We start from the raw sequence: 72,089 nt of genomic DNA, 5'->3' as shown, positions 1-72,089 counted from the left end.
TCTATATTTTTTAATACAAAAACTGAATATATAGAGTCAGAAACTATATTAATGGGGTAAGGGTGTAGGTAAATAACTTGAATAAGGGCATATAATTCATTTTGTTGAGCAGAATGAAATTTAGTATAAAAGACTTTATATTTTTTAAGAGAGCAAAATGCAGCTTTGGCATTTTTAGTCCCATCTATATAAAATAAATGAGAGAAATAATAATTTTCTTAGAAAAGCTATTTGGAAACCAGTAGAAGTTTGTAATGTGTTCTCAAATTGAGACTTATTTGTATTAAAGTATAAAGGAGGTAGAGAAAACTTCTGACATGGGCATCAGAAGGGAGCAGAAAGAGTGCCCCCCTGCTAGTCTTTAGCCAGATGTCATAAAACTACTAGCAGTCTGCTAATTAGAGAAAGGAAATGTCTCAAAACTCAGAGAATAGCACCAGACCCCTCACCCACAACATGCATTTTGAGACAACCTTGGCACCAGGTGAGTTGTCCTGGGCCATAAAATGATTGACATGAATCTTGAAGAAAGGAAGATTACCATACAAATAGTTTTGTTTCCATAGATTAGGGGAACAATATCTGAGTATAACATACTGGTTTTTCAAGTAGGTTCTGAGCCATTAGGCGGAATTGACTTAAAGACAGAGTCTGGGGTAAATGTATAGCACATTAACATAGCTTAAGACAAACATTTCCATAAGAAAAATGCATTGGTTAACTCAGGGTTTGAGAATAGTTAACTTCAAGTGAAACCAGGTGTCATTATGGCAACACAGTATTTTAAGAGAAACCTCCTTTTAAATTTGTATAGAGAAGGAAAAAAATATCAAATTTAGATTTACAATCTTTGGCCCAATACATTCCTCTATGGCAGCGAGGGCAGATTTTTGGAGGTTTTTTTTTTTTTTATTAGCTTACTTAGGGAAGCCCCTTTTAAAATGATTTTTATCTCCACATACAAAGCACCCTTCATTTTCCTTTTTAAAGCAAGCAGCCATTGTCTCAACTAGTATTTGCATTTTTTTGAGTTTCTGATCCTAGATTGTGACAAGCCTTCAAATAATCAAAAATCGTCCCTGTCTCACGAATTAGAGCTATAGCCTTTTAACATACTTGATTTGCATTTTCATAAGCAAGTAAATTTTTTAGTTGTCTTTTAGCTTTTTTCTTTCTTTCTCTCTCTCTCTCTCTTTTTTCAAATACAGTATGGGAAAGAGCAATTTCTAATCCAGCTAAAAAATTAGCATACTTTTTCATTAGGTATTTGCAATATTTTAGTGTAGCTACCTATAGGTTTTTCTTGAGGAGTAATTTTATCTCAAGCTTTAAGGGCCACTGTTTTTAATTGTCCATGTAACAAAGGAGGGAATTGTATTTGAGCTTCTATAGAATCATACTGTCTGGTGCCAGTTAACATTTCAAAAGTAATTTGGTTTTGGGGAGCACCAGCTTGAGCGTTTTTGTTAGCGTGATTTCTGGCTATATCTTGAAACCACATTGTTCATTGAAGATACTCTCCTGGTTTAAGGAGAGCTTTTATTAAAATTTGCCAATCATAGAGAATAAAGGTTATAATAAAAGATGGCATAGCATTTAGAATCTCTCTAGTAAAAGGTGAATGTGGGCCATACATAGTTACAGCCTTTTTCATTTGTTGCATGTGAAAAAGGTTAATACCTTCATATTGAGGCATTATTTGTCTTTGAGTGTCAATATTTCTTAAAACTGGAAAGGTGGAGAAACAATCGTCTTCAGAGACTTGCGATTGCAAAGCCAGCAATTCAGAAAGCCTCTGTTTTGAAGGGGGTAGATTATTGTTACTCAGAAAGGTGTTGTCAGTTTTAATGTTAAAAGGTGTCTTAAGGGAGTCGTTGCCAGAATCATTAGGTTCTATCAGTCTCTCTCAGGGGAGAGACTTTGGGATTTGTGCCCGCTGGCAGGGGAGGAGTGCTTGGAGCAACCGGGGAAGGGTTAGTAGGAAAATTCTGAAATATCTTATGTTGTTCGAATTGGGCCTTTTGTAAGTCTTCATCATCTAATTAATATTCATGTAATAAGTGTTCTGCCTGTTGCTGAATTTCAGGAGAGCTAGAATTACCTTGAAATGGCAGAATCACAGCCTCAGTGAGAGCCCATAGGGGCCAGAAATCTATAGGAATATTTTTTCCCTGTCTGATGGCTTGTTAAACATTCTCTATGGCCCGATGCCAAATTTCTAAATCAAAACTACCTTCATCAGGGAACCAAGGGTTACATTCAACCACTGTCTGAAGGCAAGCCTCTATTCGCTGATGTGAAACAGAAAATCCCTCAACTTTAAATAAGTGATAAAGTAAAGTAGAAAAGTGAGGGGGCTTTCTAGTTGATTGACCTATGTCTTAGTATTTACCGGCCCCAATAGGCCCTCTGGGGTCACTCCGTCCGAAGCTGCCACGTGTACCAGTCCCTGTTCTGGGCGCCACTTGTTGGTCTTTTGTGGACCGGAACCTGGTAGTCTGGAGTCAATGATGAGAGAGCAAAAGAAGGAAAGAGGCTAATATTCCCTGGCTTACACAGTCGGCTTTCGCACTCCAGGGAATCAGCCAGAAATAGAGAGAAAGAGAGAAAGAAACACAGACAGACACGGGGACCCAAGCTCTGATGGAGCAAAGGTGTTTTAATCAACATGGTGTGGTCATATGTCTTACAAGGTAGTTATTCTCAGCAAAGATAAAGATTAAAATTCCAGACTTACAAAACATAAGGCGATTCATATTAAAGAGAGAGAGTTGTAAACAGTCACTTTTACCGTATGGTTCATAAGAAGGAAGAAGGTACTTATCACCATATTGAAAAACTAACGAAGAAGATGCCTGGATTCCTCAGCCCTGGGAAAGGCTTGTCCCTCCTCTTAATTCCTGAATACTCAGGAATTAATATGGAACAGAGGATTCCTGACAGATCCAAAACAGCACACAGGAAGACTCCTGTTAAATGCTTCCTGACACATAAACTTTTTGTATATGTTAGAGATTAATCCCTTGTCAGTTGCTTCCTTTCTAAATATTTTCTCCCATTTTAAAGTTTGTATTTTTTATGGTTTGTCTTGTTTATGGTTTCTTCTGCTGTGCAAAAACTTTTAAGTTTAATCAGGTCTCATTTGTTTATTTTTATTTTCATTAATTTAGGAGGTAGATAAAAAAAGATCTTGCTGGGTTCTGCTTAAGAGTTACAAGGTATCCACCCTTAAATTTAGGCCTATAATATATTTTGAGCTTAATTTTGTGTATGATGTCAGAGAGTGTTATAATTTCGTTCTTCTACATGTAGCTCTCCTGTTTTCCCAGCTCCCACTTATTGAAGACACTGTTTTCTGCATTGTATATTCTTGTCTTGTTTGTCATAGATTAGGTGCATAGGAGATCTCTGGACTTTCCATCTTGTTTCATTGATCTATATTTCTGTTTTTTATGCCAGTACAATACTGTTTTGATGACTGTAGCTTTGTGGCATATTCTAAAGACAGGGCGCCTGATTCTCCTAGCTGTTTTTCTTTCTCAAGATTGTTTTGGATATTTGTGGTCTTTTGCTTCCATAAAATTTTTGAGTTTTTTTTTTTTTTTTTTCTAGTTCTGCAAAAAATATTATTGGTAATTTGATAGGGATTGCATTGAATCTGTCCATTGCCTTGGGTTGTATAGTCATTTTGACAATATTCATTATTTCAATTCAAGAACATGTTTTATATTTCTGTTAGTGTTGTCTTGGATTTTCTTTATCAGTATCTTATAGTTTTTGTGGTACAGATCTTTCATCTCCTTAGGTAGATTTATTCCTAGGTTTTTTATTCTTTTTGAAGCAATGGTAAATGAGATTGTTTCCTTAATTTCTCTTTCTGCTCTTTCATTGTTAGTGTATAGAAATACAACCAATTTCTGTGTTAATTTTGTATCCTGCAACTTTACTGAATTTATTAGTGAACCCCAGTAGTCTTCTGGTTGCATATTTACAATTTTCCATGTAGAGTTTCATATCATCTGCAAACAGTGATGGTCTTACTTCTTTTCTAATTTGGATTCCTTTCATTTCTTTTCTCTGATTGCTGTGCATAGGACTTCCAAAACTATGTTGAATAAACGATAACAGAGTAGTGAGAGTGGACATCCTTTTCTTGTTCCTGAGGTTAGAGGCAATGTTTTCAACTTTCACTTTCCAGTATGAAGTTAGCTGTGTGCTTGTGTGGTTAGTCGCTTAGTTGCGTCTGACTCTTTGCAACCCCATGGACTGTAGCCTGAAAGGCTCATCTGTCTGAAATTCTCCAGGCAAGAATACTGGAATGGGGTATCATTCCCTCCTCCAGAGTATCTTCCCAATCCAGTTCTCCTGCATTGAATTTGCAAAGAATCTCCCAGATTCTTTACTATCTGAGCCACCAGGGAAGCCCAGACTTATTATACATGGCCTTTATTATATTATTGGTTTCCCTCTTGCCCACTATCTAGAGAAACTTTTTTAATCATAAAAAGTGGGTGTTAAATCTTTTCCTCCACCTATTGAGACAATCATAGTGTTTTTAATCTTCTATTTGTTGAGATGGTGTATCACACTGACTTATTTGTGGATATCAAAAAATCCTTGCATCCTTCAGATAAACCCCATTTAATCATAGTGTATGATTCTTTTAATGCATTGCTGGATTCAAATTGACAGTATTTTGTTGAGGACTTTTGCATCTATGTTCATTAGCGTTATTGGCCTGTATTTTTCTTTTTTTGTGTGTGATATTTTCAGTTTTGGTATCAAGATGAGGGTAGGCTTATAGAAAGAGCTGTAAAGTGTTTCTTCCTTCCCATCTTATTTGGGGTAGTTTGAGAAAGAATTGTATTAATTCTTCTCTAAATGTTTGATAGAATTTGCCTGTGAAGCCATATGGGATGGGAGTTTTGTTTGTTGGAGATTTAATCACAGTTTAAATTTCAGTGCTAGTAATTTCATATTTTCTATTTCTTTCTTTTTCAGTCATGGGTGATTGTACCTTTAAAGTATTTGTCCATTTCTTCCAGGTTATCTATGTCACTTACATATTGTTGCTTGTAGTAGTCTCTTTTGCTCCTCTGTATTTCTGTGATGCCCATTGCAAATTCTCTGCTTTCATTTCTAATTTTATTAAACTGAGGCTTTTCCTTTTTTTTCCCAGGTGAGTCTGGCTAAAGCTTTACTGTATTTGTTCTTCTTCTCAAAGAACCAACTTTTGGTTTCATTGATCTTTGCTACTATTTCCTTTGTCTTTATTTCACTTATTTCTGCTCTGATCTTTATGATTTGTTTCCTTCTACTAACTTAAGGTTTTGTTTGTTCCTCTTTCTCTGGTTGCTTTTATGTTGTTTATTTGATATTTTTCATGTTTTCTGAGAAAAGATAGTATTACTAAAACTCCCCTCTTAGAATTCCTTTTGCTACATCTGAAAGGTTTTGGACCATTGTATTTTCATTATCACAAGTCTCCAGGTAATTTTTTATTTTCATTCTAATTTCTTTGTTACTCATTTGTTGTTTAGTACATATTTTTTAGCCTTCATATGTTTGTATTTTTTGCAGGTTTTTTTTTTTTTTCTTTTTTTCCTATAGTTGATTTCTAATCTCATAGCATTGTGACTGGAAAAGATAAGATTTGTGCTTGATGAGATTTCAATTTTATTAAATTTACTGAGGCTTGCTTTGTGGTCCAACATTTGGTCAGTCCTGGAGAATGTTCCATGTGCACTTGAAAAGGCTTATTCTGCTGCTTTGGGATGGAATGTTTTATAAATATCAATTAATTCTCCCTGGTCTAATTTGTCATTTAAGCCCTGTATTTCCTTACTGACCTTCTGTCTGGATGATCTGTCCATTGATCCATTGGTGAAAGTGTGGTATTAAAGTCCCCCACTATTATTGTGTTATTGATGCTTTCTCCTTTTATTTAGTATTTGCCTTATACATTGAGCCTATTTTGTGTGCATATGCATATTTACAATTGTTATACCTTCTTGGGGATTGATCCCTTGGTAACTGCATAGTGTTCTTCTTTTCTCTCGTAATAGTCTTTCTTTTCAAGTCTATCTTGTTGGATATGAATAATGCTATTTCAGCTTTCCTTTGATTTCAATTTGCATGGAATACCTTTTTTCCATCTGCTCACGTTGTGTCCCTCTATCTGACATTGGCCTCTTGTACATAACATATGTACAGTTTTTGTTTTTGTATTCATCCAGTCAGTCTGTGTCTTTTGGTTGGAGCATTTAACCTATTGTCATTTGTATTAATTACTGATATGTATATTTCTATTGCCATTTTCTTGTTTGGGGTTTATTTTTTCCTTCCCTTCTTCTTTGTTCTCTTCTCTTGTGATTTGATGACTAACTTTAGTGTTGTGCTTGGATTCCTTTTTCTTTTGTGTGTGTGTCTCTATTGTAGATTTTTGGTTAGTGGTTACCATGAGTTTTTGACATAGTAGTCTATATGTAAACAAGATTGTTTTATATTGGTGGTCTTTAAATTTTGACTGCATTTGCATTTCCAATATCCTGCATTTGTATTTTCTTCTCACGATTGTTATTTTTGATATCATAATTTTGTATAGATTATATCCCAACTTTGCATCATGTTTTCCTTACTGGTGAGTTTTTCCAGTCTTAATTTTCTTGTTTCTAGTAGTGGCCTCTTTTCTACTTTAGAAGTTCTTTTAGCATTTGTTGCAAAACTGGCCTGGGAGTGCTAAATTCTCTTGACTTTTGCTTGTCTGTAAAGCTCTTGACTTCTTCCTTGAATCTGAATGACAGCCTTGCTGGGTAGAGCATTCTTGGTGGTAGGTTCTTCCCTTTAATCACTTTTAAGTATCTCATGTGCCTCCCATCTGGCATACAGAATTTCTGCTGAAAAATCAGCTAATAAGCTTATGAATGTTTGGCCACCTCATGCAAAGAGTTAACTCATTGGAAAAGACCCTGATGCTGGGAGGGATTGGGGGAAGGAGGAGAAGGGGACGACAGAGGATGAGATGGCTGGATGGCATCACCGACTCGATGGACATGAGTTTGAGTCAACTCCGGGAGTTGGTGATGGACAGGGAGGCCTGGCGTGCTGCGATTCATGGGGTCGTAAAGAGTCAGACACGACTGAGCGACTGAACTGAACTGAAGTTTATGGGAGTTCTCTTGTATGTTATTTATTAATTTTCCCTTGTTGCTTTTGATATTTTTTCAATGTCTTTAATTTTTGTCAGTTTGATTAATATATATCTCAGCATGCTCCTCCTTGAGTTTATCCTGCCTGGGACTCTCTACATTTCCTGGACTTGGGTAACTTTTCCCTTTCGCATTGAGGGACGTTTTCAGCTATTATCTCTTCAAATATTTTCTCAAGTTTTCTCTCTCTCTCTCTCTTTTTTTTTCTCCTTCTGTGATCCCTATAGTGCAACACTGGTGCATTTAATTTTGTCAATTTATACTGCCTTTATTTCTTTTCATTCTTTATTCTGTTCTGCAGCAGTAATTTCCACCATTCTGTATTCTAGCTCACTTATTCATTCTTCTGCCTTGGTTGCTCTGCTATTGACTACTTCTAGTGCATTTAGTCACTCAGTCATGTCCGACTCCTTCCAATCCCATGGACTGTAGCTCCCATGGCTCCTCTGTCCATGGTATTCTCCAGGCAAAAACAATGGAGTAGGGTGCCATTTCCTTCTCTAAGGCATCTTCCTGACCCAGGGATCGAATCCAGGTCTCCCACATAGTAGGCAGTTTCTTTACTGTCTGAGGCACCAAAGAAGCCCAAAATTAGTCACTCAGTCTTGTTCAACTCTTTGCGACCCCATGGAGTGCATTTAGGTTGGTGAAAAAGTAATTGTGTCTTTGACTGTGAATTTTGCATCATTATAATAACTAGGCTCAAATATGTCTTTTTTTAAAAAATCAAAATAGAAACCATTACAATCAATACATTTTGTCAACAAGAAAAAAGTTTGTTTACTCCTGTAGCATAAAAATCTGTTTCAGGATTTGATGAGCTCTTGGAAAGCATTTTTTGCCTCCTGCTGGCTGTGGAAGCGTTGTCCCTGAAAAAGGTTGTTGAGGTGCTTTAAGAAGTGGTTATTGGTTGACAAGAGGTCAGGTGAACATGATGGTTGAGGCAAAACTTTGTAGCCCAGTTTTTTCAATTTTTAAAGTATTGATTGTGTGATATGTGGTGGGGCATTATTGTGGAGAAGAATTGGGCCCATTCAATTAACCAGTGTTGGCTGTAGGCATTGCAGTTTTTGGTGTGTCTTATCAATTTGTTGAGCATACATCTCAGATGTAATATTTTTGGTGGGATTCAGAAATCTTAGTGGATCAGACTGGCAGCAGACCACCAAACAGTGACCATGACCTTTTTAGGGTGCAAATTTGGGTTTGGGAAGTGCTTTGAAGCTTCCTCTTGGTCCAATCAGTGAGTTGGTTGTCACTGATTGTCATGTAAAATTCACTTTATGTTACATATCACAATCCAATTGAAAAATGGTTGTTTATTGCATAAGAATAAGAGAAGAAGAAGACTTAGATGAATAAGAGAAGATGACACTTCAAAAGATGATTTTTTTAAAGAACTTTTGGTCAGTTCATAAGGTACTCACTTATTGAGACTTTTCCCCTTTCCAATTTGCTTCAAATGCCGAGACTATAGTATGGCCAATGCTAAGTTCTTTGGCAACTTCTTGTGTAGTTGTAAGAGGATCAACTTTGATGATCCTCTCAGTTGGTCATTGCCAACTTCCAATGGCTTGCCACTGCACTTCTTATCTTCAAGTCTCTCATCTCCTTTGCAAAACTTTTTAAACCATCATCACACTGTATGTTCATTAACAGTTCCTGGGCCACATGCTTTGTCGATGTTGTGAGTTTTCTCTTCTGCTTTACAACCCATTTTGAACTGAAACAATAAAATCACTTGAATTTGCTGGAATTTGTCTAACATCATTCCCTTAGTCTAAAAAAAATATAAAATAAACAACAAGTAGCAAATCATTAGCAAAAGCATAAAGTGAGAAATATGCATTAAAATGATGTATAACATAACCACATTTATTTAAGAATGTATTCCAATATCAAATAGCAAAGTTCAACAATGCCAAACTGCAATTACTTTTAAACCAACATTAATAGTTTAATTTCATTTATTGTTTGTATTGTTCATCTCTGATTGCTTGTTCTTTAGTTCTTCTAGGTCTTTGTTAAATATTTTTTTTTTATCTTCTCAATCTCTGCCTCCATTCTTTTTCTGAGATTTTTGGATTATCTTTAGTATCATTATTCTAAATTATTTTTTTTTTTTTTTGGATAGATTGCCTATCTTTATTTCATTTAGCTGTTCTGGGGTTTTATCTTGTTCCTTTTTCTGGAACATATTCCTCTGCCATTTCATCTTGTCTAACTATTTGTAATTGCACTTTCCATTCCACATGCTGCAGGATTGTAGTTCTTTTTACTTTTTCTGCCTGCCCTCTGTTGGATTAGGTTGTCCTCTTAAGGCTTGTGCAGGCTTTTTGGTGGGAGGGTCTAGTTCCTGCCCACTGGTGGTTGAACTGGGTCTTGTCTTTCTGGTGGGCAGAGCCATGCTTAGGAAGACATTAGGCAGCCTTTCTGCTCATGGGTGGAGCTGTGTCCCCACCATATTGGCTGTTTGGTCTGAAGCATCCCAGGATTGGGGCCTACAAGTTGTTGGGTGACACTATATCTCAGGGAGAAAATAGCAGCCTCTAGGAAGCCTCTCAAAGATCAGACACAAATGAATGACTGAACAACAACAAAGGAAGGTTCAAACTGATGAGTATTCACCTAACCTGCCACGGCCATTGTTTTTGTCTCTACAACGAGCTACAGCCAAAGGAGGCCCTCCAATACTAGCAGGTAAGCCTGAGCCAGTCTCTTATGAGGTCACTACTTTTTCCCTGATTTTGGTATGCATGGGAACTTGTGTGTGCCCTTTTAGAATGGGGGTTTCTGTTTCCCCTAGTCCTGTGGAAGTCCTGCAATCAACACTGCTGGCTTTCAAAGCCAGATTCTCTGGGGGCTCTGACTCCCATTGCCAGGCCCCCAGGCTGGGAAGACTGAAGTAGGACTTTCACTGCTATGGAAAACTTCTGTGGTACACCCTTTGTGGGTATTGAATTTGATGATATTGTATTTGTGTCCCTCCTACCATCTCATTGTGGGTTCTTCTTTGTCTTTGGATATAAGGTATGTTTTTCGGTAGGTTCCAGAAATTTTGCTGTTGTTGTTGATGGTTGTTCTGAAGCTAGTTGTGATTTTGGTGTTTTTGTAAGAAGAGATGATATCATATCTTTCTACTCTGCCATCCTGCTGGTCAGTTGTAAACATTGCCACCACCTTTAAGGGTAAATATTTCACCACTTTTACTTGACAAATGCTGGAGAACCTTTCAGAGGATTCACAAGGTCAAAAGTATCTTCATAATAATACTGAGCTGCTATTTTCCCTTTTGATTTTCTTTCTCTCATAATTACATTGTGGAATTTTCCAGGAGCTCCATGATCTGTGATATTGTAACAGCATGAATATAGAAGGAGAATACAGTTCTCTTCTATTATGTCAGAAATTAAAAGAGCTTTGCAAGAATGTTATACAATACCATTCTTCTCACTAAAGTTTTTGTTTTGGAAAATTGAATGTTTTTCTAGCAAAAATATGCTACTTGTGTTACATGGAACAAGTTTTTTATTATTATTTTTAAAGAATTAAATATTTTAAAAGGTATTTTTGAAATAAATGAGGAACACTTATGGAAAAAAATCCACATCTATAAAAGTTCTTTGGACTCCTCAATAATTTTTGAAAGTTAAAAATAGTCTTGGATTGAAGAGTTAGAACTACTGCTCCGCTGATATGTCTGTGAATGCAGAGACATTCACACAGTTTCCCAATAGGACAGGGAGCAAAATGCTATCTAGGTCAGAGGTTACAGTTTTGTTTTGCTAAATTCATATTTAACAAATGGTTATGATTATGTGTGAGACACACAGATGATTTGATTTATCCCTTACATCAGTCCATGTGCTAAAATTGCCACATAGTCATCTACTTCCTGGTCTTTCCCCGTGTTTGGTGCTATGGTTGACCTTAGAACCTACCTATTTCTGTTAATATTTGTTACTCTGTTACTTCATTTAAAAAGCAATGATTAGGGATTTTGCCCGCTTCCCTTGTAGCTTAGTCAGTAAAGAATCTGCCTGCAGTGCAGGAGACCCAGGTTTGATCCCTGGGTTGGGAAGATCCCCTGGAGAAGGAAATGAAAATCCACTCCAGGATCCTTGCCTGGAGAATCTCATGGACAGAGGAGCCTGGTGGGCTGCAGTCCATGGGGTCGCAAAGAGTCGGGCACGACTGAGCAACTAACACTTACTTACTTACTTGGGCTAAAAGAGGTGGGAAAAAAAGAGGCATGATTTTTTACTGGATGGAACTTGCAGAATAAAAGACAGATATTAAAAAGTGCAAAAAATACTTAACTTAAAATAATTATAAATTCTAAGATTAAGGCATTTATAAAAACCAGACCAACATAATAAAAAGTATTCTTCACTGTGCTTTCACCTTTAAGTTACTCACTCTAGATCTAAAGTTCTGGGCAGCCTCCAGACAGTTGGAGTATAGAAAATGACCTTGGCTGGGTGTATCAGTTAAAAACTGGTATAAAACAGATCATGTGAAACTTAGAGGTTCCAAACAATAGCAGTTTTATTTGCTCACATAACCCCATTTTCTGGTGACCTGTGCTTTTCAATTATGAAAAATTATTCTTATCACCATTTCTTTCTTTTTCTTTCTGAAACTGCTATTTGTTGTGTGTTGAGTATCCTGATTAGATCCCCCAATTTTATGATTTTCCCCTTTATATCCATTTCTGTTTTCAAAAATATTTTTTCACCTCCTCTTCCCATCAGAATCAGAATTGATTTTTGGTCTTGACTCTCTTATTTTATTTTTTCTAAGAGCTACTCTTTCCTTTTGTTCACAACATTGGTGGTGGTTTAGTAACTAAGTTGTGTCTGACCCTTGTGTCCCCATGGACTGTAGCCTGTCAGGCTACCCTGTCCATGGGGTTTCCCAGGCCAGAATAATGGAGTGGTTTGCCATTTCTTTCTCCATTGTCTCAGGGGATTTCCTGACCCAGAGATCAAACCTGCATCTCCTTCATTGCAGGTGGTCTCTTACATTGCAGGCAGATTGTTTACCATTGAACCACCAGGGTAGCCCTTCTTTCACAATATCTTGCTTTTATTTTGGAGATATAATATCTACTCTCTCTGTATCTTCCTAAGAATATCAATTTATTATGTTTGACTATATTTTTCATGCTTGTTTTCCTTTTATTTATTTTTATTTATAATAGTTGGTTTGTTTGCCTTATCTTTTATGTTGAAGGCTTTCCTAAAATCTCTTGTCATTAGTGTCTATGCCTATTTAAGAGTAAAAACTGAAAAGATAACTAGAGATTGTGAGTATTTGAGTAAGTCTTGTATGAAAGGTTGGCTTTGCTCTGGAATGGCAGGAAGTCCAGCTTTTTCACTGGGGACTTCCTTATCAAGACCAGCAAGTATTCTCTCCAAGGAGGACAGCTTCTCTAGAAAAACACCCTCCAGTCATATGTTACAGTTATCTCCTTGTGGGTATTTGGATAGGAATAAATTTGATGGTATGATTTTTGTTCTGTAACTGGGCAGCTAAAAGGAGCTGGGATGTTCTATCATTCATATTTTCATGATCATATGCCTTTGCTTCAACCTTCTTCTTTTGTATATGTGGGGTCCCAGAGTTAGTAATTTTTTTCACTTTCATCAGGATAAACACTTCTCTCTTCCTTTTGAGGGAGAATGTCCAAACCTGTGGGCAGCTTGAAATTTTTATACACTTTTTATAGTGACTTTAAACATATAAATATTTCTCCTACACCCCCTGACTTCTAGTGCCTTCTCAAGTCCTCAACATCTCTTGTGTTTCTCAAGGTAAAGCAGCCTGTCAATACACTCCTCTACTGGCAGTTTGATTTGACCTTTCTCTGCTGTGCAATTTACCTGCCATTCCTGTATGCGTTCAGTCTTCATATACCATAGTTTGACTCTACATATGTTTCTAGTTTCATTGGAAATTTTTTCTAGTTTCAAAAAGTAGTAGTTTTGTTTCTTGTGCTTATTATTTGAAGATGATTTTTGAGAATAGAAGGGGTAAAATATTTTTACCTTAAAAAACAGGCCTATTAGTTTTTTTTTTTTTTTCATTTTCTAATTGCCTGTTAGATAAACCCATGAGAATAGCACGTGAAGCCTTTGTGATCTGACATTCTCCCACTTACCCAGCCATCAGAGGCTATAGTTATATGTTTTTTATAGGCAACTTAATTGCATCTAGTTTCAATTCCAGATTTACTGTTAACGTTTGTCTGAACAATTCATGCACATTCTTGACAGGTTTTCTTATTCTTCTGCACCTTTACTAGTACATCTGTCTAGAATGCCCATGAGACCAACTCTCTATGTTATCTTTTTTAAGAACAGTAATAGACAGTCTGTCTTTCTATGTGCTTGCAGAAGACATCTAGCTTTACAATGGCTGTTTCTGAAATTGTTTCCTTGTATTCCTCTTCAACTACTGATAGATTGTGAAATCCTTGAGGGTAGGGATGTAGCTAACCAAGTTTATATTCCCAATGCCTGACATACCGTTTTATTGTTTGTCAAATAAATTGATAAAATAATTAAAACTTTGAAAGTTTATCCCGATCATTCTTACTTCAAAATGAAGTTCTGCTGTACTGTGGACTTTGATGATCATCCATCAAGCTAACAATGATTATCAGGAATTTCTATAAAGTTGTAGAGTTTGAGAATTGGATCAACAGTTTAAAACAGCGCCTGCAGCTACGCTACTACATGTGCCAGGCAGAGGACTATGTGCCAGGCAGCAGTCTACATGCATTGTTTCTTACAGTATTTAAGTTAAACATCATTTTGGCCAGCTTCCCACTGGTCTTATAACGTTTAATTTATGGGAAAAAATTGCAATAAAGCTACTTAGTTCTATTATGGAATTATAACATAAATTTTAAAATGAAGTGCAACTATCAAATTTTGTTGTTACAGGGTTTTATTCTGTAATTTTTCATAGGCTTAATTATTTTTTGTCTTAATTGGCTGAAAGCTCACGAAGGCATATATTACAGTGTTAAATCTCTTGTACTTATTTCCGTACATATTATTTTATCTCTGGCACTTGTTACTATACTTACCACATCCTAATTTGTCAATGAATATCTGTTGAATGAATGAATGAATGAAACATTCACTTAGGGAACAGACCCAAAATGATGTATAATTTCAGTATTTGAAGTGGTTGGGAGAAGTCCATGGAGGAGCTAGGACTTGAGATGATGTTTGAAGATTGCAGAGATTGAAGAGGGGAAGAGAGGACTCCAGAAGCTAATCTAATATGAACATTGTAAGATCCTCCCCTACCCCCAAATAGCTCATCTGCTGATATGACAGAAGGCTTAATTTCCCACCTAGAACAATTCTTTCACTTAAGGAATTGTGACTTTAAATTACAAATAAATTCTTTGAGAGGCATAAGAAATCTGCGTGTTAAGTCATTGCTTCATTAGCACAGATGGTGTGTTCTCACCTGAGCAGGCAGCTCACACCAGCCTGTGTTAATCTGGCTTCTGGTGGGAAGTGGAAGATCTATGAGGGGCTGAGCTGGGAGGCCTGGACGGGGGGCTTTGTGAAGCTCCTCTACTGTTCTGGAAACAGTGAGGCCTCTGAGAAGAAAAAGGAAAGTAAAGAAGTAGAGAGTTGGGGCAGCAAATACTAACACTTTTCTACAGAAGACGATATCCTCTATAGCCATATCTTCCTTTTACCAAGATACTAGTGATATTCTTTTAATAAAAGTGCAAATTATTGAGGTTTGGGGATTATTTTGGAAATGAGAATGTTTGAGGCATCATTCATTTCTGAAGGTGGATGGAAATTTCTTATATTTATAGAAATAGATTTCTTTTGGAAAGGTATTTATTTCTAGTAATAAAACAGCAATCTTAAGATAGTATGGAAAACATTCAATTTAATTCATTCTTTAAATGTAACCACTCAGGCGTAAAGTCGATTCCATGGTTATTTCATTGTTTTCCCAAGTGTTCAGTCCAGTGGATGGCATATTATAAACCTTCAAAAATATTTACAAATGAACGAAAAGAATCATACACAGAGTGAGAGGCTCTAGCACAATGAATATCTCATTTTGTAAACTTGATATTTATTGTGTTTGTGAGTGACGTGGCATTCTAAAGCATTTCTTGAATCTTTTTTCTATGTGGAAACTCAGCAAAGGCCACAGACCCATTTGAAGAAATGGAAGCCAATGGGAATATTGTAGAAAAAGACAAAGAAATCCAAAACAGGAGCTTCATTGATCAGAAAAATGTGAAAACTCCAATAAGGAAACTGAAATAATAGAAAATATATGATCTATAATGCTGTTGTTGTTTAGTCACCAAGTTGTGTCAGGCTCTCTGCAATCAGGCTGTCCCTCACCATCTCCTGAAGTTTGCCCAAGTTCATGTCCATTACATCAGTGGTGCCATCTAGCCATCTCATCCTCTGAAGCCCTCTTCTCCTGCCCTCAACCTTTCCCGGTATTAGGGACTTTTCCAATGAGTCAGTTGTTCGCATCAGATGACTGAAATACTGGAGTTTAAAATTCAGCGTCAGTCCTTCCAACAAGTATTCAGGGTTTATTTCCCTTAAGATTGACTGGTTTGATCTCCAAGCTATCCAAGGGACTCTCAGGAGCCTTCTCCAGCACCACAGTTTGAAAGCGTCAATTCTTCAGTGCTCTGCCTTCTTTATAGTCTAGCTCTCATAATTATATGTGACCACTGGGAAGACCATAGCCTTGATTGTACAGACATTTGTCAGCAGAGTAATGACTCTACTTTTCAGCACACTGTCTAGGTTTGTCATAACTTTCCTGGCAAGAAGAAATTGCTTTCTGTTTTCATGGCAGTTACGGTCCACGTGATTTTAGAGCCCAAGAAGAGGAAATTTGTCACTACTTCCACCTTTTCTCCCTCTATTTGCCATGAAGTAATGGGTCTGGATGCCATGATCTTAGTTTTTTTTAATTTTTAATTTTAGGCTGGCTGTTTAACTTCCTCCTCCACTCTCATCAAGAGGCTCTTTAGTTTCTCTTTGCTTTCTGCTATTTGCTTCTTTCCTCATATCTGAGGTTACTGATGTTTGTCCCACCTATAAGACAGTCCTGCCATATTCCTTTCTCAATCTTGAACCCACCAGCTGTTCCATCGAGGGTTCTAACTGTTGCTTCTTGACCCACATACAGATTTCCCAGAATACATGTAACATGGTCTGGTATTCCCATTTCTTTAAGAGCTTTCCACAGTTTATTATAATTGACACCATCAAAGGCTTTGGTGTAATAAAGAAACAGAGGTAGATTTTTTTTTTTTTTTTTTTTTTTAATTCCCTAGCTTTCTCTATGATGCAGTGAATGTTGGCAATTTGATCTCTGGTTCCTCTTCCTGTCCTAATTCCAGCTCGAACATCTGGAATTTCTTGGTTTGCATAATGCTGAAGACAAGTATGCAAGATTTTAAACATGACCTTACTAGCATGGGTTCAGTTCAGTCAGTCAATCATGTCCAACTCTTTGCGACCCCATGGACTGCAGCACGCTAAGCTTCTCTGTCCATCACCAACTCCCAGAGCTTACTCAAACTCATGTCCATTGAGTCAGTGATGCCATCCAACCACCTCATCCTCTGTCATCCCCTTCTCCTCCTTCCTTCAATCTTTCCCAGCATCAGGGCCTCTTCTAATGAGTCAGTTCTTCGCATCAGGTGGCCAAAGTATTGGAGCTTCAGCTTCAGCATCACTCCTTCCAATGAATATTCAGGACTGATTTCCTGTAGGATTGACTGATTGTATCTCCTTGCAGTCTAAGGGACTCTCAAGAGTCTTCTTCAACACCACACTTCAAGAGCATCATTTCTTCAGTACTCAGCTTTCTTTAGCATATAATAAGGGTACGATAGCATGGGATGTCCAATGCAAAGAAACTTGTACATTTTTTAGTACTACTCTTCTTGGGAATTGCGATAAGTATTGACTTTTTCCAGTCCTGTGGCCACTGTTGAGTCTTTCAGATTTGCTAACTTATTGAGTGCAACACTTTGATGGCATCATCCTTTAGGGTTTTGAATAGTTCTAATGAAATTCTGTCACATCCACTAGCTTTATTAACAGCAGTGCTTCCTAAGGCCCACTTGACTTTAGTCTCCAGAATGTCAGGCTCTGGGTGGCTGACCACACCATTATCTATTATATTGGCCTATAGATATGCCAAAATATCTGTATTCATCTCTACTTCTGGTTTCTGACACAGAACTCCTAACACTTGCAATTTCCAAAGTGATAAGAGCACTAGGAGCATCTTTTGTTCTTTATTTGGCTTTTGACTCGTTTTGCTAGTTCTTAAATCCCTTGAAATTCCCGACGTGATAGAAATGTCTTTTGTTCTAATGAGGGGACTATTGCTGGGTTCCTAGGTAGTTTCAGGATAATCAGGGTACTGATTACCAGAAAGACCAAAGAATGATAGGAACCTGAGGAATTTTAGATCCTTCACCCCATCCTCTGGGAAGGGGAGAGAAGCAGAAGATTAAGTTAATGATTTATCATGTTTATATGATGGTTTCATCATATAAAAATCACAAAAGTATGGGGTTTGGAAAGATCCCTGTTTGGTGAAGGTATGTATGTGATGGGAGAGTGATCCACTCCAATTTCAAAGGAACATAAGTTCCTGCACATGAGACCTTTCCAGATCATGTCCTGTGCCTCCTCTGGCAGTTCACCTATATTATTTATCATACCCTGATTATATGATAAACCAGTAAATGTAAGCTTCTCTCAGTTCTGTGAACTGTTCTTAAAAATGACCAAATCTAAGGAGGGAGACATAGGAACTTCTGATCTGTAGCCAAGTCAGCAGAAGTTGTGTGTAATTTTGTTGCCTGCAATTTGCATCTAAGTGGAGGGCTGTTTTATGATTCCTTAACCTGTGAGGACTATGCCAATTCCAGTTAGCATCAGAATTGAATTATATTATAAAATACCCAACTAGCATTTCAGAGAATTGCTTGGTACGGGGGAAAAGTCCACACCTCTGGTGTCAAAAGTATTGTGTATAAGTAAAGTAGAAATAGTGTTTTTCCTATACATGAAAAAACAAATACAAAAACCCACATATTATGACTAAATGATGGTATATTTTCTAAATCTAGCCTAGTCAACAATGGTCTGAGGTTTTTTCTTAATTGTTTTGCTTCCTATGTTATCAATAACTTTTAACAAAGTAAACGATGACAACCCCTCATTGTATGAGTAAGTTCACGGAGCATGAAAATATAGGCTGCCACTTTTAGTTCCTCAGTTCAGTTCAGTCGCTCAGTCATGTCTGACTCTTTGCATCCCCATGAACCACAGCATGCCAGCCCTCCCTGTCCATTACCAACTCCCGGAGTCCACCCAAACCCATGTCCATTGAGTCGGTGATGCCATCCAGCCATCTTATCCTCTGTCGTCCCCTGCTCCTCCTGCCCTCAATCTTTCCCAGCATCCGGGTCTTTTCCGATGAGTCAGCTCTTCACATCAGGTGGCCAAAGTATTGGAGTTTCAGCTTCAGCATCAGTCCTTCCAATGAACACCCAGGACTGATCTCTTTTAGGATGGACTGGTTGGATCTCCTTGCAGTCCAAGGGACTCTCAAGAGTCTTCTCCAACACCACAGTTCAAAAGGATCAATTCTTCAGTGCTCAGCTTTCCTCACAGTCCAACTCTCACATCCATATATGACCACTGGAAAAACCATAGCCTTGACTAGATGGACCTTTGTTGGCAAGGTAATGTCTCTGCTTTTTAATATGCTGTCTAGGTTGGTCATAACTTTCCTTCCAAGGAGTAAGCGTCTTTTAATTTCATGGCTGCAGTCACCATCTGCAGTGATTTTGGAGCCCATAAAAATGAAGTCAGCCACTGTTTCCCCAACTATTTGCCATCAAGTGATGGGACCGGGTGCCATGATCTTCATTTTCTGAATATTGAGCTTTAAGCCAACTTTTTCACTCTCCTCTTTCACTTTCATCAAGAGGCTCTTTAGTTCTTCTTCACTTTCTGCCATAAGGGTGGTGTCACCTGCATATCTGAGCTTATTGATATTTCTCCCGGCAATCTTGATTCCAGCTTGTGTTTCCTCCAGTCCAGTGTTTCGCATGATGTACTCTGCATATAAGTTAAATAAGGGTGACTATACAGTCTTGACATACTCCTTTTTCTATTTGGAACCAGTCTGTTGTTCCATGTTCAGTTCTGTTACTTCCTATCCTGCCAATTCCAAAGAAAGGCAATGCCAAAGAATGCTCAAACTACTGCACAATTGCACTCGTCTCACATGCTAGTAAAGTGATGCTTAAAATTCTCCAAGCCAGGCTTCAGCATTCTGTGAAACGTGAACTTCCAGATGTTCAAGCTGGTTTTAGAAAAGGCAGAGGAACCAGAGATCAAATTAACAACATCTGCTGGATCATCAAAAAAGCAAGAGAGTTCCAGAAAAACATTTATTTCTGCTTTATTGACTATGCCAAATCCTTTGACTGTGTGGATCACAATAAACTGTGGAAAATTCTGAGAGATGGGAATACCAGACCGCCTGACCTGCCTCTTAGTTCTTAATAGTGTGTAAAACTGTGGGAACAAATGCAGCTCTAGAATGAATTGCTATGTGCTGCTCCTGTGAAATGAGCCTATGTCTGACTACAGGTCTGGAAAGCAAAGCCTTGCACTTGATCCCTTTCTGGGTGTCTGAAGGCAGAGCTGATGGGTGAAGTGAAAGTCACTCAGTCCTGTCTGACTCTTTGCCACCCCATGTACTACACAGTCCATGGAATTCTCCAGGCCAGAATACAGGAGAGGGTAGCCTTTCCCTTCTCCAGGGGATCTTCCCAACCCAGGGATCAAACCCAGGTTTCCCACATTGCAGGCGGATTCTTTATGAATAGAGCTATCAGGAAAGTGCTGACAAACAGGCAGCATTTCCTAAATTATTTTATTTGATTTGTGATTGGATGTTATTTAATCTCTGGAAATGGGTATGATGGATTTGGAGAGACAGAAAGTGCATATGCTCTTGCAGACCTGAAAATAAATGGATTTGAGGAAATAAAACAGAAAAAGGGATCATTAGGAAAGCACCAAGCTGTTGAGAAAACTGTGAGCCAGACACTGGCATAAAGACTTGAAATGCTTCAGCAGAGGCATTTTTTCTTTCTATAAAAAAATATTATAATGTTCTTCTCCCTGAAAGGTCATGGCAATAAGGGACATAAAGAATTATTCTTTATGATCTCTAGTAATTTAAAATACTATAAACAAATAAATCCTGGGGATAAAGAAATGTTTATTAGCCTTAGGAGACTTAGCAAGAGTTTAGTTAATATACTGACACAGCAGATGGTTGAAATTAGAAGACAAAGATCAGCCCTTTGGAAGCACTAATATCATCATAGAACACTAAACACACATCCTTATTATGGTAACACTCATCTTAAGAATAAGAGGTATGGTATTATAAACCTAGATGCCTGACCAACATAGGAAATAATCAGACCATGAGTGAACATGCAGTTCCTGGACACAGACACAAGTATTTCAGTTGACAAATCTGGATCAAGGAACTGGCATAGGGCAATTCTTATCAGACCTCTCTGTTTCGTGAACACTTTTGACTTGAGCTACAATCTCTGATTCCAAAAGAAATATTTTCTTTCAATGAATGGAAGACAATATTCTCTTGTTCTTGAGTAAAATTTTTATGTATACACAAATTCTGCTTCCTCTGAGATCTATATATTGGAAATGTACTTCTGAGTATATGTGGGGATCTTTGTGGAACACTGGAGAAGTTTTTGGTATGTTGATGCTCAAAGAGGAAAAAAAACTCCCTCACTAAAAAAAGGATCAAGTAATTTTAGATTGGATAAGCACTAAGAAAGAGTGATAGGGCTGTGACTGTACTGGCCCTGGAAACACAGATCGGGTGAGGGTTTGCACCAGACAGCCCAAAATCCAGGAGTCCCAAACTGTCCCAACATATTGAAGACACATATGCCAAAGTTCAAAGTTTTGTACCTCCATTCGTATGTGGGTCTTCTAGATGGGTTGTGTCAAGTGGAAGTAAATACAAATTTAAGGATAGTTGCAAGAAAGGGGAAATCTGGTCTTTATTCTGATTCAATAGGGAAGTTAAAATAGGCTTATTTTGAAGAACTGTATGAGAATATTGGATTCCTTATCAGAATTCTGGATTCTTAGTGAAGCAGCTGTCTAGTCTTAACTGAGAATAAAATGCTCAGAGGTGTTACTTCCATTTTAGGAAATAGGCTTTAATTGCACTGCTAACCAGAAAATCAACAATGACTTATTCCTATTGTGACTTTCTGGGCTTGACTCCTACCTATAGAAATCCCGGATGGGGAAATCAGGGATAGGAGAGTTTGTTGACCTTTGTACAAGAAATCATGATCTCTCAGTCTGTTAAATTTGGTCAGTTACAGACCCTGAGGCCTCAAGTTTCCTCACCTGGGAACTGAGAGTAACGGTAAGTCAGTGGTTCTGGAATATTGCTATACATCAGATTTACCTGTAGAGCTTGTTAAGATGCAGGTAGGGGAATCTCACTCACTAGTTTCTAATTAGGGTTTGGTGAGGCCCAAGAATTTTTATTTGTCACAGTTTTTCAGGCCATGCTAGTGCTGCAGATATAGAGACCATACTTTGAGAACCTTTGGGGTAGACGGTGTGTATGGTTTCCTTCACATTTAGGTGCTATAAGCATAAGGAAGCCAAATATATTCTATATTTTTTCTGCTGGAAAAGAAATTCTGCAAATGCCATTTATCTGCTTGAAGGATATTTCTGTGCAGGGAATTTCTGAGTGATGTTTGAGGGTTGTCATCTAATGGCAGCTATTGTGTCTGTTTATATATGTCAGAGATGCATAAATTTGTGTTGAACTTTATAAAAGGTTTGTCTATGTGCAAGTCACTTAGGAGAAATATTTACCTGAATGGAATTGTTCAAAAGTAATCCCTGATATCAACTCTCTTTAAAGTAGCAAACATTTCTATTGTGAGACAAAATAGAATTATTGCTAATAATAATTACAGTTTACATTTACCTTAATCTAAATATTTAACTGGAATATCTAAAAAGTGTCATGAAAGTGAACTAAGTGTTTTATCCAACAATTTTAAGAGGTTGGCAAATAATGTGATTCATGATTTTTTCTGGCAATACTTAAGGAAAGATAGGTTTGTTTCAGGTATCACTCTAATCAAGGTTTAAAGTGAGCTCCTATTTTGCTTCCTGCTGCCTCCTTTGGGTCATTTCAATTTATCAAAGAAATATATGACTTGGATTGCTTAAGTTTAGAAAAAGTTTATTTTGTTACATTTATAATACAATATTCATGCAACCACTTTGATCATAAATGAACTACAGATGATGTCTTTTTTCCTTTTAAAATTTTATTGGATTATAGTTGGTTTACAGTGTTGTGTTAGTTTCAGGTGCACAACAAATTGATTCAGTTATACATATACATATATTCATTCTTTTTCAGATTCTTTTCTATATGGGTTATCACAGAATATTGAGTAGAGCTCCTTATGCTATACAAGAGGTCCTTTTTGATCATCTACTTTATTTTTAAATTTTATTTATTTATTTATTTTGGCTGCTCTGGATCTTTCTTGCTCTGTGCAGGATTCTTCTAGCTTCTCTTTGCAGTGGCTTGTCTTTTTGCAGTGCAGTGGCTCCAGAGACTAGGCTCAGTAGTTGTGGCATATGGACTTAGTTGCCTGGTGGCATGTAGAATCTTCCCAGACCAGGGATCAAACCCAGGTCCCCTGCATTGGCAGGCAGATTCTCTACCACTGGACCACCAAGGAAGTCTGGTTATCTATTTTATATGTAATAGTGTGTGTATGTTAATACCAAGCTCCTGATTTAACTCTTCACCCCATATTTCCCCTTTTTTAAACCATAAGTTTTTAAAATTTAAATTTATTTTTAATTGGAGGATAATTGCTTTATAATATTTGCTTTATAATATTGTGTTTGTTTCTGCCATACAACAACATGAGTCAGCCATAAGTATACATATAGCCCCCGCCTCTTGAACCTCGCTCCCACCCACCCCTATTCACCCCCATCCCAATTCTCTAGGTCATCACAGAGTGCTGGGCGGAGCTCCCTGTGTTACATAGCAGCTTCCCGCTGCTGCTGCTAAATCGCTCCAGTCATGTCCGACTCTGTGCGACCCCATAGCCGGCAGCCCATCAGGCTCCGCCATCCCTGGGATTCTCCAGGCAAGAACACTGGAGTGGGTTGCCATTTCCTTCTCCAATGCAGGAAAGTGAGAAGTGAAAGTGAAGTCGCTCAGTCGTGTCCGACTCTTCGCGACCCCATGGACTGCAGCCTACCAGGCTCCTCTGTCCGTGGGATTTTCAGACAAGAGTACTGGAGTGGGGCAACTTCCTACTAGCTATCTATTTTACACATGGTAGTGTATATACGTCAATGCTACTCTCTCGATTTGTCTCACCCTACCCTCTCGCTGCTGTGTCCACAAGTCTGTTCTCTACTTTTGTATCTTTATTCCTGCCCTTCAGATTGGTTCTTCAGTACCATTTGCATCATTTTTTAAAAATTAGATTCTACATATGAGTGATATATTATGTCTTTCTCTTCTGATTTGCTTAAGATGATCACCTCCAAGTCCAGCCATGCTGCTGCAAGTGAGATTATTTCATTCCTTTTATGGCTGAGTAATTCCATTGTATATGTGTACCACAGCCTCTTTATCAATTCTTCTGTTGATGGACATCTAGGTTGTTTCCATGTCTTGGCTATTGTAAAGAGTGCTGCAACAAACACTGGGTGCATGTATCTTTTCTAACTATGGTTTTCTCCGGATATATGCCAAGAAGTGAGATTACTAGATCACATGGTAGTTCTATTTTTAATTTTTAAAGGAATCTCCATACTGTTCTCCATAATGGTTGTACCAATTTACATTCTCATCAACAGTGTAGGAAGGTTCCCTTTTCTCCATATCCTCTTCAGAATTTATTGTTTGTAGATATTTTGATAATGGTCATTCTGATAGTGTGAGGTGATACCTCATGGCAGTTTTGATTTTTATTTCTCTGATAATTAGTGATGTTGAGCATCTTTTCATGTGCTTTTTGGTCATCCGTATGTCTTCCTTGGAAAAATGATTATTTAGATCTCCTGTCCTTTTCTCCCCCCATTGGGTTGTTTATTTTTTGATGTAAAGCTGCATGAGCTGTTAGTAAATTCTGGAGATTAACCCCTTGTTGGTTGCCTCATTAGCAAATATCTTCTCCCATTCTGAGGGTTGTCTTTTTGTATTGTTTCTTTTGCTGTGCAAAGGTTTTCAAGTTTACTTAGGTCTAAGTTGCCTATTTTTGTTTTTATTTTCTTTATTCTAGAAGGTGTGTTGAAAAAGATCTTTCTCAGCTTTATGTTTCACTTATCTGGTGCCTTCCAGTGTAGCAGTGAGAGCCTGGGCTCAAGACAGGTAGACTGAGGGTGTAGTTCAAGATCTTCCCTAATTATTAGCTGTGACCCTCTTGCCATACATCAATTTTATTACCTAAGAAATAGGACTGTGATAATCTACCCTGAAAATTTTCTTTGACAATTAAATGGAATAATGCTGATCACACCTGGTACATAAAATGAGTTCACTGAATGTTAGCTATAATAATATCTATCCTGTTTGAGAAACTTTACGTAAGTTTTTATATCTTCTATATGCTATGTCCTGGAGACACAGACTTCAAGGCACTTTCTGGTAGTGATAGTTAAATAGAGAAACAAATAATTAAAACTCAGGTAATTAGACACTATCATTGAACAAACTTTGGTGAATCTAAAATAGGGAATAACAGATTCTGTCTGATGCACAAGAAATACTTTTTCCAGGTGACCAAAGTGATGCCAGGGAAAGAACAATTTTTCAAATAATAAATGCTTTAAAAGCTATTGAAGATGTAAAATTTGCTATTAAACACACACACACACACACACACACACACACACACACACACACAAAACTGTAAGTCAGGATAGGAAAGGGGGTTGGAGGAGAAAGAGGATAGTTGTGAAAGGTGATGCTAGATATTCAGGGGCCAGTGTATACATACTAAGTTGCTTCAGTCCTGTCCAACTCTTCTCAACCCTTTGTTCTGTAGCCTGCAAGACTCCTCTATCTGTGGAATTCTCCAAGCAGAATACTGGAGTTGATAGCCTTTCCCTTCTTCAGGGGACCTTCCTAACCCAGAGATTGATCAATGTGTGAAGGTGCTTATATGCCTAACATGAAGAAGAATTCAGACTTTGTCTTGAGAGGAGAGACAGTGAAGAAAGAAAGGTAATGATATAATCTGTTTAACAAAGATGTGTAGAAAAATTCAATCAAATCCATGTGTTCAAAACAGCAATCAGCTAAGTGTGGGACCCTTCAATATTTCCAAAGAGACAGAATTTTTTTTCTTTTTTTCCTGAAAGTTAAAGAAGTTTCTGTTTTCAGTTGTGAGAAAGAATGATAATTTTGTCAGAATATCAAGAGTTAAGGCTCTTCCTTTTAAAATGATAAAGTGATGATATTTTTCATTTAACTAGACATTACATATTACCTTTTGGAAATTTAAAATATGTTGGCTATCTGTTTAAAAAAAAGATGCAAAATGTTGACTATTTTCTCAAATGTTGTGAAATTCTTTTGTAAACAAAGACTTTTTTTTTTTATAAAAGTTTATTTGTTGCATGTACTTAATGATCACTTGAAATCATAATGGTACTTAATGATAGTAGATTTTGTTTCCTGGAAAGATTATGATGTTGTAAATGAAATATTATAATTTTGAGTAAAGAAGAATGAGCCACAGATGAAGTCTTAAAAGTTCAGATTATATTTTTACACAAATATCTTTAGTTGTTAAATACTAAGTATCTGTCCACTAATAGTACTATATAAGTAGCTACATCTTAATTCAACTAATTTTTAGGTTTTAACTAGACGTTTGAAACCCTTAATAAATGCTGGTCTTTCATTTGGAAAAAGTTAAAAATAATAACTTAAAGATTTGAAATACCAATTTTTGTTTATGAAAATGACTTTTATAGATTTATCATCTTAAAAATTAAAAACCAGATTAACATCTCAATCTCAAAATTACTGTTAACAAATATATGCAAACTATATTTAAAAAAGGCCTCTGTTGGGTGGGTGTGAAATGTGAACCAAACATAAGAAAGTTTTGCTTATTTGTCTCCTGAAATGACTGAGTCCAAAAACTTAATGGAGGTATTTAGAAGGTTTTGTTTGAGAAAATACTTTTTCTGTGTGTTCTGAGGTATGTACTTTGGGTGTTCTTCAATCCCTTCCTATACAAAACCACAGGGTTTCAGGTCTATTTTAACTTGAAAATGAAATGCTACATTTTAATGTACGTGATAGAGATAATCTGCCATGTACTCTTTCTTTACAGGAACTTATATTCAGGGCCTTCTGCAAGTTGAGGAAAATGCAGTCAGTTCAGTTGCTCAGTTGTGTTCGACTCTTTGTGACCCCATGGACTGCAGCACACCAGGCCTCCTTGTCCATCGTCAAATCCTGGAGTTTACTCAAACTCATGTCCATTGGGTCAGTGATGCCATCCAACCATCTCATCCTATGTCGTCCCCTTCTCCTCCTGCCTTCAATCTTTCCCAGCATCAGGGTCTTTTCTAGTGAGTCAGTTCTTTGCATCAGGTGGCCAAAGTTTTAGAGTTTCAGCTTCAGCATCAGTCCTTCCAATGGACACTCAGAACTGATTTCCTTTAGGATGGACTTGTTGGATCTCCTTGCAGTCCAAGGGACTGTCAAAAGTCGTCTCCAACAGCACAGTTCAAAAGCATCAATTCTTTAGCAGATTGGAGCCCTGAATATTTCAGAATGACTGCAGCACCAAGAAATGAATGGAAATGCAATGGTATTTTTATCAAATCTTTAGACAGCTCCAATTTTATAGTCAGAGACAAAAACATAATGATTCTGAATGTGAAATTGCTTTCTTTCTTTTACTGCAAGGCTATTGCTAGTGAAATAAAATACTCATCTAATAATGATCTGACCTGTTAATAAAGCCTGATAATTTTGCTATGCTATAGAACCATTTAATTTTCATCTGTTTTCACTTAGTTAAACCAAAACATTATCAGAGATGCTTTAATTGTAATTTATAAGATATCAAGTAACATCTGGCATTTTAGAATTTATCTTCTAAGTCTACAACCACAGACTGCCCGCATCTATATCAAATCAGAAAAACTCCAGAGACACAGTGAGGGTGGATTATGTAATCAGAAGATGAAATTTCAAGGCCAGTTTTAGCACTTATTAGAGGATGAGTTTGGGCTTGTCTCTAAATTTTTAATATGCATTTTATTTATCTTTAAAATTATGATCAAATTCATAGAGTTATTTTTCAGAACAAAATTAGGTCTTTTATGTGAAATTGCTCTGTATACTATAAAAAACAATATAAATGTAAAATATTATTATAATTATCAAGTTGCTATTACTGTCACAATCCCTTTTCTTTAAACAGTTACCAAGAATGCAAATTTTTGTATAAAATCTGATTGTCCAGCCCTTCTGGTTCCAATATTATGGACTTAGTCTTACAGAACTATTGGTCTTACCTGATAAACAATCCAGGCTTAGGAATCAGATACTTAAGAACATCATTGTCTGAGGGGCTGAGGTAAGTATATATTAGTTTTGTAATGCCACATGGAAAAATCTTTACTAGCTATTTCTGCATTACAAATTAGCTCCAAATTCAACAACTTAAAATAACAAACATTGATTATTTTAAAGTTTTTGTGGATTAGGAACATTATGAGGGAAACTTAGCTTGGTGACTGGCTCAACAGCTCTCATTAAGGTGCAGTCAAGTTGTTGACTGGGGCAGTAGCCTCAGCTTTAGGTTCATATTGGAGGAGAATAATCTGTTTTCAGTACTGTTGTTGTTCAGTTGCTAAGTCATGTCTGACTATTTGCAACCCTGTGGACTGCAGCATACCAAGCTTCTCTGTGCTTCACTATCTCCTGGAGTTTGATCAAATTCATGTCCATTGAGTCAGTGATGTTTTCTAACCATCTCATCCTCTGCTGCCCACTTCTCCTTATGTCTTCAATCTTTCCCAGTATCAGGGTCTTTTCCAATGAGTCAGCTCTTTATATCAGGTGACCAAAGTATTAGAGCTTCAGTTTCAGCATCAGTCCTTCCAATGAATAATCAGGACTGATTTCCTTTAGGATTGACTGGTTGGATCTCCTTGCAGTCCAAGGGACTCTCAAGAGTCTTCTTCAATACCACAGTTTGAAAGCATCAATACTTCAGCACTCAGAATTCAGCTCTCATACCTTCTGTATGGTCCAACTCTCAAACCGTACATGACTGCTGAAAAAAACACAGCTCCATAGCTTTCACTATCCAGAACTTTGTTGGCAAAGTGACATCTCTGTTTTTGAACACATTGTCTAGGTTGGTCATAGCTTTCCTTCCAAGGAGCAAGTGTCTTCTAGTTTCATAGCTGAAGTCACTGTCCACAGTGATTTTGGAGCCCAAGAAAATAAAACCTGTCACTGCTTCCACTTCAGAGAAGGCAATGGCAACCCGCTCCAGTACTCTTGCCTGGAAAATCCCACGGACGGAGGAGCCTGGTAGGCTTCAGTCCATGGCATCACTAAGAGTCGGACACGACTGAGTGACTTCACTTTCACTTTTCACTTTCATGCATTGGAGAAGGAAATGGTAACCCACTCCAGTGTTCTTGCCTGGAGAATCCCTGGGATGGTGGAGCCTGGTGGGCTGACGTCTATGGGATCACACAGAATCAGACACGACTGAAGCAACTTAGCAGCAGCAGCTTCCACTTTCTCCCTTTCTATTTGCCATGAAGTGATGGGACCATGGCAACCCATTCCAGTATTCTTGCCTGAATCCCATGGACAGAGAAGCCTGGTGGGCTACAGTCCCAAAGAGTTGGACATGGCTGAAGTGACTTCCCACACAGCATGATGGGACCAGATGCCATGATCTTAGTGTTTTTGTTTTTAATGTTGAATTTCAAGCCAGCTTTTTCACTGTCCTCTTTCACTCTCATCAAAAGGCTTTTCAGTTCCTCTTCACTTTCTGTTATTGGAATGGTATCAGCTACATAAGTGCTGTTTAGTAGCTAAGTAGTGTAAGATCCTTTGAGACCCTATGGACTGTAGCCTGTCAGCCTCCTCTGTACATGGGATTTCTCAGGCAAGAATACTGGGGTGGGTTGCCTTTTCTTCTCCAGGGGATCTTCCTGACCCAGGAGTTGAACCTGTGTCTCCTGCATTGCAAGCAGATTCTTTTTTTTTTTTTTTTTATTGTCACCCTGCTTTTTTTTTTTTTTTTTCATTTATTTTTATTAGTTGGAGGCTAATTACTTTACAATATTGAAGTGGGTTTTGTCATACATTGACAAGAATCAGCCATGGAGTTACATGTATTCCCCATCCCAATCCCCCCTCCCACCTCCCTCTCCACCCGATTCCTCCACTGGGTCTTCCCAGTGCACCAGGCCCGAGCACTTGTCTCATGCATCCAACCTGGGCTGGTGATCTGTTTCACTATAGATAACATACAAGTTTCGATGCTGTTCTCTCGAAGCATCCCACCCTCGCCTTCTCCCACAGAGTCCAAAAGTCTGTTCTGTACATCTCTGTCTCTTTTTCTGTTTTACATATAGAGTTATCATTACCATCTTTCTAAATTCCATATATATGTATTAGTATGCTGTAATGTTCTTTATCTTTCTGGCTTACTTCACTCTGTATAATAGGCTCCAGTTTCATCCATCTCAGTAGAACTGATTCAAATGAATTCTTTTTGATGGCTGAGTAATATTCCATGGTGTATATGTACCACAGCTTCCTTATCCATTCGTCTGCTGATGGGCATCTAGGTTGCTTCCATGTCCTGGCTATTATAAACAGTGCTGCGATGAACATTGGGGTGTATGTGTCTCTTTCAGATCTGGTTTCCTCGGTGTGTATGCCCAGAAGTGGGATTGCTGGGTCATATGGCAGTTCTATTTCCAGTTTTTTAAGAAATCTCCACACTGTTCTCCATAGTGGCTGTACTAGTTTGCATTCCCACCAACAATATAAGAGGGTTCCCTTTTCTCCACACCCTCTCCAGCATTTATTGCTTGTAGACTTTTGGATAGCAGCCATCCTGACTGGCGTGTAATGGTACCTTATTGTGGTTTTGAAGAACCCCAAGATTAGTAGAAGGAAAGAAATCTTAAAAATTAGGGCAGAAATAAATGCAGAAGAAACTAAAAAGACCATAGCAAAAATCAACAAAGCTAAAAGCTGGTTTTTTGAAAAAATAAACAAAATTGACAAACCATTAGCAAGACTCATTAAGAAACAAAGAGAGAAGAACCAAATTAACAAAATTAGAAATGAAAATGGAGAGATCACAACAGACAACACTGAAATGCAAAGGATCATAACAGAGTACTACCATCAGATCTATGCAAGCAGATTCTTTACTACTGAATCACTGGGGAAGCCCCTACACATCTGAGGTTGTTATTTCTCCCGGCAATCTTGATTCTAGTTTTGACTATATAGACCTTTGTCTGCAAATTGATGTCTCTGCTTTTAAATTCACTAGCTAGATTTGTCATAGTTTTTCTTCCAAGGAGTGAGTGTCTTTTAATTTCGTGGCTGCAGTCACTGTCCATAGTGATTTTGGAGCCCAAGAAAATTAAATCTGACACTGTTTCCACATTTTCCCCATCTATTTGCCATGAAGTGATGGGACCAGAATCCGTGATCTTAGTTTTTTTAATGTTGAGTTTTAAGCCAGCTTTTTCATTCTCTCCTCTTTCACCTTAACCAAGAGGCTCTTTAGTTCCTCTTCACTGTCTGCCATTAAAGTAGTATTGTCTGCATATCTGAGGTTGTTGAAACTTCCCCTGGCAATCTTGATTCCAGCTTGTGAGTCATCCAGCCTGGCATGTCACATGTTGTACTCTGCATATAAGTTAAATAAGCAGGGTGACAATATACAACCTTGGTGTACTCCTTTCCCAATTTGGAACCAGCCTGTTGTTCCATGTCCAGTTCTAACTGTTACTTCTTGACCTGAATACAGGTTTCTCAGGAGGCAGGTAAGATGGTCTGGTATTGCCATTTGTTTAAGAATTTTCCACAGTTTCAAATGGTCAAACCAGGCTACATAATTTAGAGATTCCTACAGAAATACTATAACCATACAAAAAGCAAATGAGCAATTAACAAAAATGTTAGAATTGTAGCTATTCCAGGGAAACGTAAGAGGGATGTGTAAAGAAGCACGAGGGACTTCAAAGTTGTTATTGAGTCTTCATGTGTTATGCTGGATGATAGATACACTTATGTTTGCTTTAGAGTTTTTACTAAACACCAATTTAATTGTTTTTAATTTTACAAAATATATAAATATATATATATTTTAGTATATACACACACACACAGACACTCTCATGATATACTATTTTGTCTACATGACTCATACAAAAGAGCAAAGAAGAGAAAAACATGGTCAGTAAAATTCAGTAGAGGTTTCTGAAACCCGAAGAAGGCACAGGACAATTGCATTTTAAAACTACAGTAGATAGAAGGTCTAGGGTGAAGTTGTAATACCATTAAAAGCTTGAATTGTATACAGGTGTTAGGTGATTGAAGTGAGTTAAATTAATACGCTTTGACTTTTTGTATGTTTTATTAGCTATTTAGTAATCTTTTTCTAGAGAGAAAAACATTCCAGGAGAGCAACACTAAATGCAATACTGCCATTCATCACATCCAAAATAGCATTTTTCTCATTCTACTCACTTTTGTGTTCTATTTTTGCTTTGTGGAACCAAAGGAAAAATAGAGCTTGTGAAAAGAAATCTAACTTCTTTTATTGCAGAACTGTGAGAAAATGACTTTCTCAAAGGCAACTATTTGAATCAATGATGAAGTTCTACAGACTTGAGAGGGAGAGAGGTTTGCTAATTTCTATGTTCAGATGGAGAACTTGGTCAGATGGTGATATTAAAAAGACTAGAAGTGATATCCATATAGTCAAAGTTTTCTTCCTAAAACAGAGTTCTGAATTTTCACTCTTTTGGTTAATTTCCTCAATTGGTTAGGGTCTCCTTGTCTGCTCAGGGTAGGAGGGTCACATCCTTCATGACATGACACATGCTTTCCCTGCCAATCCTACATCTTGACTTCCCACCTTCTTACAGCACAGAAGGCTCTACAAGCCCTCATCTCACTGCTTATCTCACTGATTTTCAGGACTATCCTAAGCTCTCCCTCTGCTCAGGCTCAGAACATGTTTTTCTCTCTGCCTCAAAGCCCTTTCCCCGGCTAACTTCTGGTCACTCTTCAGGTATGAGGGAGCTTAAACACAGAGAATGTTCTTGACATTCACCCAGATTGGGAGTAGTTAAGTATTGTATCTGATGGAATTGTATTCATCTTGCCTTCTAAGTTATTTGTTTCTCAACCTTATCTTTAAGTTTCCAGGAAATTAATTTTTATGACCTCATAGGGCCTTGTACTTGGTAAGCACCTAATCAAGGTTTGTTGGTTAAACAGATGGATGCATTTGATGGATGACTGAAATAGCTTGGAGAATCCTTTCATGATAAAGGAACAGAAAAAATAGGCTATAGTCTAAAAGTAGTCTAGTCTAGAGTTTGTGGAGTTTTTAGACTGTAGATTCTGGAAACTGGCTTCCCAGGATGAAACATTATCTCTACCACTTATTAACTGTGGGTTATTAGGTAATTCTGTAAACTTTCTTGCCACTGTTCTCTCATTTTAAAGGCAATATAGAAATGATACTAGCTTTATTGGGTTGTTGGAGTGATTAAATACAGTGACACGTGTTGTGTGATTCTGACAGTCCTGAGACCTGGTAAGCAACTCAGTACACTTAGTATGTTCCAGATGGCAGGTGATCAAGTTCAGTTAACACTCACTAGGGCCAATAGAAGGTGGGTCTGGGAAAGAGAAGGGTAGGGAGCCCCTATCTGTGCACTCAACTGTCTCATTTCCCTCATGTGGTTTTGAAGATACCACATGAACATTTTGTGTACTAGTGTATGCCTTCTAAATGTCTGGGAGAGAAGGTCTAACCCTCTCTTGGGGACAGCTGAATTTCCAGTGCCAGCACATGGATATTCCTCAATAACTATTTTCAAATGATTGGCAAGCACAATTTGGTGGAATCATTTGATAGACTTTTATGGCCTGAGTTCTAACAACCTTGATTGTGAGTATCTGAGGGTCTTAAAAAATTACAAACTAAGCCAACAACTCAGATATTACATTTACCTTAACAACAGTTAACTGTACCTTAAAATTCTCTTACCCTGAAGTCAAGTTTAAATGCCCTTTTTGCCTATGTGTGTGATAGGTCTGGGATCAGAAGAGGTGATGATGATGGAGAGTAGGGGGGAGAACTGAACCCAAAAGCAGATCCCACTTTCCAAGAGAGGAGCCCAAGTGTATCAGTGGATGGGCCCACAAGTGCCAGGTATTGTGTGATACACAGAACCCCTATAGCCTCATATTTCATTATAAGATTAAAAAGAAAGTAACATATGAGGGAAAAGATGAGTGAGTTTAGGAAGGTAAGGCAGTGAATTAACAGCTCACTGTTTGGAAAGCATCATATATAACAGCTCAGGACACAAATTCATTTGATAAATGGTTTTCTTCAGGGGATTTTTCAGAAAAATAAAAGTTTTCCAATTAGTTTCCTTCAGATAATGTCATTTTCTCTCATAAACATACTGTGGTTTATTTCACATTTCATGTGTAATTTTGCTACAGGTTTAGACAAAGGTGAGTGAACCCAGCTTTACTCTCAGGATACATATTTCAAAGTGGCTTACTGGTTCTTGGACAGGTAACTTCCACCAGCCAGCCCTCAAGGTGAATAAGAAATATCTTGTTGACTCTTTGGAACACTAATTCTTTCAGGACATTACATTTCATCTCCAGTACACTAATTAGCAATTTGGGAGCCTGAAGCAGTTATGTGTCTGCTAGAAGAGTTGTTCCCTGACAACTAGGGAATAGTTTACTAGGAGAGTCAGAATAGCAGAGTTTGAAGGAATTTCGAGCAGTCATCACTGTAGGCTTTGGCCAGAGGAGTACAGGAGGGGCAAGAATATTACATGTAGCTGCAATCCCAGAGGCAACTCTGTAGTCTTGGGGTCATCCTAAATTCACTCGTTTCTTCTCCTTGACCAGGAAAGAAATTCCAGGCCAGTTCTGGATAGGACGTGTCAAGTCATGATAGGAAATTTTCTTGTTGGATGAGTGGGCTTTATGATGTCTTCTTTAATGTCAACAGACAGGTGAGGAGGTCGCTTGTCCTGACCTTGTGATCCTGATCAATTTTGGGGAGAGCTTTCAGAAGAATTTTGTTCAGCCTATCCCTAAAATGCACAAATTTAATATAAAATTCCATTTCAGAATGGCCACATATTTGCAATATGTATTCTCAGATATTCTTCTTAAATGACTAATATTTTGTCTGAAATTGTCTTATTTGTCCTCATGAATCGCTGTACTATGTTTATTGTGAATAGGTTTATGAAGTCAGATGGTCAGAGGTTTGAATCCAGCTCTGTCTACTAGCTCAGTCTACTAGTTCAGGAAACCTTACAGAAGGTTTTATAGCTTCTTCAAGATTCACTGTCCTCCCCTGTAATGTGGGGTAATACAGAGGATGAGATGGTTAGATGGCATCACCAACACAATGGACATGGGTTTGAATAAACTCTGGGAGTTGGTGATGGATAGGGAGGCCTGGTGTCTATGGGGTTGCAAAGAATCAGACATGACTGAGCAACTGAATTGAACTGAACTGAATAACAGCTCACCTGAGATCTTGATTGTGAGGCTTAAGTAAGATAATATTTTTTAATGTTTTCACCACAGTCCATTTTAGATCAATGTTAGTTACTATTATTATCATTATTATTGTTGCACATAATAGTCAGGGTTGAAGTTTACTTAATGTTATAAAATATTCTTTAAAAAATTAGTAACATAAAGAAAATCTAAGTGAAGCTTTCTTTTTTTATTTTCATAAACATGGAAGACTGAATAAAATAGGTGATACTTATATTCGAAATTGTTCTAATGTAGTCATAAAGGTATAATTCAAAAATTTTTGTTAGTATTACTGTATATGTGCTTAAAGCAGGAAAAAATCATATTTCTTTGAAAATACCTGCTAATTTTAAATTCCCTTGATTTAGACAAACTTTAATTTTTTTTTCTTTTTTTTCTTCCATTTATTTTTCTTAGTTGGAGGCTAATTACTTTACAATATTGTAGTGGTTTCTGCCATACATTGACATGAATCAGCCATGGAGTTACATGTATTCCCCATCCCAATCCCCCCTCCCACCTCCCTCTCCAACCAATCCCTCTGGGTCTTCCCAGTGCACCAGGCCTGAGCACTTGTCTCATACATCCAGCCTGGGCTGGTGATCTGTTTCACTATAGATAATATACATGTTTCGATGCTGTTCTCTCGAAACATCCCACCCTCGCCTTCTCCCACAGAGTCCAAAAGTCTGTTCTGTACATCTGTGTCTCTTTTTCTGTTTTGCATATAGGGTTATTGTTACCATCTTTCTAAATTCCATATATATGTGTTAGTATACTGTATTGATCTTTATCTTTCTGGCTTACTTCACTCTGTATAATGGGCTTCAGTTTCATCCATCTCATTAGAACTGATTCAAATGAATTCTTTTTAATGTCTGAGTAATATTCCATGGTGTATACGTACCACAGCTTCCTTATCCATTCGTCTGCTCATGGGCATCTGATTGTTTCCATGTCCTGGCTATTATAAACAGTGCTGCGATGAACATTGGGGTACACGTGTATCTTTCATATCTAGTTTCCTCGGTGTGTATGCCCAGAAGTGGGATTGCTGGGTCATATGGCAGTTCTATTTCCAGTTTTTTAAGAAATCTCCACACTGTTCTCCATAGTGGCTGTACTAGCTTGCATTCCCACCAACAGTGTAAGAGGGTTCCCTTTTCTCCACACCCTCTCCAGCATTTATTGCTTGTAAACTTTTGGATAGCAGCCATCCTGACTGGTGCGTAATGGTACCTCATTGTGGTTTTGATTTGCATTTCTCTGATAATGAGTGATGTTGAGCATCTTTTCATGTGTTTGTTAGCCATCTGTAGGTCTTCTTTGGAGAAATGTCTGTTTAGTTCTTTGGTCCATATTTTGATTGGGTCATTTATTTTTCTGGAATTGAGCTGCAGGAGTTGCTTGTATATTTTTGAGATTAATCCTTTGTCTGTTGCCTTGTTTGCTATTATTTTCTCCCAATCTGAGGGCTGTCTTTTCACCTTACTTATAGTTTCCTTTGTTGTGAAAAAGCTTTTAAGTTTCATTAGGTCCCATTTGTTTATTTTTGCTTTTATTTCCAATATTCTTGGAGGTGGGTCATAGAGGATCCTGCTGTGATTTATGTCGGAGAGTGTTTTGCCTATGTTCTCCTCTAGGAGTTTTATAGTCTCTGGTCTTACATTTAGATCTTTAATCCCTTTTGAGTTTATTTTTGTGTATTAGACAAACTTTTAACTCAGGGCAAATGAAAGATCTTTCCCAGTTTGTCATTTACTTGTCTTTCTTGCCTGCTAACAATCTTAAGTCTCAGAATTTCAATACAAGGGTAAGAATAATACTAGCCTCGTTTTCATATTGCTGTTGTTCACTCACTAAGTTGTGTCTGACTCTTTGTCAGAGTCAAAGACTGTAGCATGCCAGGCTCCTCTGTCCTCCACTATCTCCTTACTCAAATTCATGTTCATTGAATTGGTGATGTTATATAACCATCTCATCCTCTGTGGTCGCCTTCTCCTTTTGCCTTCAATTTTTCCCAGCATTGGGGTCTTTTCCACCTCTTTGCATGAGGTGGCCAAAGATTTGGAGGGTCAGCATCAATCTTTCCAATGAAGATTCAGGATTGATTTCCTTTAGGATTGACTGGTTCGATCTTTCAGTCATCTGAGTTAAGTCCATCCATTCCTCTCCATTTTAGTTCACTGATTTCTAAGATGTCAATGTTTGCTCCTGCCATCTCTGTCTTGATCATGTCCAATTTACCTTGATTCATGGACTTCATATTCCAGGTACCTGTGCAATATTATTCTTTACAGCATCAGACTTTGCTTTCACCGCAAGACGCATCCACAAGCGAATGTTTCCACTTTGGCCCAGCTTATTCTTTCTGGAACTATTATTAATTACTGTCTACTCTTCCCTAGAAGCATATTAGACACCTTCTGACCTAGGGGCTCATATTCTGGTATCACATCCTTTTGCCTCATCATAGCATCTATGGAGTTCTCTAGGGAGTGGGTTGCATTTCCTCCTCCAGTGAACCATGTTTGTCAGAACTCTTCATTATGATCCATCCATCTTCACAGCATGGCTCATAGCTTCATTGAGTTATGCAAGCTCCTTCACCATGACAAGGCAGTATTCCATAAGGGGGAGTTATTATTTAATAAAATTTAAACTTTTAGCTTTGTAAGTTTATAGCTATGTTCTCTGAGAGAATATTTGATCTCTCTGGACCTTGTTTGCTTCTTTGTAAAATAGAGATAACACCACTTCATAGAATTAAAAAGAAAATAATTGGGCTCAGTTGGCTTCACAAAAAACTCTTAGAACTTATTTTAATGTAAAACAAGTTACTCTTCTGAAGTCCAGATTGCTGCTTGTAGTGAAGATGAATTGAAGCCCCAGGAGATTATAGGGCTGACTTTGGCAAAGCATGAACATATCCTGGGTCTACTACACCAGAGCTAAGCAAAATATGCTCTTATGATTATTTTCTCTGTGAGATGCTCTGGGGGAGAGGTTTGTATGGGCAAATAACTTCAGGAATGCTGCACATTACAACTCCCTCACTGAATGCAGATTTACAGAACTTTTAAAGTTATTACAGACCAAGGATTCCTTCATCAGAAAAAGCTTATTTAACTTTGTATAATAGTGTTTTTCAAACATATTTTACCTTGTAACTCATCAACATTCCTCACAGGACAGGTTATGCTACAAAGAGGCTGATGCCCTCAAGTTGAAGATGATTCTGACTCAAATTATTCTGATACCAATTCATGGCTGTTCCTTAAGTAGAACTCAGATGCCCATATACATGTAAACCCACAGAAAGAGTTCGTTTATGGACTTGGTTTATCAGGGGTTGGTATTTCTGGAGGTGGCAAGTCCACAAAGACATAGAACGTGAGGAGAGAGGCATGCCTAGGAAGCAGATGACTCTTCTTTTGAACTTTTTGTGCTTGTGCTATCTGTGAGACAGCCAAGTGAGGAAGTATGACCAGAAGTTGGATGCACACATGTGACTCTTAAGACAGAGCTGTGAGACAGTTTTCACTAATAGTAGGTTTTTACTAGTCGATAACTTTAGTCAACAAATTTGGATATCAAAGCTTAGACGGGTAGTAGATGAGTACAGAGGGACTGCTTTAGATTAAAAAAAGAGGGGAATCACAACATTCACATGAGATTTTTAGAATTCTAAGAACAGGCAAAAGAAGGGAAAGCATTGATTGCCAGGACTTTAGTGGATAGTTCTATTCTATTTTTTCACATTATTGCTATTGATCACTCTACTAATACTTTTCCTCTTAATGAGCAGGAGACACTCAGGAAAGTTGTGATATGCCTGAAATCACATTGCTACAAAGTGGCAGCTTCGGCAGCCCATCACAGACAGCTTAACTCAGCTGACTAAGCTCTTTTCCCACCAGGCCCTGTTAACTCTCTCTTATGCACATGTCCCTCTCTTGGATTCTTGCCCTCGTGGAATTTCCAGCCACGTTACAGAATACTATAAATATCAGTGCTGCAGTATGGGTTATAAATCCTGTAAGAGTTGGGAGAAGGTTATCAGTGGGAGTTTCCAATCCTATTATAGTGCCTGTAAAATCAATAAGGATTTTATCTCAGCTGAGAATAATAAATGTGTTACTCTGAACAATCATAAGAGGTTAGGAGGAGAAATTAGTATTTTAGTAAAGCAAAAGATAATTAATTGCCTAGTATGACAATCTTCTTTTTATCTTTGCATTTTGTTTAATTTTAAAATTCATTTTTTTATAGCACGAGTATTGAATTTCAATGTATTAAATAAGAAATTAAGTAGAATAGAAACATTACATAAATATGTCTGTAATATATATTATATATGTATATAGTAGTATTACAATGTATATATTTACACACACTTATATACATTTATATTACAGTAATAAAAATAAAACTCAATAGTCAATCTGAGAAACAAATGGCTAGAGTTTATCTTTATCACTTACATTCACACTGTCAGTGTTTAGATTTTGGTTTTGATTGTTTCCAAAGTAATTATTTCTCATCTGCAAAAATGTTTGGGTTTGTTGCAAAAATGTTGAAGATGTTTATGTTAAGCAAAATGTGTGTCTCTACACTGAGAAACATCCAATCAAAAACAGTGGTTTTGGTGTTTTGAACTGTCTCAGACAAAATGCATGCTGATCTAATTAATACTGCAAAAGATTTTTTAAAATGAAAAATAGCTGGGCTTGTTTTTATACATGGTCATGCATTATAATAACTAGACAATTAGTTTTGAAGAAAACAAAAATGAATTAGTAATTGTCAGTCACATTGTGTCAAGCAGATTCAACTACTTAGAGACCAGTCTTTAAAGTCACTTTAAAGACTTACTCCTTGCATAGTTTTCCTTTGACTCTTGTAAACTTTCTCAAAACACTAATTTAGTAGTAGTTTGCTATAATAAAGTATCATACACTAGGTGAATTAAAAAAGAAAACAGAAATTGATGATGCATTAGTCAGTCATATGGCTGTCTTCTCTGTGTATCTTAATGTTGTTTTCCCTCTGTTATGTGTGTCTTTGTGTCCAAATTTTCCCTTTTTATTAGGACACCATCATATTGGATTAGGGTTCATTCTGATAACTTCATTTTAATTTTATTTTCTCTGCTGATAACCTATTTCCAAATAATATCACATTCCATGGTATTAGGGATTTGGGCTTAAATGTATCTTTTTGAGGGAGACTTAATTCAACCTATGACACTGATTTTTAAAATTTTGCCTTCACACAAAAGCAGACATATAGAATAATGGAACAGAATAGAGAGCCCTGAAATAAGCCCTCACATCCACAGTAAATTAATCTTTGACAAAGGAGGCAGAAATGTACAATGGAAAAAAGAGAGTCTCTTCAGCAAGTTGCATTAGGAAGCTAGATAGCCTTAAGAAAATCAATGAAGTTAGAAAACTTCTTCACACCATAAGACATGACACTATGAAACTCCTAGAAGAGAACTGAGGTCAAACATTGTCAACAATATTTAGAATTGGTATTTAGATCTTAAGATCAGTCTTCCAAGGCAAAAGAATTAAACAAAGGAATAAATGAGATCATCAAAGTTACAAGCTTTTGCACAGCAAAGAAAACCATAAACAAAACGAAAAGACAACCTATAGACTAGGAGAAAATATTATCAACCTATGTGACTGACAAGGGATCGAGTTCCAAAATATACAAATAGCTCATAAAACTCAATATCACAAACAAAGAACCCAATCAAAAAATGGTCAGAAGACCTAAATAGACATTCCTCCAAAGAATACATACAGATAGCCAACAGGCATATGAAAAGATGCTACATGTCACTAATTATTAGAGAAATGCAAATCAAAACTACAATGAGGTACCACCTCACATTAGCCAGAATGGCTATCATTCTATAAGTCTACAAACAATAAAATCTAGATGTGGAGAAAAAGAAATTCTCCTATACTATTGGTGAGAATGTAAATTGGTATAATCACTTTGGAAAAAAGTGTGGAGGTTCCTAAAAAAAAAAAAACAAAATATAGAGTTACTATATGATTCAACAATCTCATTCCTGGGCATATGTATGTAAAAGACAAAAACTCTAATTTAAAAATATACATGCACCCCAATGTTCATAGCAGAACTATTCATAATAGTCAAAATATGGAAACAACTTTTGTCCATTGACAGATGAATGGATAAAGAAGATGTGGTATGTTTATAGAATGGAATAGTCCGTCATTTCAGTAGCTCAGCCGTGTCTGACTCTTTGCTACCCCATGAACCGCAGCACTCCAGGCCTCCCTGTCCATCACCAACTCCTGAAGTCTACCCAAACCCATGTCCATCAAGTCGGTGATGCCATCCAGCCATCTCATCCCTTGTTGTCCCCTTCTCCTCTTGCCCCCTATCCTTCCCAGCATCAGGGTCTTTTCCAATGAGTCAGCTCTTCGCATGAGGTGGCCAAAGTACTGGAGTTTCAGCTTCAACATCAGTCCTTCCAATGAACATCCAGGACTGATCTCCTTTAGGATGGACTTGTTGGATCTTAAGGAATGAAATAATGACATTTGAAACAACATTCATAGACCTAGAGATTATCACACTAAATGAAGTAAGTCAAAAGAGAAATATAAATATTAGGTATCTCTTCTGTGTGGAACTTAAAAGTTAATACAAATGAGCTTATTTACAAAATAGAAAGAGACTTTAGACATATAAAACACATTTATAGTTATCAAAGGGGAAACAGGGAGGGTGAGGGATAAATTAAGAGTGTGGCATTAACATATCTACACTACAGTCTACAAAATAGATAAACAACAAAGGTTTACTGTATAGCACAGGGAACTATATTCAATATCCTATCATAATCTATGATGGAAATGAATAAAAAAATGTATGTATAACTGAATCACTGTTTTGTACATCAGAAACTAAAACAATATTGTAAATCAATAATATTTTTTTCCCTATAGAGGTATTAGTATCCTTTCCTTCTGCTTCTCAGATCCTCTTCCTAACTGAAGAAAGTCTGGCACTTCACCTGACTTTCCCACTTAGCTTTTCCGTCATTCCAACAGGAACAAAGTGGAAACATTCTTTAGCTTTTCCAAGTGACCTATTACCTCTTTTATTGGGTTGGTGATTGTCACCTTAACATCTCAGGAGCTTATGTAATCATTCTAGGCTGAAATCTGGGCAGAAACTTTTTAGTTGTTGTTGTTAATGTTTCCAAGTAACTCTAGTATGCAAATAAGGTTGAAAATCTCTAAATTTATGATTTACTGACTTTACATTCTTTTAATACTTTGCTTGACGTTAGCAGAGAGTCAGACATGGGACTGAGCATGCACACACAATTTCCTCTTCTAATATTTTTCCTCTGACATTCTAAGTCTTATGAAATGTTACAGCATATGTGTTTTAATGAATGAATACTAATGTAGAGTCCTAGATAGATAACACCAGGAAAAAAAGATAATGAAATATGCAAGGAGAATCCCTTTGGCTATGGGGAAAATGTTTACATTCTAGTTACAAGATCAAAATCAATCAATCATTTACCTATTGGCTTTATAAGTGGATTTCCTTGAGACAAAGAGTAAGACAAACACATAAGATCAGGGAATGAAGTATTCAGAGATGGTGGATATCAACAGGCCTAGGTATGGTCCCATGAATCTGGTAATGAGAGGAGAAAATACAAAAGAAAGACACATGTCCCTTTATAGTAAAATGTGAACAGAGCTCAAAGGTTATTCTTTTTAAAAATGAATCTTTTAAATTCTTGGCTTAGAATATAAGAGAACTATAACAGTCCCTTGGGGAATAAATCCGCTAATCATGTCAGAGGGATTAACTGGAGTAACACTCTAGGCATTTTTTCCCATGTTTGTTCCTAACATTTATTTCCCCGTTTGAATGAGAGTGTGTGTTAGTGTGTTGTTCCAACAGGCTAAAGCTATCATTGGCCATATAACAACACTGTCTTAATTTGCTCTCTTTTTCTACACAATTGAAAGGAATAGGTATATTGGACCAAATAGTATCATAATTTGAAGTATTTGCCCTTGGTTCTGAGTATTATATTCTGTATTTTAAACAACGAATTAGGGCAGCATTGAAAAATATAGGGTCAAAGTAGGACAAAAACTCATCCCAGAACAATGGTTGAAACCAAGTTTTACTTGAATGATGAACTAGAATATTGATGAAGATTGCCTAACATTTTTAACACTTTTACCCCATAGTATATAACAAATTTATGTCAATTATAGTCCTAGTTCCAAAAGCTATTGGACTATTTTAAAATGACCTGGTAGACATTTAAGTTATGATTTATTTTAAGATGCCCTTTGTGCAATAAAATTTATTTAGGTTTAGTTAGATTAGATTTGATTCACTTTCAAGATAATAGTATTACAAAGGAGGATGCATTGTAAAGTCTTCTGATTAGACTACAGAAGAAAAAAAAAAAAAAAGCACACACGTTTCTAGAAGAGACATATTAATAAAATACTGGAAAGCCTGTGAAGAACTATATTCTCTAGTGAGCTATGACCATCCAGAACACACATTCGTCTTTAAAGACACTTTTGAAAAAAGTTTAAATAGAGATCTATTAGAAAGACTGTTTTGAATCGTGGAATTCAAATACAACCTTTTATATTGCTAATCTTTCTTGAAGTATAAAGAGATGGGAATAAAGAGAAAAAAAATATTTCATCTTAAATTTAGCCCTGTGTATTTTTTTCTTTTTAACTCACCTGCCTTTTGTGGATACCTATGATTCATGTATCTATGAACTATTATAGAGGATACACAATAACTGCTTGGCTTAATTCTTATATATAGGAGTCTGTAGTATATATGTAGTATATATGAATTGGATATATATGTAAAACACCACTTTTAGGAAAATTCTGCAGAGAAAGCACACCATTAATCTTAAATTAAGAATAACTCCATGATAAGAGGAATCGTGTTCATCTTGATTATTTCTATAGCTGCAGCATTTAACATAGTGCTTTATGCATTGAGGGTATTTAATGAGTATTTCTGGAACATTAGAATGAAATTGATCAGCAAATTTTGGATGACGAGATTTTAGATGTCTTGGGAAGTACAACTGCAATTTGAATTGGAATGAACTGGAAAACCAGCTAAAAGCAAAGTGGAAAAACTGAAAACTGAAGTGAACCTTGAAGAATGTATAATATTTGGATCAAAAAAGAATGGAATGTATATCACTCATATACTTTATATGTATGTATGTACAAATGTATGTACGCTGATATGTGTGTATAGAAGCAATATGAAAAAAAAAATGGCAGGTATAGACATGCTGTAAAGAGAAAGGAAATAACTATGCAATAGTAGACTATCTTTTGGAAATTAAATAGAAAGTAAAGCTGAATAGGTTGGGAGAAACCAATAGATTGGAAAGTATTGTTCTTCTCTTTTAGACATTTAAGCTTTGTTCTAAAGTCAGTGAAGAATCCTTTACCCAATATAACAGATTTCACTGATTTTAGTCCATCAAGATAAGAGCCAAAGAGGAATGAATAACAATTTTGCCCCAAACAAAAAAAAAAAAAATTGAATCGACATTAATTAAAGTGGGAAAAGTTGAAGAAGAAGCAATTTTGGAGAGAAGATCAAGAGATCATTTTTGGATCTATTAATTTTGAGATGCTATTAAACTAATTTAGATGAAATTAAATAAAAATTTGCATAGTAAGTTCCAGAGATACAAATGTGGCTATTGCCAGTATAGAGATGAGATGAAACCGTAAGGTTGAATAAAATCACCCAAAGAGTAAGAGTATTACAAAACAAAAGAGAAGAGGCTCAGGACTAACTTTCAAGTACCTCTAACTTAGAGAATTAAAGAAAATGGGAGGAATCTACAAAGAAAAATGAAGATGAGTTGCTTCAAAAATGAAGCGACCTGGAGAATTGTCAGGAAGCATTTAACAGGAGGCTTCCTGTGTGCTGTTTTGGATCTGTCATGAATCCGCTGTTCCTTATTAATTCCTGAATATTCAGCTTTCTCTATCTCCTTTATACTTTAATAAAACTTTATTACAAATAAATCTCAATTTGAGAACACATTACAAACTTCTACCAATTTCCAAATAACTTTTCTGAAATATTTTGTAAAAATTTCATTCTGTTATCCTTCTGGTAAGCTATAAAATTTCTTCAAAAATACTGGATTTATTATTTCCCACATTATCAGCTCACAGCCTATACCACAAGCTGAGGTTTTTTATATAGATGGGACTAAAAACTCTAAAGTCTCATTCTGGTCTCTTAAAGAATATAAAGTCTTTTATACTAATTTTCAATCTGTTATATGCTCTTATTCAAGGTATTTGCCTACATCCTAACCCTATTAATATAGTCTATGATTCTATATATTCAGTTTTTGTACTAAAAAATATAGAAACCTCCACCATAAACTCCAATCAACCTATCATTCAGCAATTCTTTTTCAAACTACAATCTGTTGTTAGAAACCTAAATTCTCCCATTTATATTACACATATATAAGCACATCACACACTAAAGTTGCAAATAAAAAAAAAAAAATAAAAAGCAGGCATGCACAGGAACACTACTGTCTTCCTTATCTAAAGCAGACTTTACGAGATTCCAACATAAGATATTTTCTAAACCTATAACTATTGTTAATACAACTTTATTTGTTTTAAATTCTTAATTGTTAATACAGCTTTATTTGTTTTAAATTTTTTAAACTTGCCACAAGGAGATATCTTGACAAAAACAGAAATACATTTCAAGGAATTGAAGGACACTTCTCTTTCTCTGCCCATTTGGTATCAAGACGGGTTCAATAAACAACGGAAATCTGGGAAGTTAATCTTACAGGGAAAGGGATATGCTTATATTTCCCCAGATAGATCCAACAAACTTTTTCCTCAGAAAATTCAACCCATGGAGGCCCTTGCATTCAAAATGGAGAGCAAACAACAAGAACCCCAGGAGGAAGAAATTCCAATATGGGCCATGACGGCTTTCAACCTTATGACCTCTCCTCTTGGGGACAGATAAAAACCCTTACTAATCAAGCTGAAAATCTGGTTTCTCAACAGGGATTGCCTCGGAGTCCTGAAAACCTCCCAGCTCGAGCCGGGTTAACAAATCAGACTTAACTGGGCTTACTTACCCAACCCCCCTTAATTACAGGTCATAAAATGGATGAAGAAAAGACCGATCATATCAACCAATGACTCCACCCATATGCCCCCTCCCTGGAACCCTCACACCCTGGAGAGGAGGGAAAACTAATTAACATTCCTTTAGGCTATGAAGTCTTTCCATTGTACCTGGGGCCAGGAAAAGTATGCATAAACATCTGCGAACAAACGGGCTTTCCTCCTGCCTCCAAAAGAAGACCTTCAGACATTGCTTGGCTTATTTACTGTGAACCATGTTTACACTACTGAAACTTTAGGGAAAGAGTTAGGGAAAGAACAACAACAACAACAACAACAAAAACCACTATGTATTATGCTTACAAGGTTACTAACACTATGATAAAACATTATCATGACAAAGGACTTCTTGGCTGGCTTGACCGTGGAATGGCATCCCCTCATCCTAGAATCATCCTCGATAAACAGACATTGGGCCTAAACAATGGGACATCAGGAAACTTGCTGCCAGCACCAAAGAACTTGAGACTTGGACCGGACATTTCGCAGGGACCAGTTGTGGTCATAGTAACTATTTATTTCACTATAATCAGTCATATTTTATACAGGCCTGTGTCCCACTTCCTTTGTTAAATTTATAATTTAATAAGACTTTATGTTCTGTAACTTGTATTAATTGCTAATTTTGTGTTACTCCTGTTCATTTCAATCATAGTACCTACAACTGGGAACAAATTAAATTTCATTTAGATGATAATGCCTCTCTGAATGTGCAATTACTGCAAAAGGAAATCTTTGAAACTTTTTCTAAACATCTACCCTCTTCCACTAATTTGGAAACTTTAGCTAAGCAGCTTGGGGATCAATTGTCTGGGTTAGACCCATGAAGAGGATTCCAAAGTATTACCCACAACATCGGGTCTGGAACTGTAACTTTGGTGATTGTCTTGATAATTATATTTGTTGTTTATCATCCCTTTCTATAAGGCTGGTTAATACTAACCAACCTCATTTGGTCAGGACTTTTTTTTTTTTTTTTTAACAAATATAATAAAATAGGGGGAACTGTCAAGAAACATTTAACAGGAGGCTTCCTGTGTGCTGCTTTGGATCTGTCAGGAATCCTCTGTTCCTTATTAACTCCTGAATATTCAGGAATTAAGAGGAGAGGCAAGCCTCTTCTGGGGCTGAGGAATCCAGGCATTTCCTTCATTAGTTTTTCTATACAGTGTTAAATACCCTCTTCCTTTTTATGAACCATACAGTGAAAGTGATTGTTTATGACTCTCTGTCTTTGATAAGGATTGCCTTATGTTTTGTAAGTCTGGAATTTTAATCTTTATCTTTGCTGAGAATACCTACCTTGTAAGACAGTCTATATGCCCACACCATGTTGATTAAAACACCTTTGCTCCATCAGAGCTTGGGTCCCCATGTCTTTCTTTCTTTCTCTCTCTTTCTCTCCCTATCTCTCTATTTCTTGCTGATTACCTGCAACGCGAAAACTGGCTGCATAACCCAGGGAATATTAGCCTCTTTCCTTCTTTCACTTTCTTATCTTCGACTCCAGACCACCAGGTTCTGATGCATTAAAGGACCAACAGAGAATCACATGTTTTAAGAATCATTTGCTGCTCTTAGGTCAAGCAAGACTGGAGAATCAATCACTGGACATAGAATGGGGAGAACATTGTGGTAGTGTTGGGGCCAGTATATGAATACAGTATGTTTAAGAGAATAGGAAGAGATGAATTGAAGACAATGGGCATAAATAACTCTTTCAAGGAAATTATTGGTTAATTTCCAATTAAAATATGTGAATCATAAGTATAAAATGTTAATAAAAATAATTGCTAAAATAAAACTATAAAAAAAACTAAGATCATGGCACCCAGTCCCATCATTTCATGGCAAATAGATGGGGAAAAAGTGGAAACAGTGACAGATTTTATTTTCTTGGGCTCCAAAATCACTGCAGATGGTGACTGCAGCTATGGAATTCAAATATGCTTACTCCTTGGAAGAAAAGCAATGACAAACCTAGACAGTATATTAAAAAGGAGAGACTTACTTTGCTGACAAAGTCCATACTGTCAAAGCTATGGTTTTTCCAGTAGTCATGTATAGTTGTGAGAGTTGGACCATAAAGAAGGTTGTTGTTTTTGTTCAGTTGCTAAGTCATGTCCAACTCTCTGTGACCCCATGGACTGCAGCATGGCTGGCTTCCCTGTCCTTCACCATCTCTTGGAGCTTGCTCAAACTCATGCCCATTGAGTCAGTGATGCCATCGAATCATCTTGTTCTCAGTTGTCTCCTCCCCTTCTCATCCTGCTTTCAGTCTTTCCCAGCATCAGGTTCTTTTCTAATGAGTTGGCTTTTCACATCAGGTGGCCAAAGTATTGGAGCTTCAGCCTCAGCCTCAGTCCTTCCAGTGAATATTCAGGACTGATTTCCTTAGGATTAACTGGTTTGATCTCTTTGCTTTCTATGACTAGCTAAGATGGTGGAGCAGAAGGATGTCTGCTTATCTTCTGTGAGAACACCAAAGTCGTAAGTAGGTGCTGAACAGCAGTCGACAGAGGAGTGCTGGATCCCATCTAAGAGAAACTCCATGTCCAAGGGTGAAGGAGAAGGAGAAGCCCCAACAAGACTGCAGGAAGGGTGAAGCTATGTTTAGAATCAAACTCCATACCTGCCAGAGACACTCAGAGGGTGCAAACAAAAGCCTTGAGCTCACTAGAACCCAAGGAAAAGAGCAGTGATCCCACAGAAACTGAGCCAGACCTGTCTTTGAGTGTCTGAGTGTCTCCTGTGGAGGCACAGTTCAGCAGTGGCCTGCCGTGGGGACGGGCACTCTGGCGCAGCAGACTGGGAGGCATGGCATGTGACATAAGCCCTCTTAGAGGAGGTCGCCATTAGCCCCACTATAGAGCCACTGAGCAGACGAATCACAAACTGGATAACAGTGATACCAAATAAGTTCTTGCACTGTCACAAAAGTTCTAGGGCACACAACAGATTTCCCAAACTGCCGACTTGGCAAAGGGACTGAGAACCCCCAGGGAATTTGACTTTGAAGGCCAGTAGGATTTGATTACAGAAATTCCACAGGACTCTTGTAGGAAACAGACTCTTGTAGGGCACAAAAAAATCTTGTGCACAGCAGGACCCAGGAGAAAAGAGCAGTGACCCCACAAGAGACTGAGCCAGACTTGTCTGTGAGTGTTCAGGAGTCTCCAGTGGGGGCATGGATAGTAGTCAGGGGCACTGAATACAACAGTTCAGAGAGCCGCTGCATGCTGGCTTAAGTCCTTTTGAAGGAGGTCACCATTGCCACAATTACCCCTACCACAGTTTGGCCACATGCCAAACTACAGGGAGGGAACACATCCGCACCCATCAGCAGAAAATTGGATTAAAGATTTACTGAGCATGGTCCACCCCCCCATAGCAAGACCCAGCTTTCTCCACAGTCACTCCCTCCCACCAGGAAGCTTCCACAGGCCTCTTATCTTCATCCATCAGAAGGCAGACAGAATGAAAACCACAACCACAGTACACTAACCAAATTGATCACATGGGGCACAGCCTTGTCTAACCCAATGAAACTATTGGCCATGCCAAGTAGGGTCAGCCAAGAGGTAAAGGTTGTGAGAGTTCTGACAAAACGTGGTCCACTGGAGAAGGGAATGGCAAACCACTTCAGCATTCTTGCCTTGAGAACCCCATAAACAGTATGAAAAGACAAAAAAGAAGGCTGAGAGCCAAATAATTAATGTTTTCAAACTGTGGTGCTGGAAAAGACTCATGAGAGTCCCTTGGAAGTCAAGGAGATCAAACCAGTCAATCTTAAAGGAAATCAACCCTGAATATGCATCAGAAGGACAAATATTGAAGCTGAAACTCCAATACTTTGGCCACCTGATGCATAGAGCTGACTCACTGGAAAAGATCCTGATGCTGGGAAGGATAGAAGGTAGAAGGAGAAGAGGACAACAGAGGATGACATGGTTGGATGGCATCACCAATTCAATGGACATGTATCTGAGCAAACTCAGGGAGATTGTGAAGGACAGGGAAGCCTGCTGTGGGGCAGTCCATAGGGTTGCTAAGTGTCAGACATGACTTATAGCTGAGCAACAGCTATATATAACATACCTCCATGTTTACCTTAAAATGAATGCTGTAACATAATGCACAACAATCATTTAGAGAGCTTTACTTCCTTCTAAGGATGCTTGGGTTATTGATCAAAATAATTTTGAAAAATAATTTTTTTCTTTTGTCTTTGGACAAAAGAATATTTGAAATGTCCTTGCTTGGGCCACACACAAATTATTTGAAATAGAAAGTACCTGAGAGATCATCTGTACAGATTCATTCTGTCACATTTTCCCTCTACTATCTGATTCCTATTTACATGGCACTCATAATTACTGAGGAAGCATTCTGGAGCTCAGTTAATTTAAAAAAAATTATCTTAATGCAGATGAATGAATAAAAGGCAATATTGAGTGTCTTAATTCCCAGTTCTCAGGTCTACCAATACTTCTGAGACTGTGGATATTAAAATATCTGAACCAAAAAAAATAAATAAATAAAATAAAATATCTGAGTCCACAGCAGAATTTTCCAGATAGCTCACAAATAATGACCAGCATGACATTATGAATATTTGGAAATGCAGAGTAGTCACACTTTCAGCACTGCTCTGTTCTCAGATTTCCTAGAATCACAAAGGGAAGATTAGGAGAAGGAATTTGAAATATCCACAGACATTTTAATTCTATATACATAGAAACTGCTGACAGAAAATGGTTACAAAAATATAAAATATTTTACCTTATCAGCACAAGTATACATAAACAAAATTAGTAATACTTTTTCATAAGATTCTCTAATTTTAATATATATAATTAGTATCTTCTTGTCAAACATATTAATTTGCATTATATGGCATGGCTTTAAGAAATATACATTTGTAAAATGAATATAAACATCTTGTAATTTCTACTCTCATGTACCTCCCTCATTCTATTTTTAAACAGAACATATTATCTATTCTTTGATTTGATTAATTTTTATATATTGATATTCTAAATTGTAATATGCATTTTGAAGCTAAATTGGGATTTGCTAAAAATAGCATTTTAATATCTTTTGTAGTTCCTCAAGCATCTGTCAGATGTCTTATTGTGTGCATATTTTATGTCAGAGCCATATATAACATTGCTTTTGATTGACATGAAAGATTTTATACTTAATTTGAAGTCATTTCATTGTTAACTTGATGCATTTTGAAAGTCTGGGATTAAATGAATAGTTTTATATTTGGTTTTAATATTCTTCACACTTTATTACAGTAGCTAAGGACTAATATTTGCATGTAATTTAAAACTTGCTTAATATGTTTTGCAGTTTCATTTTGTGTTTTACCATGGATCTGGATTGCCAAGTCAAGTGGGTCTTAGGAAGCATCACTAGGAACAAAGCTAGTGTAGGTGATGGAATTCCAGTTGGGCTATTTCAAATCCTAAAAGATGATGCTGTGAAAGTGTTGCACTCAATATGCCAGCAAATTTGGAAAACCCAGCAGTGGCCATATACCTGGAAAAGGTCAGCTTTCATTCCAATCCCAAAGAAAGGCAATGCCAAAGAATGCTCAAACTATCTCAAAATTGCACTCGTCTCACATGCTAGCAAAGTAATACTCAAAATCCTCCAAGCCAGGCTTCAACAATATGTCAACTATGAAATTCCAGATGTTTGGGCTGGATTTAGAAAAGGCAGAGGAATCAGAGATCAAATTGCCAACATCTGTTGCATCATTGAAAAAATGAGAGGGTTCCAGAAAAAATCTACTTCTGTTTTACTGAATATGACAAAGACCTTGACTGTGTGGATTACAACAAACTGTGGGAAATTCTTGGAGATGGGAATACCAGATCACCTGACCTGCTTCATGAGAAATCTATATGCAGGTCAAGAAGCAACAGTTAGAGCTGGACATAGAACAACAGACTGGTTCCAAATCAGGAAAGGAGTATGTCAAGGCTGTATATTCTCATCCCGCTTATGTAACTTATATGCAGAGACATCATGAGAAATGTTGGACTGGATGAAGCACAAGCTGGAATCAAAATGGCCAGGAGAAATATCAATAACCTCTGATATGCAGATGATACCACACTTACAGCAGAAAGCGAAGAAGAACTAAAGGGCCTCTTGATGAAATTGAAAGAGGAGAGTGGAAAAGTTGGCTTAAAGCTCAACATTCAGAAAACTAAGATCATGGCATCCGGTCCCATCACTTTATTGCAAATAGATTGGTAAACAATGGAAACAGTGAGAGGATTTATTTTCTTGGGCTTCAAAATCCCTGCAGATGGTGACTGCAGCCTTGAAATTAAAAGATGCTTACTCCTTGGAAGAAAAGTTATGACCAACCTAGACAGCATATTAAAAAGCAGAGACATGACTTGGCCAACAAAGGTCCATCTAGTCAAAGCTATGGTTTTTCCAGTAGTCATGTATGGATGTGAAAGTTGAACTATAAAGAAAGCTGAGCACCAAAGAATTGATGATTTTGAACTGTGGTGTTGGAGAAGACTCCTGAGAGTCCCTTGGACTGCAACGAGATCCAACCAGTCCATCCTAAAGGAAATCAGTCCTGAACATTCATTGGAAGGACTGATGTTGAAGCTGAAACTCCAGTACTTTGGCCACCTGATGCAAAGAACTGACTCACCAGAAAAGACCCTGATGCTGGGGAAGATTGAAGGCAGGAGAAGAAGGGGCCAACAGAGGATGAGATGGTTCGATGGCATCACTGAATCAATGGACCTAAGTTTGAGTAAGTTCCGGGAGTTGGTGATGGACAGGGAAGCCTGGCGTGATGCAGTCCATGAGGTCACAAAGAGTCAGACATGTTTGAGCTACTGAACTGAACTGATGAATCTGAAATCTTTAGGCAAATTCTAGCTAATACCTCTTTTCAGAGACTCCTTAAAACCATGGAAAAAGAAATAGAAATTCTTCCAATTATTACAGGACACTTTTGAAAACAGCAATCTCACTTGATAGGTAATGATAGAATAGAATTTTTTTAACACTTTAAGGGTTTAGTATAGCTTGAAGACTTCACTCTGGCCATAATGTAGCAGCTTGTATCAGACTTGCCCTTCTACATGTAACCATAAGTCTAAGCAAACTGTATGAGCCAACCATTTTTCAAGATCTTTGAGATTAGGTGAAAACCGGAGACAAGTCTACATTTGCAAAGACTGATTGGGGCACATTCCATACCATAGCACAGGAAGTAGTTCAGACAAAACCTGGTGGCTTCATTGAAGAGAGACTGAAATGGCTGGTATTTGTAAGGCAGGGAATTAGGAAGGACGGAGCTATGCCAAGAGGAGCATCAGAAATCTATGGGAGGCCTGTTGCAAGCTCTTGGCCAAAGTACAGGGTAGAGCTCTATGTGGCCCACCCAGCAGTCGTCGCTGGTGGCTTGATAGAAGAACAGATATCAGAGGTTGTTAGTGTTTCATACTGTGGAGAGACCCTGCAGAGTCCCACAGCCATTTAGTTGAGACCCCAGACCCCTTTGGAGAACAGGCAAACCACCACTGTATGAATAGGACTAATGACAAACCTCTGACAATTTCAAAGAATAAAACCAAATCTAACATGATTGAAAAAAGTGGACAGTAATTTAACTACTACCAACAACAAAATCAACAGACTGTAAAAAAGACTTAAAGGGTCAACATAATCCACACTCTTTACTATGTTCAACATGTTAAAAAAAAAAAAAAAAAAAAAAAGACCCGAAACGCTTAGAAAATTCAACTAGAAGGAAAAACTCAATTGAAAATGAGCAAAAAGCCTGTAAAGTGTCTACTTTACAAAAGAATATTCTTGAATAGCCAATCAGCACTTTAAATATACCTAGCATAATTAGTCCGGAGAAGGCAATGGAACCCCACTCCAGTACTCTTGCCTGGAAAATCCTATGGACGGGGGAGCCTGGTAGGCTGCAGTCCATGGGGTCGCTAAGAGTCAGACATGACTGAGCAACTTCCCTTTCACTTTTCACTTTCATGCACTGGAGAAGGAAATGGCAACCCACTCCAGTGTTCTTGCCTAGAGAATCCCAGGGAAGGGGGAGCCTGGTGGGCTGCCGTCTGTGGGGTCGCATAGAGTCGGACACCACTGAAGTGACTTAGCAGCAGCCGCAGCATAATTAGTCAGCAAGAAAATGCCAGATAAAATCATGATTAAATACCATTTAATACTACTTAGAATGGCTAAAATTAAAAAGATGAAAATGTCAAATTTGTAGGAAACTGGATTGTTTATACATTGTTAGTGGGAATGCAAAGTGGTATAACTACATATTGGAGAATTGCTGTGTAATTTCTTGTGAAATTAATCATTCATCTTTTATATAACACAACAATTCTATGGAAATGTCCAGGAGAAAAGGAAATGTATCTTAAATTTAATATTGATACACAGATGTTTGTAAAAGCTTTTGCTCAATAGATAAAATTACAAAAAACAAAACAAAACAAAAACTCAAAACATTTACTAACTGGAGAATAAATAGGTAAAGTGAAAAAAATGGAATACTGCTTTAAAAAATAAACACAAAGCCATGGATGTGTTAGGGAAATCTGTTACCATCCTTGAGGGAGTAAGAGGCTAGAGAATCACAAGGCAAACAACTAGAAGGAGCCTTTTCATACTGAGGCATGGGACCATGAACCCCAGGAGAAGGGATATGAAAAAATGTAATCCTTCCAAATTGACTTGGCTTTCTACCTGGAGAAAATTTTCATTCTGTGGTACAGAGAGTGAAGAATCAAACCGAGCTTGGCAGTTTTGCTGAGTTGAAGAGATAAAGGTCAGAAATTTAGAGGTCAAGAAGACTAAAATTTGTAGGGTTACTTGGCAAAAAGGAGTTACAGAAAGAAAGGGGTCTAGAAATCTGTAGAGGTGTTCCCTTAATGTTTGACTGAATTTATACATGCTTAAGATAATCCTCCACAGACAGGAAAAGAACAACTTCCAGAAAAGAATAATGTCTGAGGGAGGCAAGCATATAATTTGAGCAATTTTACAGAATAAGATTAAGGGTAGATTAGACTCTACAAATGAAAACATTTGTGAAGAAATCTGTCAATCTAGAATTCTAAACTCCAAGAAGTATTTTTAAAAGATGAAAGTCAACTGTAAATGTTTTTAAAGAAAAATAAAGCTGAAAAAATTCACTGTCAGCCATCTACACTACAAGAAATGTTTGTATGTTTGTTTTAAAGTTCTTCAAGCAGAAGAAAAATAATACCAGATAGAAAGGTGAATCTACATAAAGGCCAAGAGAAAGTGGAAATAGTAAATATGTGGGTAGGATAAATAAAAGAGACTTTTGCATTATTTTTAAAGTATCTTAAAAGATAACTGATAATTAAAAGCAGAAATAGAGACATAGATATAGAGAACAAACACATGAATACTAAGTGGTGAAGGGGGCTGGGATGAATTGGAAGACTGGGATTGATGTATATACACTACTGATCAGTTCAGTTCAGTTCAGTTCAGTCACTCACTTGTGTCCGACTCTTTGCGACCCCATGAATCTCAGCACTCCAGGCCTCCTTGTCCATCACCAACTCCTGGAGTCTACCCAAAGCCATGTCCATCAAGTTGGTGATGCCATCCAGCCATCTCATCCTCCGTCGTCCCCTTCTCCACCTGCCCCCAATCCCTCCCAGCATCAGGGTCTTTTCCAAGGAGTCAACTCTTCACATGAGGTGGCCAAAGTATTAGAGTTTAAGCTTCAGCATCAGTCCTTCCAGTGAACACCCAGGACTAATCTCCTTTAGGATGGACTGGTTGCAGTCCAAGGGACTCTCAAGAGTCTTCTCCAACACCATAGTTCAAAAGCATCAATTTTTCGGCACTCAGCTTTCTTCACAGTTCAACTCTCATGTCCATACATGACCAGTGGAAAAACCATAACCAGATGGACCTTTGTTGGCAAAGTCATGTATCTGCTTTTTAATATGCTGTCTAGGTTGGTCATAATTTTCCTTCCAAGGAGTAAGCGTCTTTTAATTTCATGGCTGCAGTCACCATCTGCAGTGATTTTGGAGGCCCCCCCCCCAAAATAAAGTCAGCCACTGTTTCCACTGTCTCCCCATCTATTTCCCTTGAAGTGATGGGACCAGATGCCATGATCTTAGTTTTCTCAATGTTAAGTTTTAAGCCAATTTTTTTCACTCTCATCTTTCACTTTCATCAAGAGGCTTTCTAGTTCCTCTTCACTTTCTGCCATAAGAGTGGTGCCATCTGCATATCTGAGGTTATTGATATTTCTCCTGGCAATCTTGATTCCAGCTTGTGCTTCATCCAGCCCAGCGTTTCTCATGATGTACTCTGCATATAAGTTAAATAAGCAGGGTGACAATATACAGCCTTGATGTACTCCTTTTCCTATTTGGAACCAGTCTGTTGTTCTATGTCCAGTTCTAACTTTTGCTTCCTGACCTGCATATAGGTTTCTCAAGAGGCAGGTCAGGTGGTCTGGTATTCCCATCTCTTTCAGAATTTTCCACAGTTTATTGTGATCCATACAGTCGAAGGCTTTGACATAGTCAATAAAGCAGAAATAGATGTTTTCCTTGAACTCTCTTGCTTTTTCGATGATCCAGCAGATATTGGCAATTTGATCTCTGGTTCCTCTACCTTTTCTAAAACCAGCTTGGACATCTGGAAGTTCATGAGTCGTAAAGAATCTGCCTGCAATGCAGGAGATATGGGTTTGATCCCTGGGTCAGGAAGATACCCTGGAGAAAGAAACGAGAACCCACTCCAGTGTTCTTACCTGGGGAATCCCATGGACAGAGTTGCCTGGCAGGCTACAGCCCATGTGTTTCCAAAGAATGAGAAATGCCTTAGTGGCAACAACAACAATGATAGCTGACTGTAAAATGCGTGCAGCCCTACTCAGTGCTGTGTGGTAAATTAAATGGGAAAGTGATTCAAGGAAGAGAGGATATATGCATACGTGTGGCCGATTCACTTTGTGGTACAGTAGAAAGTAACACAACATAGCAAAACAACTATACTCCAAAATAAGATAATTGATAGTTAAAAGCATAAATAGCCATGTAAAACAGTGTTGTGTTTTTAGTATTCATCTTCATTAATTTTCTCCTGAATGTGCACACCTGTTACACTGGCCCAGAGATACAGTTCTTATCGGTTACTCCACAGGAACAAATTAGGTTTTTGATGCCTGTCCCATCTTGTTCCAGGCATGGAACATGATTACTATACAGTGACACAGTGAAAATGGGGTCAAAGGTTTTAGAGAGTAGCTTGACACTCTGTTGATGGGGGATGAATAAAAATGGGTTTTCTCTGTTTACAATGAGGAAAAGGATTAACTAATGCTCTTTTAGGAGATGGAGAGTCGATATGAACAAGTCCTTTATTCAACAGCCTTGTGTAGAACCTTACATTTAAGATCGGTAAATTTCAGTGCATACAAACTTTAATTTAACAAAAAAGTAGCTAGAAAACAAAACTGAATGCTTTATTTTTACATTTTCAAGTAAATAAGTATTTCTATCTAATGGCTAATGAGGAGAATTTGTGGGATTATATAAGAAATTTTTATTTTATTGAATCATAAAAGACAATATTTGTATATGTTGAGTCTGCCTCCTTGATTGGCATTTTAAATATTTGCAAAGATTAGTGTGTCTCTTACAGTACAGAAAATCATAGGTTTTGAACATTCGTGTGACAAAACAGCCATTGAAATATCAAATAAGTCACAACAATGAAAGTCATTTTAATTAATAACTTTTAGAAATTTGGATTAGCAATCTTCTATTAAAGGGATCATAGGTCAAAAAGAAGAGTGGGGTGTGAGTCTTGACTTTGACCTTTGCCTTCGTTATTTTCTATTAGTGTGTCACTGGGTAAGCAACTTCTCTAGATCTCGTTTTCTTATCAGCAAAACTGAGATTACATTCCTAATCTCATAAAGTTGTTGTGAAGGATATGTGGAGTACAAATATGTGTATATAAAGCAGAAAAAATATGATTAATGCATAAAGCCATTGGAGCCCATTGATCCATACAGTCTGAACTCATATACACAGACATTTTTTGAATCTAAGTTTTTCTGTTGAAGTTTAGGCCTTCATCACATCTTCTTTACTGTTTAAATAATCAGTCGATTTCTTTTTCTCTAGTCTTCTCCCATGTTCTACCCTCCATCCTTCTCTCAGATAGACATAAAAAGTCTGTGTATAAATCGTATTTTGAAAATATACAGTTTCAACCACATTATATCAATAGTAAAAGGATCATTCCCAATGGCTTCTCAGTCGGTTCTGGAGAAAGACCCAGTTCTCTCATTCTCATGGTATACATGAGTTCAATTCCACCTTTCCACATTTCTAGCCTTCCCTTCTACCATCCCCTCCTCTCCATAGAACTGTTTCGTGGCATGTTAATTTTCCCTCTGTGCTTTTTCACAAGATGCTTTTTTAAAAATACCTCCTCTGTTTCTTGTCCACTGGACAAATCCTGAATATGTTTTAATATTCAGAACAAAGGTGATTCCAATGAAGACTTACCTAATCTTCTCTTTATTTGGAGGAAAAGTTAAAAAAAGTTAAAAGTCAAAAAATCATAAAAAAATATTTCATACAATATAATACCTTGTATATATCTCTATTATTTTGTATTTTGTATTAAATTTTTCTTATTTATCTGCCACCCATACCACACTATGAGTATGTGAGTATGATTCTTTGTTATGGTCTTTGTTTCAGTATCACCTATAGAATGTCACACACATATGTAGTATGTTCTCAGTAAAAATTTGGTGCATGAGTGGATGAATAGCTAGAAAAGGTATGTATCAGATTTTGTTTCAGTTAACTAGTTTGTTTCTAGTTAATGGACCAATCATTTCTGTTCATAACACACTTTTTGTGTTGTTTTGTTTTGTTTTGTTTTGGTGGGGATGGAACTGTTGTGTATCATGATTCTTGTCAGCTATGTAAATGCATGTGTTATAATCCATAAAATTTAACTATAAATTAGTTTTTTCTGTAAAATAATTATCCTTCAATTAAAATATAAAATTAAAAAACAGTCAATTTTAAAAATAAAATCAGAAAAAAAAAACACTTTTAAAAACATTTTAGAAATAATGAGAAATTTATTTATCAGACCCTTAACTAGAGAAAAATCTTTGAAAGCATACTGTTTCTAAAGAGGGAGATGTTTGCTGAGACTAGGAGATAAGGAAGATTACTATTTTCAGTTACTATATCCTTTCCTTTCCTCATGATTGTTTGGCCAAAATTATCTGCTAGATTGTATCTGGAAGCCAATTAGGTAGACATCAACTGACAAAACTCACTTCAGTCACCACATCCTTTTTCAGAGAGTACTGTAGAAGCCAAGTTTTCTAGGAAGAAAGTCTCAGGTGCTGGACAAAACCAAACCACTCTTCATATTTCATGGATTTTAAATATTTAAAGTTACTGACTTCCATGAGGAGCGTTTTTGACTCTCAAGAGTATCATTATGCTATGACAATGAAAAACTAAACTCCATTAAAGCTCCTTAGCTCCTTTGGCCTTATTTTAAAACCTCATGTGTTTTAAGCATAGAAGGAACAGATACAGCAGGCCTAAATTAGAAGAGCCTGACTCATGGATGGCTAATGTGTATCTGGAGAGCACAGCTTATCTCCTCGTGCCTTTATCAGACATCCCTGGACAGTATCATTACACTTTTCTTTTGGGTGCAGACTAATTTATTCAAAATTCTTCATAACCTCAAGCAGCCACCATCGATCATTCTCCAGTGGAAAGTAGAAAGACAATCTTTTGTCATCCAGGGTAATTATCAAGAAATAATCACCCCTTCCTATAGCACTGCTGCTGCTGCTACTAAGTCACTTCAATCGTGTCTGACTCTGTGTGACCCCACAGACGGCAGCCCACCAGGCTCCTCTGTCCATGGGATTTTCCAGACAAGAGCACTGGTGTGGGTTGCCATTGCCTTCTCCTCCTATAGCACAGACTTATGCAATTTACAGATTGTAGTCGCCAGAGTCGTGACATGGGCCACATAAACTGTACTAAGATGACTGACTCTGAATCAAGGCTATCTGGTTTCAAATCTAGCCTATGACTAGGTTGTGTGACCTTGAGATTATGTAAATTCATTTGCAGCATTGGAAATAATACTATCTACCTCATAGGAATACAGATGGACCTTTATGAATTAATATTTCTAAATAGAAGATAATTATTTCTTCTATTTCTACTTCTTTCTATATCAGTAAGCATTAAATAAGTGTTTGTTAAATAAGATTATCAGTTCTAGATTTTAAGATCTCTCTAAATCATGACTTTCCTGAAGATAATCACTCTTGGATTGAGAAGACAAAGTGATGGATTTTTTTGTATTATAGAACCCATGTAAATTTATATCTTGAGAACATACTTTAAATAAAATCTCTCTGTGAAATGAATTCCAAAGAAATGTCATCAATTGGCAGAAGTCCAGTTATTTCAGTAAAAGTGATTAAAGGACTGAAGAAACTAATATTTTAAAATGACACTTGAAAGCTAAATATTTTTGCAAAGAGTTGCATTCATTAGGGTATGGACAAAGAAAATATGGTGAGGTTGAAGTAAGGAAAAACATCAAATGTCAGGAAAGAAGTACATCTAAGTAATTTATTAGGCTATGTAGTTGAATCCATTCCTCAAGCAGGACAGAATCTTCTAGCATTTAAATGCATTGTAATGTTAACAGTATAGGAGTAATTTAGAAGTAGAATATTTTCCTTTTTTCAAAAAAAATTACTTATTTGTGACTGTGCTGGCTCTTCGTTGCTATGCACAGGCTTTCTTTAATTGTGACGAGCAGGATCTACTCTCTAGTTGTGATGAACGGACTTCTCAAGCCAATGGCTTCTCTTGTTGCAGAACATGGACACTAAGGGCAAGCAGGCTTCAGTTGTTGTGACTTGTAGTCTCAGTAGTTGCCCTGAGGCATGTGGAATCTTTCTGGATCAGGGATCAAACCCATGTCCTCTGCAATGGTAGGCGGATTCTTAACCACTGGACCACTAGGAAGTCCCAGATATCTTCCTTTTTGTTATGATATATTCCCTTATATTGTTGTAATTGTTCAGTCACCAAATTGCATTCAACTCTTTGTGACCTCATGGACTACAGCATGCCAGGCTTCTCTGTTCCTTACCATCTCCCTTAGCTTGCCAGGTTCATGTCCAGTGAATCAGTGATGTCATCCAACCATGTCATCCTCTGTCACCCTCTTCTCCTTCTGCCTTCAATCTTTCACAGCATCAGGGTCTTTTCCACTGAGTCAACTCTTTGCATCAGGTGGCCAAAGTATTGGAGCTTCAGCTTCAACATCAATCCTTCCAATGAATATTCAGGGCTAATTTCCTTTAAGATTGACTGATTTGATCTCATTGTTTTCCAAGGGACTCTCATGAGTCTTCTCCAGCACCACAGCTCAATAGCATCAATTCTTTGGCACTCTGAGTTCTTTACTGTCCAGCTTTCACATCTGTGCATGACTACTGGAAAGACCATAGCCTTGACAATATAGACTTTGTTGGTAAAGTGAGGTCTTTGCTTTTTAGCACACTAAATTTGCCTAGATTTGTCATAACTTTACTGCCAAGAGGCAATCATCTTCTAATTTCATGGCTACAGTAACAATCCACAGTTATTTAGAGCCCAATAAGAGGAAATCTGTCATTGCTTCCACCATTTCCTCTTCTATTTGCCATGAAGTGATGGAACTGGATGACATCTTAGTTTTTTTAATATTGAGTTTTAAGTCAGCTCTTTCACTCTTTTCCTTCACCCTCATTAAGAGGCTCTTTAGTTCCTCTTCACTTTCTGCCATTAGACAGGTCTCATCTGCATATCTGAGGTTGTTTGATATTTCTCCTGGCACTCTTCATTCCCTTCATGGATCACTGCCTTGTTGTGGTGAAGGTACTTGCGTAACTCAATGAAGCTATGAGCCATGCTGCATAGGGCCACCCAAGATGGACAGGTCATAGTGGAGAGTTCTGACAAAATGTGATTCACTGGAGGAGAGAATGGTAAAACACTCCAGTATATTAGCCATGAGAACCCCATGAACTGTGTATTCCCTATATTAGGTACTCAGTAAGTATTTGCATATTTATTGACTCTTTTGGAGTTTGGCATCTGAGTTCATGTATAGCCTTTGAGCAGAAGTAGACAGATTGAATAAAAGTAGCAGAGAGAGCACTTTGAAAAGGGATTAATTTTTTTCTAAGTCAATTTGTTTAAATTTTTGTCTCTTCGGAATCTGGGTGTCAAAAGAGTTACCGTAATAATTCTGAGAATTAAAAATGATTATTTTAAAATTCAAGAATGAAGGCAATATGGAAAGAACAGCTAAGGAAATTAATTGTAGACCTACTGTTCAGCCTTCATGGAACATAAAAAATGTTTGTGGGAAGCCTTTTCAGTAGCAGAATTTTTGAGATTTTGATCCATGGATAGAATGAGAAGGAATTTGAACAGTCTTTTCAGTATCACTTAATAGTGCTGAAGTTTATTTAATTACTAATACACTATTGAACTATATGCCAATTTAAAATACAAAATTTTATTTCTATTATAGATTTTTTTTTGGTCTGTACTGTGGCCTTTTGGGGGCACTTGCTTTTTAAATAAATAAAAACATATTTTAGAAAGTACATTTTATGATTGATTTTCAGACAAAGTCAAATGGCCTTAATCAAGGATTACCTTGAATTCCAAACATACACTTTCACAAGTATTTATTATTTTCACTAATGGTAGCATTAGCTTTGTAAATGCACTATTTTCATGGATTTAGTATAGTCTTTTAAGGTTAGGATTTTTAAGTTCTTTAAACTTATTGACTCTGCTACTACCTCTAAATGAAAATCTTTCAGAAAAGAATAAACTCTTCAGCTTAATAAAAGCTCTGTGTGTACATGCTGAGTGGCTTCAGCTGTGTCCAACTCTTTGTGACCCTATGGACTGTAACCTGCCAGGCTCCCCTGTCCATGGGGTTCTCCAGGCAAGAATATTAGAATGGGTTGCTGTTTCCTCCTCCAGGGAATCTTCCCAACCCAGGGATTGAACCCGTGTCTCTTATGTCTCCTTCATTTGCAGGAGGTTTCTTTATCACCAACAACACCGCCAGTATTGCCCTGACTGTAAGAAGCTGAGTTCCGGAGAAATAGATGCTGAGACACCATTATACATATTAAGAGATTTATTAGGTGAAATACTTCTGAGCCAAGATGGGGAAGGAAATAGGAGAGGCTGAGAAAACATTAGACTGTGATGTAGGTGTGATCTTGTGAAGAGAAATTAAGAAGGAAGTCTACATGTAAGAGTCTTAAGCTGCAGTACTGTTCAGATAGGATTCAACAAGGTGAATGGGGGAGTCTACAAGCCAAAACCTTCCATTGGAAGAGTCCCCATTCCTCAGGCATAGGTCTGCCTAAGCAGGTTTGCCATGTTCCATCGTTAGCTGGGAGCATCACTGGAAAGATAGCTTCAGTGCAAAGTGGTAAGTCAGAGCACAGCGGCTGGTGCTGTGGGTTAGTTATGCTTCCATGGAGGGCATCTTTAATGGTCATCATCAGCTTCCAGGGTGAAAAATCTCCATCGCCAGGGGAGGATCAGATTCATTATTATGTCTATTTGCACCTCATCCTTATGAAATCTACAAATAACATTTATGAATCGTTTTCTATCAGGGACTTTTATATGTTTAATCTTTCACATTTATAGTAAATATAAATATACCCATACTAATGATAAAAGAATTGAAGCTTAGAGATCCTGCCCTCTTTGGATAATACCTCTGGCTCTTATCTTTCATTTGTTATTAAAAGTTTTCTGTGAGTGTTATTTCTGAGAATTACCCTCTCTTGTTATCAAGGAAATGATCTCTGCTAATGCAACAATAGGTGTTCATGGGCACACTCCACTTCCTGACAAAAGGTTCTTTTATGTCTGAGAGGCTTTTTAATAGGAGAGGCACATGCATGATTACTTGTTCTTTGTTTAATGTTCAGTTTATTAAACACATAAATATACTAAATAATTTTCAGCCGTTTGTAGCTTTAAAAATGGGTTGTATATTTTATTTTCACTAAAAATTAAAATATTCAATACCACTGTGAAACTATTATAACTGATTCATATACCTTAAACAGTAGGCAAAGTATATACAAATGCAGTTATCACTACATTAATTACTTCATTTAATTTCAAACCAATTCTGTGATTTAATACATTTTTTTATTAGTTCTCTATTTGTTTCCATATCTTTCAAGTATCATAGCTACAGTTACTTTGGTATATTTTAAAGATTTTACTGATGCTACTTTGATATAATTCTGGAATTGCAATTATCTTATTTGACTTAAAAGAATAAAGGATACCTTCTGACAACAGCCAGGTTTTGGATCTTGGCTGGGGACTAGGATCTGTCTTGCTTCTCTCAAGGTGACTCAAAATTGAGCTATTAATCTTCAAGTGGAGCTTCTTTTGGTATTGTTAAATTTTCATTGTTAGGTCAATAATGCTTCTTTTTTTTTTTATTTACTTGTTTATGCCTTTGACATAGGTTTCTGTTGTTTGCAGCCAGCTACTTCCTTTGTTTCATCATTATGATATGATGGACTTACTGAAAATATATGTGTGGCTTATCAGTTTTTGTACCATTTAGTTTCTTTAAATTTCATAAAATATTAAGCATTCAGTCAGCTGATATAATCCTTGCTTATAGTACACTTATTTTGTCAATCACCGTAGAGCACTTGATTGAAGTCTACTTCACTGGCCCAAGTCACTGGGCCAATTGTCTTCAATGCCTATTCTTTTTTTCAACTCCTTGTGATGCATGATTGACAGAAAGGATCAATTGTTTTCATTCTTGGTAAATTCCTACCCTTTCCAAGACTATTTTATTTTCTGTGTGGGCAAAGAACAGTGTCTGCCATTTCAGTAAGCAAAGAATGTTGCGGCCATAGCTATCAGTTATTTCACTGTGCCTTGAGAGCATTCAGGATGGAGACAAACAGAATGCTGACCCCAGATAGTCAAAATGCGTATCAAAGCGTTCAGTAAACCCAGACTCTTGCATCTTCCTATACGTAGGAAAAAAGTAAAATCATTTTGCTGACATGTTGGTTTTTATAATTAGCACTAATCTAATGTAGTTGATGATCCACTGCATTTTTTTTCCCAGCAAAAAACCCTGTATATCCTTTCTTCTCCCTTACCTCTTTGGAAAGTTCCTCAGAGCTATCTGAGAGGTTGTATCCTGGGTTATAGTCCTCAGTAAGTCTGCTGAATAAAACATAATTATCAAATTTGTTTATAAATTTTTCAGTTGACACCTGCATGTGTAAAGAGAAGGAAGTACAAGTCTATAATTTAGAAACATAAATAACAAAATGAATACATCAAATGTGCATATACACACACATGGCTTTATTAGAATAGTCATCCAAACTTACTCAACTCTTTTTTTCTACAACCATTTATCTGTACAATTTATATTAACTTTTCTCATTTGAATCTCACCATGTACTAATATACATGTCATTTTGCAGGTTCATCTTCTCCCAGAATTTACACCAGAAGTTATTACTTGCCCAGAGGAATCACTTTTAATTTGATTTCATTTCCCTTATAACTGTTACTCTTTCTATTCACTAACATCACTGGATATTCTAAACTTGTCATGGAATCAGGTACCCTCGACAGAATTCTGGTTTCTTTTAGTGGAGAATGTTATTAGAAAACAAATCCACAAAATAACATGCACATGAGAGTTAATGAGAACCAAATATGATGTTTTTACTACTATTGAGCCAATTTAGTAACAGAGCTTGAAAAAGTACTTATATTTATGGCTATGAGTTTTATTGATCTTTTCAATTTAACTTGTTATCATAGCTTGCTTTTTGAAAGGTGTTTCCATTCAAAATTGGTTTGTCCTCTTGGGTAAGGTAGTAGCATTTTATCATGGCCTTCTACCTTAAAATGAAAGCAGAATTCTGATAACATGAATTTCAGCAATAGTGTTTCACACATGCTTCATGAACTGGAATATCAGCATCATTCAACCATAGACAATACTATGAAAACTTAACACATAGGAAGGAATAACAGCTTCTCTTTCCCCATGAACATGCTATATTGGTAGTAGTCGACTTCACTGATATGACTCCATAATATAAAGCCAACACAGTAAGGATCTTAAGCATACAGATACTTCAAAATTCATTGATATTGAAGGAAGAAACTCCCTTCATTTTGAAGTCTTGAAACTTAGTGCTTGCATATGAACCTGCCTTCTCCTTCTGATTAGTTTTGTTGCTTGGTAAATAACTCAAGATGGAAGTAGAAGATAGAGTGTCTGAGAATATGGAGATATCTGTGTATAGAGCCTACCAAAGTATACCAGAAGAGTATAGAGATAAATCCTAATTGCAGTTCATGGGTTAGTAAGGGGCCAAATAATTGAATGGAGAGGAGTTGGAGAAAAGAATTGATGAATAGGTAGACAAATTTAAAAAGAACAAAATGAGTGGCAAGATGACAGTATAGTCTCTCAAAATTGAATGAAAAAGTAGTAACAAATAAATAGTAAAACAACTGGAGAAGGCCAAAAGAGTCAGCTGATTTCTATAACAACTTTTCCCAGCATTATTAGAATTAAAACCTACTTAATTAAGGACTATAAATTTCTTCTAAAATATAACTACTTATATGAGCAGTCCCTGGCTTTCAGAGACATAAAGCCTACATTTTCATACATGGTTCAAAATTGGGAAAGGAGAATGTCAAGGCTGTATATTGTATTCCTGTTTATTTAACTTATATGTAGAGTACATCATGTGAAATGCCAGGCTGTATGAAGCACAAGCTGGAATCAAAATTGCCAGGAGAAATAACAATAAGCTCAGTTCTACAGATGACACCACTCTAATGCCAGAAAACAAAGAGGAACTAAAGAGCCTCTTGATGAAGGTGAAAGAAGGGAGTGAAAAGCTGGCTTAAAATTCAACGTTCAAAAACTAAGATCATGGCATCTGGTCCCATCACTTCATGGCAAATAGATGAGGAAACAATGGAAACAGTGACAGAAATTATTTTCTTGAGCTCCAAAATCACTGCACATGGTGACTGCAGCCATGAAATTAAAAGATGCTTGCTCCTTTAAAAAAGCTATGACAAACTTAGTGTATTAGAAAACAGAGACATTACTTTTCTGGCAAAGGTCTGTATAGTCAAAACTTTGGAGAAGAGAATGACTACCACACCAGTATTCTTGCCCAGAAAATTCCACAGACAGAGGAGCCTGGCTTGATACAGTCCATGGGGTGGCAAAGAGTTGGACAAGATTGAGAGGCTAACATTTTCACTTTTTCCTTTCACTTTTAAGGTTTTTTTTTTTTTTTTTTGTTTTTTGTTTTTAGCTCTTTCAGTCTGGAATCATTCTTTTAACATGGGAACTGGTGATTGGACCTTCATACAAACTTTTTAAAGATGCTTTAATGTATTATTTCTGAAAGTGAAAAATTTCCCATACTGGAAAGGGAACGTATATGCTACTTGTCTGAAGAAAATAAAACACTTTTATCACATTTGCTGATATATATAGAATGTGATTAGTTAATATTTATGGAAAAATAAGTGAATGAATTTTCACAATCATTTTTCCTACAAAACACTACAAGTTAAAAATCAAGTAACCAGCAAAATCGGAAACCTCATTTTCTTGCTCTCTAAGTCATAGATTCTGAGTCTGTTGTCTAGTAGTTTTGATTTACCCCATTGCAGTGCCTCAGCTCTCTTCTTAACCACTATTTGTCAGGAAGGCTGCAGTCAAGGCTACATCTTTTCCTACACTGACTCTCATCATGTATTCAGTTTGCCTTTGAATAATATAAACAATGACACAAGTACCCAGGCATTTCTCTCCTTTAGGAAAGAATCTGAAAAAGCTTTTAACCTTATTTGTCACTTTAGCCATGGTGTTGGGAGGTCATATTCCTTTAAGACATAAATCTTCTGTTATTTAACAGTTTGAGGTACATAACCAAAGGCAATAAGAAACAATTTAGAAAGATCAGGTTCTTATTGAGTCCTTCTCTTTGGAGGACTCTGAGAAAAGGAAAAAAAAAGCCATCTTTATCATCTTTTTTTCTTTTATTAGAAATTTTAACCTATTTGGATTAATCACACTAAGAGATGACATATGCAAAAATAGTTACAGCTTGTCTGGGAAGTTCTGATTTATTCACCATATTCACCAAATATTGCACCTTCAGAATTCCATTTATTTCAGTTGTTACAAAGTTCTTTTAATGAAAGATATTTCAATTCCCTGGAAGATTGTAAAAGGCATCTGGAAGAGTTCTTTACTCAAAAAGATACAAAGTTTTGGGAAGATGGAATTTCAGGAAGTTGCCTGGAAAATTGCAGGAGGTAGTATAACAATACAGTGAGCACATTGTTCAATGAAGTTCTTGATAAAAATGAAAATTTTGTCTTTTATTTTTACTTAAAAACAAGAGGAACATCTTCCCCAAACCAATATAATACCACTTAATATGCCAGTAAATCTGGAAAGCTCAGCAGTGGCCACAGAACTGGAAAAGGTCAGTTTTCATTCCAATCTCAAAGTGATGCCAAAGAATGTTCAAACCACCACACAATTGCACTCAAGGTAATGCTAGCAAGGCAATGCTCAAAATCCTTCAAACTAGGCTTCAACAATATGTGAAGGTACAATATGCAGATGTACAAGCTGGATTTAGAAAAAGTAGAGGAACCAGAGACTAAATTGTCAACATCCATTGGATCATAGAAAAAGCAAGGGAATTCCAGAAAATCATCTACTTCTGACTCACTGACTATGCTAAAGCTTTTGACTGTGTGGATCGCAACAAACTGGAAAATTCTTCAAGAGATGGGAATACCAAACAACCTTACCTGGGCCCTCAGAAATCTGTATGCAGGTCAAGAAGCAACAGCTAGAACCAGACATGGAACAACAGACTGGTTCCAAATAGTGAATCAAGTATGTCAAAGCTGTATATTGTCACCCTGCTTATTTAACTTTTATGTGGAGTACATTATGTGAAATGCTGGGCTGGATGAAGATCAAGCTGGAATTAAGATTTCTGGAAGAAATATCAATAACCTCAGATATGCAGATGACACCACCCTTATGGCAGAAAGGGAAGAGGAACTACAGAGCCACTTGATGAAAGTGAAAGAGGAGAGTTAAAAAGCTGGCTTAAAACTCAACATTCAAAAATGAAGATCATGGCATCTGGTCCCATCAATTCATGGCAAATAGATGGGGAAACAATGGAAACAGTGGCAGACTTTATTTTCTTGGGCCCAAAATCACTGCAGATGGTGACTGCAGCCATGAAATTAAAAGACACTTGCTCCTTGGAAGAAAAACCGTGAGAAACCTAGACAACATATTAAAAAGCAGAGACATTACTTTACTGACAGAGGTCCATCTAGTCAAAGCTATGATTTTTCCAGTAGTCATGTGTGGATGTGAGAATTGCATCATAAAGAAGGCTGAATGCCCAAGAATTGATGGCTTTCAACTGTGGTGTTGGAGAAGACTCTTGAGAGTCCCTTGGACTGCAAGGAGATCCAACCAGTCCATCCTCAAGGAGATCAGTCCTCGGTGTTCATTGGAGGGACTGATGTTGAAGTTGAAACTCAAACTCCAATAGTTTGGTCATCTGATGCAGAGCCAACTCATTGGAAAAGACCCTGATTCTGGGAAAGATTGAAGGCAGGAGGAGAAGGGGGTGATAGATGATGAGATGGTTGGGCAGCATCACCAACTCACTGGACATGAATTTGAGCACTCTAGGAGATCGTGAAGGACAGGGAAGCCTGGTGTGCTGCAGTTCATGGGGTCACAAAAAGTCAGACATAACTGAGCAGCTGAACAACAACAGCAAATATAATACTAAACTGCAGAGGGCAGGGTCACAGCAAATGTGTAGGAGGGTGAGGGAGAGAGAGATTAACATTTTATGCTTTGCATTTTATTTTCATGGGGCTGTCTCTTCAAGGCAAAACAGAAGAGATATAAATAGCATAAGCTTTGAAGAAGGACAGACCCTGGCTCTGGACTAAGTAAAGTAGAATTTTGGTTTTTGCAAGCTGATAAGATAATTTTTTCCTGAATTTTTCCCCCCAATCTGACACCAAAACCTTTATCCAGTTTGTTATTTAGTCTTTGTTTCTTGCTTGGGAATTGCCTCATAGGTATGAAATGGTCTTCCAGACCATTATGCAGCCCTGGCCCTGCAGCCTTACCTGACCTTGTGCTTGTAGAAGACATGTTGAAGCTCCTTCCTGGAACTTTTGAAGAGATTTGTTTAACTGTTTATTCAACAAATATTTATAAACATCTACTACTTGCAAGACATTGCACCAATAATTGCAAGTACATATTCTAAATATGAATAAGAATAAAATCTCTGTTCAGAATCACCAACACTTTGCACATCTTTTTTTGTTTGTTTATTTTTTGTTTTTGACAGCTAAGTCCATATTTAATTTGCTGTTATAAAGTCATTAGTAAAATAAATGGTGTGATTTGAGGTCAGCAAATATATTTGAAATAAAGAAAATATAGAAACTAGTAGTGAAAGTTTATGAATTATTTAATGTTGATTAAAACAAAGTAAAACTATAGAGTACATTCACATTTGTCATACAAAATTGGACATGTGTAAACCACAACATGTTTTATCTACAATTCAGATTAGGTTTATTAAGTGGAGTCTAAGTAGGCAAGTAAAGGTGATCCTTCCAAAACGGATGCATGTAAATGCCTGAGGAGATGTTTTAATAAAAAGCAGCATTGTTATGATTTGAAGCCTAAGATTTCCATAGAAGTAGTTTGCAATGAATGTTTTGGGTGTAGGTTTAACACACCATGCTAATGCAAGTGAAAGTCACTTTCTTATTTTAGAACTACTTCATTAACATGTGTCATTATTAAAGTCCCTTGGTACATACTCAAATACTTAGAGGAAAAAGTAATCTGCAGTGCACCTGGCTGTATTTAATCGCCCTTGATTCTAATAGCAAAATTAGCAGAATTGCTTTTTAAAGATGTTCACATTATAGTCACTGATCTCGCTATGCTATTAATAGTTTTAAGCAGTTATATAACACGTTTATGGTGGCTTGCTTAAAAATATATATTTGAAAGTTGCATATTTTTTACATTATGAATTAGAAGAAACTTTTAAAATTAGATACCTACCTCCATCCTCCCTAAATCATTAGATACCATACCAGCACAAGCTGGTATTAAGATTGCTGAGAGAAATATCAATAATCTCAGGTATGCAGATAACACCACCCTTATGGCAGAAAGTGAAGCAGAACTAAAGAGTCTCTTGATGAAAGTGAAAGAGGAGAGTGAAAAAGTTGGCTTAAAACTCAACATTCAGAAAACTAAGTTCATGGCATCTGGGCCCCATCACTTCATGGCAAAT

Source organism: Dama dama, chromosome 30 (genome assembly GCF_033118175.1).
Source record: "Dama dama isolate Ldn47 chromosome 30, ASM3311817v1, whole genome shotgun sequence".
Classification (NCBI taxonomy): Eukaryota; Metazoa; Chordata; class Mammalia; order Artiodactyla; family Cervidae; genus Dama; species Dama dama.
This window is presented reverse-complemented; position numbering follows the sequence as displayed.